This window comes from Brugia malayi (genome assembly GCF_000002995.4).
Source record: "Brugia malayi strain FR3 genome assembly, contig: Bm_v4_ChrX_scaffold_001, whole genome shotgun sequence".
Classification (NCBI taxonomy): Eukaryota; Metazoa; Nematoda; class Chromadorea; order Rhabditida; family Onchocercidae; genus Brugia; species Brugia malayi.
In genome coordinates, this window is record NW_025062479.1 from 2751176 (window position 1) to 2822080 (window position 70905).

At 31.9% G+C, this 70905-nt stretch overlaps 12 protein-coding genes across 19 annotated transcripts in view; 4 read left to right on the forward strand and 8 right to left on the reverse strand.

Moving 5' to 3' along the window:
- Bm4528 (multidrug resistance related protein 1, putative) overlaps positions 1-9341 on the forward strand; it is a gene marked incomplete at both ends in the record, with an annotated part of 15706 nt that extends 6365 nt beyond the window's left edge. The window contains 15 exons of one of the 4 annotated variants that reach the window (XM_043073368.1): positions 102-230; positions 553-719; positions 835-1014; positions 1329-1545; positions 1743-1897; positions 2493-2648; positions 6155-6232; positions 6598-6719; positions 6835-6967; positions 7159-7260; positions 7630-7807; positions 8057-8187; positions 8326-8492; positions 8899-9093; positions 9215-9341. In XM_043073368.1, coding sequence (XP_042929302.1) covers positions 102-230; positions 553-719; positions 835-1014; positions 1329-1545; positions 1743-1897; positions 2493-2648; positions 6155-6232; positions 6598-6719; positions 6835-6967; positions 7159-7260; positions 7630-7807; positions 8057-8187; positions 8326-8492; positions 8899-9093; positions 9215-9341 — 2237 coding nt within the window. Of the gene's footprint in view, positions 1-101; positions 231-552; positions 720-834; positions 1015-1328; positions 1546-1742; positions 1898-2492; positions 2649-3956; positions 4113-4964; positions 5121-6154; positions 6233-6597; positions 6720-6834; positions 6968-7158; positions 7261-7629; positions 7808-8056; positions 8188-8325; positions 8493-8898; positions 9094-9214 lie in introns of those variants that run through there. The other 3 variants (XM_043073367.1, XM_043073369.1, XM_043073370.1) reach the window with 3 other exon arrangements.
- A 3034-nt stretch (positions 9342-12375) lies between these two features.
- Bma-lact-6 lies at positions 12376-14868 on the forward strand (the record flags this gene model as incomplete). Of its 2 annotated transcripts, none has more annotated exons than XM_043073371.1 (7): positions 12376-12519; positions 12894-13031; positions 13223-13335; positions 13515-13624; positions 13716-13915; positions 14152-14394; positions 14704-14868. In XM_043073371.1, 7 exons carry the CDS (start codon positions 12376-12378, stop codon positions 14866-14868), a joined length of 1113 nt encoding a protein of 370 aa, XP_042929305.1. The 2 variants fall into 2 exon arrangements, with proteins under 2 accessions (XP_042929305.1, XP_042929306.1); XM_043073372.1 differs by having other exon boundaries at positions 14152-14356; positions 14704-14762.
- A 500-nt stretch (positions 14869-15368) lies between these two features.
- Positions 15369-17639, reverse strand: Bm7307 (Ras-related protein ypt4, putative; the record flags this gene model as incomplete). The annotated part of the gene is made up of 7 exons (XM_043073373.1): positions 15369-15521; positions 15663-15889; positions 16160-16317; positions 16839-16900; positions 16927-17020; positions 17233-17358; positions 17485-17639. 7 exons carry the CDS (start codon positions 17637-17639, stop codon positions 15369-15371), a joined length of 975 nt encoding a protein of 324 aa, XP_042929307.1.
- An 813-nt stretch (positions 17640-18452) lies between these two features.
- On the reverse strand, positions 18453-20528 carry Bm7306 (SD22372p, putative; the record flags this gene model as incomplete). Its single annotated transcript, XM_001892709.1, has 6 exons — positions 18453-18802; positions 19039-19180; positions 19361-19492; positions 19601-19820; positions 20010-20186; positions 20470-20528. 6 exons carry the CDS (start codon positions 20526-20528, stop codon positions 18453-18455), a joined length of 1080 nt encoding a protein of 359 aa, XP_001892744.1.
- A 978-nt stretch (positions 20529-21506) lies between these two features.
- Positions 21507-26026, forward strand: Bma-hst-1 (Sulfotransferase domain containing protein; the record flags this gene model as incomplete). The annotated part of the gene is made up of 13 exons (XM_043073374.1): positions 21507-21628; positions 21894-22450; positions 22619-22772; positions 22897-23135; positions 23207-23319; positions 23478-23663; positions 23892-24020; positions 24197-24379; positions 24625-24851; positions 24933-25056; positions 25186-25349; positions 25507-25703; positions 25842-26026. 13 exons carry the CDS (start codon positions 21507-21509, stop codon positions 26024-26026), a joined length of 2580 nt encoding a protein of 859 aa, XP_042929308.1.
- Positions 26027-27734: 1708 nt separating this feature from the next.
- On the reverse strand, positions 27735-33215 carry Bma-wapl-1 (uncharacterized protein; the record flags this gene model as incomplete). Its single annotated transcript, XM_001892707.2, has 18 exons — positions 27735-27803; positions 27912-28007; positions 28104-28261; positions 28376-28487; positions 28695-28829; positions 28943-29061; positions 29167-29291; positions 29600-29676; positions 29845-29945; positions 30186-30300; positions 30385-30477; positions 30743-30895; positions 31037-31148; positions 31302-31522; positions 31675-31823; positions 32033-32363; positions 32753-32867; positions 33073-33215. The coding sequence occupies 18 exons, from the start codon at positions 33213-33215 to the stop codon at positions 27735-27737; spliced, it is 2424 nt and encodes an 807-aa protein (XP_001892742.2).
- Positions 33216-33927: 712 nt separating this feature from the next.
- Positions 33928-35310, reverse strand: Bma-ard-1.1 (3-hydroxyacyl-CoA dehydrogenase type II, putative; the record flags this gene model as incomplete). The annotated part of the gene is made up of 6 exons (XM_001892706.1): positions 33928-34077; positions 34160-34300; positions 34424-34561; positions 34694-34858; positions 35035-35199; positions 35284-35310. The coding sequence occupies 6 exons, from the start codon at positions 35308-35310 to the stop codon at positions 33928-33930; spliced, it is 786 nt and encodes a 261-aa protein (XP_001892741.1).
- Positions 35311-36253: 943 nt separating this feature from the next.
- On the reverse strand, positions 36254-38052 carry Bma-ard-1.2 (oxidoreductase, short chain dehydrogenase/reductase family protein; the record flags this gene model as incomplete). Its single annotated transcript, XM_043073375.1, has 6 exons — positions 36254-36403; positions 36479-36622; positions 36790-36927; positions 37054-37230; positions 37403-37567; positions 38014-38052. The coding sequence occupies 6 exons, from the start codon at positions 38050-38052 to the stop codon at positions 36254-36256; spliced, it is 813 nt and encodes a 270-aa protein (XP_042929309.1).
- A 996-nt stretch (positions 38053-39048) lies between these two features.
- Bma-eor-1 (Zinc finger, C2H2 type family protein) lies at positions 39049-45224 on the forward strand (the record flags this gene model as incomplete). 2 transcript variants are annotated; one of them, XM_001892704.2, is made up of 16 exons in its annotated part: positions 39049-39288; positions 39572-39694; positions 39828-40084; positions 40218-40391; positions 40730-40906; positions 41103-41250; positions 41455-41554; positions 41780-41961; positions 42101-42364; positions 42600-42678; positions 42830-43007; positions 43112-43264; positions 43765-43875; positions 43957-44104; positions 44565-44907; positions 45022-45224. In XM_001892704.2, 16 exons carry the CDS (start codon positions 39049-39051, stop codon positions 45222-45224), a joined length of 2880 nt encoding a protein of 959 aa, XP_001892739.1. The 2 variants fall into 2 exon arrangements, with proteins under 2 accessions (XP_001892739.1, XP_042929310.1); XM_043073376.1 differs by lacking the exons at positions 42600-42678; positions 43112-43264; positions 43765-43875; ... (1 more) ...; positions 44565-44907; positions 45022-45224 and having other exon boundaries at positions 42830-42964.
- A 1629-nt stretch (positions 45225-46853) lies between these two features.
- On the reverse strand, positions 46854-51530 carry Bma-hid-1 (the record flags this gene model as incomplete). The annotated part of the gene is made up of 14 exons (XM_001892703.2): positions 46854-46917; positions 47164-47322; positions 47468-47696; positions 47906-48076; positions 48249-48413; positions 48718-48796; positions 49141-49292; positions 49387-49477; positions 49572-49772; positions 49845-50068; positions 50252-50420; positions 50649-50852; positions 51080-51190; positions 51375-51530. 14 exons carry the CDS (start codon positions 51528-51530, stop codon positions 46854-46856), a joined length of 2175 nt encoding a protein of 724 aa, XP_001892738.1.
- A 2020-nt stretch (positions 51531-53550) lies between these two features.
- On the reverse strand, positions 53551-57057 carry Bm10902 (Uncharacterized protein; the record flags this gene model as incomplete). Of its 2 annotated transcripts, XM_043073377.1 has the most annotated exons (8): positions 53551-53597; positions 53974-54154; positions 54471-54605; positions 54844-55116; positions 55452-55700; positions 55858-56042; positions 56235-56312; positions 56991-57057. In XM_043073377.1, the coding sequence occupies 8 exons, from the start codon at positions 57055-57057 to the stop codon at positions 53551-53553; spliced, it is 1215 nt and encodes a 404-aa protein (XP_042929311.1). The 2 variants fall into 2 exon arrangements, with proteins under 2 accessions (XP_042929311.1, XP_042929312.1); XM_043073378.1 differs by lacking the exon at positions 56991-57057 and having other exon boundaries at positions 56235-56271.
- A 1653-nt stretch (positions 57058-58710) lies between these two features.
- Bm4763 lies at positions 58711-60070 on the reverse strand (the record flags this gene model as incomplete). 2 transcript variants are annotated; one of them, XM_043073379.1, is made up of 5 exons in its annotated part: positions 58711-58885; positions 58993-59105; positions 59193-59373; positions 59594-59617; positions 60042-60070. In XM_043073379.1, the coding sequence occupies 5 exons, from the start codon at positions 60068-60070 to the stop codon at positions 58711-58713; spliced, it is 522 nt and encodes a 173-aa protein (XP_042929313.1). The 2 variants fall into 2 exon arrangements, with proteins under 2 accessions (XP_042929313.1, XP_001892736.2); XM_001892701.2 differs by lacking the exons at positions 59594-59617; positions 60042-60070 and having other exon boundaries at positions 59193-59297.
- Between the last annotated feature and the right edge of the window lie 10835 nt (positions 60071-70905).

Below are 70905 nucleotides of genomic sequence, written 5' to 3' on the forward strand. Positions count from 1 at the left end.
CCCAGCCAAAATTTACTGCCTTATTTAGTTGATTAAGTAAGGCATTGAAAAAAAAAAAAAAAATTTTTTTTTCTAAACCTACATGAATCTGGTATTCATAGATGGTAAAATTACCGAAGTGGGCACATTTCAAGAATTAGTTCAAGCACAAAAACATTTCGCAGAATTTCTGGAAGATTTTCTTATGAACAAAGTTAAACAATGCAAGCAGGCACAAGATGAAGGAGACTGTTAGTTTTACTTTAATTTTTACTCTCAGATATAACGTCAGACTTTATCTCAACTTTAATCTCAACCACAGAACTCAATCCATTTGAGCTTTGTTCCAGGTGTATGTGTTATTTCTGTTTGTCTTAAGTAAAAAATGACATTCTGTTAAGTTCGTGATATATTTCCAGTTTTCTTTTAGACACAGATCTTCAGATGAATTTATGCAAAGTGTTAAGTGACTTGTGGTATTTTTTTTTTTCCAGATGGCAGGTGATAAACTATATCTTAGATTCTGTGGACCAGCAATATCCTGGTAATTACAATATCTTGATATAATTTCAGCAGAAGAAATGGAAGAACTACTAAAAGATTTGCAAGTTTTGAATCCGGAACAACGCAAACATTTGGAAAGTTTTAGTGGGACAAGGCAACACACAGATAGTACTTTAACAGTTGCATCATCTATCAAACACATATCTTCGCGAGACAACTTACCAGCCGAACAACAGGTTACTGTTATTTTCTGCAGAATTTTGATTATTACATTATCTGAAACTATTATACTAAATGAACCTACAACAGTATAATATTGATAACAGTTTCTTTGTTAATAAATCATTTTAGGATGGTACCACCGAACAGGATGTTGCAGCGAAAAAGATCGATAGTAATTTAATAAAAATCGAGATTGGTGAAAAGGCAGATGGTATTGCATTGTCTGCACAAACGGCTAATAAACCAGCTATAGCAAGCAATGATGAACGTTCAAAATTAATTGAAAAGGAAGGCGTTGAAGTTGGAAAGGTCTCTATGGAAATCATTAAGAAGGGAAATATTCTTGTTTTGGTTGCAAAGTGGAAATAAGAAATGATCGTTTAGTTGTGCCATATCATGCCTGAAAGTGAAATTGATAATTTGAGCAGCGCATCGTTTTACACCATTTGTGGTGCGATTGATTCATGATTGAAATTTGTTGCTAAAAAGAATATAATTGTCTCAAAAAGTGCATAAATTAAAGTAAGGGTCAAAAATTAGTAAACTGAAAATTACAAATTGAATTTCGAAATTAGATTGGTAAAATTCTCAACAAATTTGCAAAATTTGTATTTTTATTGCAGGTGAAATTTGCAGTGTATCTTTTGTATCTTCACGCTATTGGTTATGGCACAACAGCAGTCTTTGTTTCGATTTATATTTTTTCATCTGTGCTTGGTGTTTCATCCAATTTATGGTTAGCCAATTGGTCTGATCATGCCAACAAAGGAAACATCACGGCAGAAGAAAACGACACAAATTGGCGTTTAGGAATTTACGCAACACTCGGCTTGGGACAAGGTGTGTTATTGTAGGAAGTTAATTACTTAGGCATTTTTAAGTTTAACACATCTTCGAGTGTTTTTCAACGTTTTGCCGTTCCTTTTCTGTCTTTCTCTTTCCCTCACACACAAAAACATTCCAAATATCCAACTGATCTAATCGTGATACCTTTTCAACCTAACAACTTTTTTCCTCCGACTAATCTTTGCTATTAGCCGCAATGGTTTGTACTGGTTCAATTACAATGGCATATGGAATGGTTTTTGCGAGTCGAAAATTGCACGAAGGAATACTGCGAAATATTATGCATTTACCAATGGCATTTTTCGACATAACTCCGCTCGGACGCATTGTGAACCGTTTTGGGAAGGTATTTTTTATAATTACATAATAACTATGATTTTATATGTATGTTATGTTAAGTGCTAAATTCCAGCTTTTACGATTTTTTTCGTTTGTAATGGGATTAGAAATTCAAGTTCAAATTCAGCAATACTCAAAGTAATGACGTTTAAATTCATCCTAACTGACTATAATAATACCTGTGCAGTGAAAGAAAATTAGATGACATGATGCTTTATTTCTTCTTTGAATAGCAAATTCTTTTTTTTGATTATTCTTACAAAATTTTTCTTCCTATACATGGTGAGATGGAGAAATTATGGAATTATTTGCTTTGGGATTTGCTTGTCTGCTGGCTCGAAATCTTTTGATTTTCTATCGTAGATTTATCCTCTTAATAAATGCTGTAGGGGGATACTAGTAATTCTTTCATTTTTCATGTTCATGTCATGTGTATGTATTATTTATTTTTGTTTAGCTCCAAAAGTTTTATTATATAATTCCTTGTTGCAGATTCATAACTTATATTTATTTTTGAATCTATAAAAAAATCACATCCTGCACCCGATAGGCAATGGGAATTTGCTGATTATTTAGAGTTTTTAAAGTAAACATTATTGCAGGATATAGTAACGGTGGATATTGAAATACCAAAATCTATTGATGATCTTCTTGATGATTGTCAAATTCTTGTTGCCATTTTAATTCTTATTGTTTTCATATATCCTCACTCATTTTGGGTTTTTATCACATGCGCTTTCTTCAATTTCTTCATTCTGGTATGAGACACTGTCATTTATGTAGTACCCTTTGTAAGAGGATGGTAACCACTTTGATATACTAGTTGGTGATTATGAATTTCAAATTTTAGATTAATTTCTTGAAATTTTCAAGAGTGGGGAATTTTTGTTTTTTATTAGGAATACTGTTGAACGATTCAGACGGAATTTTACCACTTACTCCCTAACCAATTTCCTTACATATAACTGTGGTAGGTTTGTTGACTTTTTTTTATTCTTATCGAAATAGTAATAACATGAAATAAAATTCCTCCCTTGCAACAATACTTTCCGGTTTCTTCTCATAGATCCTCATAAATCCTTATTAATATCACATGATGGGTTATTTTGTATTTTCTCTTCTGGATGCATTTCACAGTCAAATATTATAAAAAAAAAAAAAAAAAAAAAAAACATCGATTATAAAAATATTTGTTTAACAGACACTAAAATTACAAATAATTATTTGCATGGTCACTTCACTTGTTCTATCTTAAGTCAGAAAAAGTATCCAGACTTTTCCATGCAACTGATATTTTTATGCTAGACATGCAGTGTTTAAATCCCATCGTCAATGCTTTCGAATTTGAATGATTAAGAAAAAAATCCGAAATCCAACGTTTGATTTCTTTTCAACAAATTCATTGTTTTGATAGGGAGGTAAACAAAAAATTTTCATGATAAATTAGTTTAACATGTTGTATGAATCTTCTCATTATGTTGCTCATTTCAGTCGGACGAATTTTGTAACATTTTTTAATTAGATGATACTATCTTTTTTTTTTCTCTTTTGCCATTCATAGATTTCTTCTTTTTTTGTGTCGCAAGAAGTTACGAATCGTCACCAAATACTTGGAAAATTTTGATATATTGAGCATACATTAATTATTTATCTATAACTAGATCTGGCCTAGATTTTAATTCTACATCAGTCTATTTGCTGTAAAATTTAATTTTCTATCTATCTATCTATCTATCTATATATATATATATATATATACAGTTAATACATGTAGATTTCCTTAATTTCTATCATGTATATTTTATATAGAATAAAGAATAAATTATAAGGTTTTGTATGGCTAGCTGAAAATTGTTTACTTTTAGTGTCCAAATTTTACAATACTATTCACAGCAAATGTTATCTACAGTATGTTCAGATTATTATACTTAATTATTATTAATATACTATTGTCTATGAAACAATAAATTTCAAAATTAGGATGATAATCTTCAGTTTAGATAGAAATGTGTATAATTCACTCTCGAGATGGGTAACAATTAATGAGATAACAGGGAAAATTGCAGGATATAGAAATAGTGGATGCATTATTGCCGCATACATCTCATTCATTCATATCAACAGTGCTTGTTGTTTTAATGACAACAGCTGTAATTCTATACGCTACACCGATGTATTCAGTCATCATACCTTTTCTTGCTGCTATTTATTTCCTTGTTCTGGTATGCTTCATCAAAAACGAAAATTCTACTGTCCTTTTTTTCTTTTTTAGAGAGAGAGAGAGATGATAATGATAATGAAATGATCGTTTCTGGAATGAAGAAATAAGAGAATATAAGTTATTACAGTAACTGTTAGCGACAATTATTAAAATATTTAAAAATGTCTTTTCGCAAACTGTGCTCTTTTTTCTTATTTAACTCAGTTGATCACTGTATTGTAATTATATTTAATGGTAGTGAGTGGAAGTTATAATAATTGTTGCATGCATTTTTTTTTTTTGGTAAAAGCATGGTATGAGAAGCATGTCGTTCTTTTATGTACTTTTTTATTTTGCAAAAGAAAAATTTGGTTTTCCGAAATGTATTATTTGAAGAATATGATTTCCATATGAAACATACTTTATTATTAGACGAAATTTATCTTTGCTGATGATATTATGTTAATAGTATGAATTTTATAGCTTTTAGTAATTATCTTTTTGATATCATTATTGCTTGCTGTTTTTCTGTAGATTATCCTGTTCATTATGAGTTAATGGTTTTGATGTTTATTGGTTGTTAATTCTGATCATCATTTTTTCTTCAGATTTTTTTTTTTTTTTAATATTTTCTGCAGTAGGGTATTTTCGTCTGCTCAAATGGTATTACTATAGTCTGCATGTTATCCTGTTGAGCATGCTTTATGTATGATCCGAGAATGAGGATGAAATAAAAGTTTCTTGTACATAATCATTTCAGCCGGAAATTCCATTCAGCAAATCTGGATTATTGTGGTGTTCATTGTCCTGCAAATAGCATGGCTGCTGCATTGTTGAAAGTTTTACAAATTTGCATGTGTTTGCATGTTTGCAGGATTTGCAAGAACTCGACCAACGTCTACCATCATCACTGATCACCCTTACTGGATGTATTATTACCGCTTTCATTATTATGATTGTGCCGGTACTTATGACGCCGCAAATTATCCTCCCTTTTGCTATGATTTTGTTTTCAAATTTTACGTTAATGGTAATTTTTCAATCTATACTGCATGAAACATGGATATAATAGATTCGAGTTCAAAATAGATTGTAAGCATGGTGCTATATGGGATATTGTTATTGTTGCTTATTTTATTGTATAATATTGCTATTTTATGCTAATTTTTTCCGTTTTTTTTTTTTTCTTTTTAAACAAAATTCTTGTTCAGCAAGGAAGTGATTTAGTTTATATAGCAAGTTTCGACGTTAACTTCTTGGCTTTAACTTTTGCTTATGCTTAGGTTTAATAGTTTTTAAGCCTTCGTATGCTATGATGAAACAATGAGCAGTAATGTTTTTTCATCTTACTCATAAGATCATCATTTCTTTGACATTAAAATGCATTTCCAGATCACAGTTTAAATTAACCTGTGGGAAAGTAGGCATATAAAGTTAAAAAGCCTATCTGATGCGTGCATTTATATAGTATGAATATGCATCTCATGTAGAGCATTAAAAAAATCAGACGAAATTTTCATTAAAAAAAGTTTCTCTACTATCAGTTATTTTTTATTTTTTAGTTATGCTTTTGTCTCAGTTTGTTGCACAGCTAGAGTTGTCCATATGTTATCCATGTGCACATATTCTGGAAAAATACTTTGGATTGCCTTATTTCTTTTTTTGCTAACTACCGAAGAAAATGTTGATAATTACTCATAAGTTGATTTATTTCTTGCTTTATCTCACTCTATTGCTTCAAATTTTATTTTGGCATGCAATTTAATAAAAGCTTAATTATAATGTGAGGAAAAAGAGCAACCTCATAAATTTGGTAATACTTTGAAGAACAATAATTATAGAATTTGAGTAAGATTCATACAATATTGCAATGCATTACAAGTTTAAAGTTCTTCTCTTGTTCATGCTTATACGCATTTAATGACAGCTTGTATGCTATATTCACCGCTAGCTCAGGAATTTAGAAACCGGAAAGTATTTTGTAAAGCTGTAATTTTTTATCATTAAAAAAATATGTTTATTTTAACCTATCAGATATTAGCAATGCATATCGTTCATTTCCAGCGTTTCTACATTTCAACATCACGTCAATTAAAACGTCTGGAATCTACCGCTCGATCTCCTATTTACTCGCATTTTCAAGTTAGTTTTTTATTCACTGCTAAGGGAATGAAGATTGTGTGAAAAAAATTTTAAAGGACTTTGCTGTTAAACGTTGCTGGTTGGCAGTAATTTTTCATTTTTTGTGACTACTTGCAAGAAGAACTATTAAAATGATTATTGTGATATTGGATCATTTCTGGATAGAATTCTTTTTTTTTCTGGATTCTAGATAAAGTTGAAAACATAGGCAGAAATAAAGCTGCTATAACATTGAAGCTTGGAAAATTTTGGTATTTCTAAATTCGGTTTTTTTTTTTTTTTTTCAATTTTGGTGAGCAAATTTTCTGTTAGCAAACATCAAATTTTACTTTTCATCACTTGGAATCCATTGTGATAATTTTCAGGAATCGATCCAAGGATCAGCTTCAATTAGAGCATATCGATGTATGAATCGTTTTATCCATGAATCTCAAGATCGTCTTGATAAGAATATTGTTATACAATATCATTCATTGGTTGCTAACAGGTGAATTTTAATCAAATACTAATAAGGGGCAGCTATTCACTTGTACTTCTGTATCTTTGAGGCGGTTATCACAGAAACTAACAATGTATAGATTTAAAATAGTTTTAAATTTCAGATGGTTAGCAGTACGCTTAGAACTTGTCGGTAATCTTATTGTGTTCTGCTCGGCTTTATTTGCTGTATTTTATAGAGAGAGTGGTTCAGTAACAGCTGGTTTAGTTGGATTATCCGTTGCATATGCTCTTAGTGTATTGTTTTGATTTATTTATTTTTATTTTTTTGGAATTTTTAAATTATGAGTCTTCATTTCCGATTTTTCAGTTAACTCTGTAAGAGCGATAATGATACGATAAAATAAAATAAAATGAGAAATAAAATAGTTCATATTTCCATGATTTTTTATGTGGTTTTAACTAGAATTGTATACTTTTCATTTGAGATAACACAAACTCTAAATTGGGCCGTACGTATGGCTAGCGAATTGGAAACCAATGTTGTTGCTGTTGAACGTCTGAGAGAATACACCGATCTACCGACTGAGGTGAGATGTGTATCATGAAATTTTGCAATTAAAATAATCTGATTCAAGCAAAGTTGGTATCTTACTGTATTATATTATTGGAAATAATAGGAAGTAGGCATTAGGATGTATTTGGAAGGTTTTAAGTAAATGAAAAAAATGATGGATAACTTATTAATATGATATCTTGATGTACCATGTTCATTGTCGAATGTTTTACAGTAAAACTTTTGAAGTTATATTAATGAAACTATCATTTTAAAATTATATCACTATTTACGTTATTTAAACTTATATTTAACTTGTATAGAAAGCTCAGATAATATTTGATACATATGAAAAAAATAATTTCTAAAGTATTACCTATTAATACGTGATAAATGTTTGCAGGGTTTAGCGAGTGAAAACTTAGCGCATACGCCACGACGAGATTGGCCAAGTAAAGGAGAAATTATTTTCGAGAAGTTGAAAATACGATATCGCGATAATTTGGAATTTGTTTTGAAAGGAATCAGTGCAACTATTCATCCAGCTGAAAAAATTGGAATTGTTGGCAGAACCGGTGCAGGTCATATATTTTATTTATAATCCACTTTATATTCTGCTTGAAAGGCATTAAGCGTGATACATTGTTGTAACCAAAATCCCTAGATTTTTACAACTACTGCATGATTGTATAGTTGATAATCCCTGATCCAGAATTGAAATCAAATTCTTCTTTTTAAAGAGAATCAAAATGAGAATTAAAGTTGTGTATCAGTATTCATAGAACAGTTAAGGATTGTCACTTTAGTGAGCAATAACATATCTCTTTCAGGTAAAAGTTCTCTCACACTTGCTTTGTTCCGTATTATTGAGGCAGATTCAGGTCGAATATTAATCGATGGTGAAGATATATCGAAAATATCTCTGGATAATCTTCGCTCAAAATTAACAATTGTTCCACAGGTACCATTTTTTCATGATTGATTCAGTTTTTTTACTTGAATTCACTATGATGAAATATTCCCTTCATTTCTATGTTTATGCATACTTCCATTGTATTATGAATGTATTGAAAATTTCCATTAATTGTGTTGATTTAAGGATCCTGTTGTGTTTTCTGGAACGTTACGCATGAATTTGGATCCATTCGGCCATTTTGATGATGCCTTATTATGGAATGCACTTCGAACGGCTCATCTGGATTCGTTGGTGCATTCATTTCCAAACAAACTGGAACATAAATTAAGTGAAGGTGGTGAAAATATTAGGTGAGAAGCTGTTTCAAAGTATCATCCTACAAGCAGATTAAGCTTGTTAAACTGTTATAAATTCTGTGCAACATACGTACATATTATTCAGTTCCAGAGAAAATGAAAGTTCCAGAGAGTTTTTAATTTTCAAGTTCTAAAAAGACTACATTTGTATAACCAGAAAAAAATAATATGCTTAGAGGGTACAGATATGTTTGTGCGAAAATTTCATGCACATCTAAAAAGTTATACTATTCCTGAGCATTTGTTATGACCAAAAAAAAAATGAAATAGAAAGATGCTTTTTGGTGGGGAATCTTTACACTTGTAAATGAATGTAAATGTTGTATTTAAGAATATTTGATATCGTCATGATGCATATAATTAATATATACACCAATGAAAATAATCACTGTCATTTCAGTGTTGGACAAAGGCAACTGCTTTGTTTAGCTCGAGCAGTATTGCGAATGAGTCAGATTTTGATTCTGGATGAAGCAGCAGCGTCTGTTGATATGGAAACGGATGCGCTAATCCAGAAAACAATTCGCGAGCGATTCTCACATTGTACAGTGCTTACAATTGCTCACCGTTTACATACAGTAATGGATAGTGACAGGTTGGCTTTATGTTAATATTTTTTACTCAGAAATGATTTTTTTGGTTTCCAAAATGAAAAAAAAAAAAAAAAAAAAAAAGGAAAATAAGTACTTTTTATCTCTTTGTTTTATTGATTTCAGGATTTTGGTACTTGAAAATGGTTACATTCGTGAATTCGACACACCAAGAAAGTTATTGGATGACCCGGATTCATTATTTCGTGCAATGATGAAAGAATCTGGATTGTTGCCTACCAAAGAACATTGAAATATTCTGATCCACTTTATATTTCAAAATCCTAGATCTCTGGTTAAACTAACTTTGTTAGTCATGCGATAAGCTACTTTATCTGGTTACCACTTATTTACTATGCTGAAATGAATCCAAACAATTCTTAGTGATTAAATTTATTGAAAATTTGTACAATGTTTGAGGAAATTATTTAACGATTAGATTCTTCTGAATATTAAGGTGTTTTTCTAATATAGCCACCTTTTCAATTTCTGTTCAATAAAGTATGTTTGGTGATTCTTTTGGTTTATTCATGAATCAGTTTCTTCCATCGCTGAACACAGTTTCTGTACGATATAACTGGTGATTTGTTTCCTCTTTTACTTGTCAATTATATTTGATGTAATCTTCCATGCAAAAGCAATTTTTTTTTTTTTGAAATGCTTGCCAAAAAAAAAATATTTCTGTCGTTTATGTTGACCTATAACAAGTAGATATGTTCATAGTTGTTTATAGTTATTATGTTATGGAGTTTTGGATTAATTTCTAAAGTATGAGAATTTTGGAGAAGATGGAATTGTCGGAGTAGAGGAAAAGTTGGAAAGAGTTCGACAGATTTTAAACGTATGAAAAGTGAAATTTGCGGAGAGATGTATAGAAAGCGACTTATACGAGAGTTCATCGTTAATTACTTTGGCAATGAGTGCTTTTGCAGAAGTTTGTTATAGTTTCCGGATTGATTTATGAAAATTATCCCTAATGCAAGTTAAGTTCTCGAAATACCTCAATATAGTATCCTTAGATTAGTTTCATACGAGAAATAATCTTTAAGATGGAAATCATTACCGAATTATTGCAATAAATAAACGAATGATTATAAATTAAACGGATGGGTTCGATAATGCTTCTTATATCATAAAGAAGAACAGGTCATCGAGTATAGTACTTACGAGTAAATACGAATTTCCGGATTGCATACGATTGTTCATTATTGTTTGAATATTCTTCCATCTTACAAATTACACTTTATCGTCTTTCCATATATTTGATTTGTTTTCGAGGCTTTCGAGATGTTCGTCAATGCAATCGTAATCATAATCACAGGTATATATGGTTTATCATAAGCACATCTAAAATTTAACGTAATCGTATTATTTGTGATATTCTCATTGTAATAAAGGTATATATTCAAAGTTAGATTGTTCTGTGATATTAAATAATCAAAATTACAATTATTTATTGTGAATGGGCTGAAATATATATATATGTATATATATGACGTTGAAACATTTTCAAAATAATAAATTCAATCTCTGTAGCATACTTCATTAATTTGCAATATAAACTTTTCAACGATTGAGTAATGAGCAGATTCATAATTAAAAATATTGATGTTTTTTGTAAAATTTATTTATAAAACAAAATAAAATAATATTTGATTGTAAGAAATGAAAGAATATACTATGAAGTGTGACAGAAGAATGGAATGGCATAAAGCAAATACTGTGAATCTTATCAATGCGAGAAGACAAATTTTACTGAGCGATAATTTGCTGCTCTAAAAAGATTATTAATATGAAAAAAAAGCGAGCATTTTGCATTGATAACAATCAAAATATGTTGAGGACAATTCGAACACACTGAACTTGATGTACGATTGTTTGTTATTTTTAATGATAAATTATTGTAATGATTTTTGAGCTTCTTGAAAACTTCTGATTTGTGCATTTATAATGCATTTGTCTAAAGATCTTATTTCCTATCTCTATCTCTATATCTCTACTATTACTTATATTTAGTAAAAAAAAAAAAAAAAAAAATGGTTAAATATCATTTTGAAATAGTTTAGTATGTTGAAAATTAAATCCTTAATAAATTATATGATGCTATTATTGATTTGTTTCATTTCATTTGTATATTTATGTCTAATAATTTCATAATTAACTTAATAATGATATTATTATTATTATTATTTTTTAAAAAAAGGAAAAAAAAGGTAACGTTGTTACTTTTAAAAATAAAATAGAAATGACCAAATAAGGAATTGTAACTATCATTTATATATAACAAATTAAGTAGATATTTTCAAAAAAAAAAAATTAAAAAAGAGGAATTAAACAATATGCATTGTGCGCAAAAATATTAACGCCTATTTTCTCCACCTATTTTATCAAATATCAATTAACTTTTTGGGACTTGCTATGTGAAACTTATGAATTTATGTTATTCTATGAAATTTTCAGGTTATAAAAAAAAATTGAAAAACTTCATTAGGAATTTTAAAATTTTTATTTGAGTTATTCAAAAAAAAAAAAAAAAGTAATAAAATTATTCAAGAAAAAAAAGTCTTTCATCGGAAATAAGCATCTTCATAATAAAATAATAATAGCATTTATATTTGAGATGAAATCATTATTACTTGATTTCAATTAATTTTAATTAACTAATTTCGATAATTACAATATTTGATAAAATTTCTGTATTTGTGAAAAATATTTATTCTTGTGCAAACTGAATAATTTAACACTGAAACATTAACTTTTTCAGAATCATTAAATATATTACAACTCCTGAAAAAAACTGGAACCACCGACAATTGATTCGTTTAAAAATTCGAAAAGAGATAAAATTTTAAATTTGCTAATTATGGAGCAAAGTTGCTTTTTAACAGGAAGGTTTAAATTAACATGGATAATGATATTAGCATATTTTACTATTTCCACAATTTTACAATGGTATTTTACCCTACGGTATGAATTATCAACACCTCCAAAAGGTTTTTATCATAGCCAATTTAAGGCTGTTGCTAAAGTTTTCAGGTATATTTTAACTAAAATTTTCTCTTCTTTTCTTTGGTCGAATTTATTTTATATACTTTCATTAATGAATCATATTCACACATTATTCATATTTCCAACTGTTTAATTTCACAAAGAATAAAGAAACAATTGGAATTTGGAAAATAAATGAAGAAAGGAAGAAAATAAAATGATTGAAATTTGAAAGTGAATTTATATAGTTTAAATCAATGGTGGTAACATTTATATTATATTTTAGACAGAATTTTGAAATGGGTTTGGAAAGAGAAGGTGCTCATTTAACAGTTATTCAAAATGGAAAAGTTATCATAAATCTATGGAATGGTTATTCAGATTCTGAATCACTTCGTGAATGGAATCGTAATACGAAAACAGTTTTATTTTCTACCACAAAAGTAAATTTCAGTATTAATTGAAGTGATAGTAAATTTTGGAAAATTCGCTTCTTTTAAATGTAAAATTTCATTTACTTCAGTAATTATCAGTTATGATTTTACTATTTTATAACATTAATGAAGAAATCAATTTAATATATTTCAGTTTGAATTTTTTTTTTTTTTTTATCACTTCAATAACCAAATCTCATTTCTATTTTTATTGTGTTATTGAAATTTTTTGCTGAACTGAAGAAATTTGTTCAAATTCAAACTAATAATTTAATTTAAAATATTATGTAACTCGAAAATATGCTAATTTAAAAGAAAATAGGACTAATTTTACTGATCGTTGATTGAAATATTCTTATACTTAGGAAATTTTTAACTTACAGGCAATTGCAGCACTCTGCCTAGCAATGCAAATTGATAGAGGTCGTCTATCATATGATGATCTAGTAGTGAAATATTGGCCAGAATATGGACAATGCGGGAAGCATATGACTACAGTTGAAGATATTTTAACTCATAAAGTTATCATTTACAATGAAATAGATTTGAAAAAAAAAATAGTAGAATTTTTGATACAAAAAAAAAAGGATCGATTAAATTTTAAAAAAAATTTTAAGTTTAACACTTTTATTTGATTGTTTTTTAAAGTATGATATATTTTTATTTGTATGATATATTTTTAACTTGTCAACTGTATCAAAAATTTGTATAGGCTGGTATTCCATATCTTGATAATATTACAATAGAAGATGTAGCAAATGAAAATAGAATTATGAAAATAATGGAGCAAGCTAAGCCTCTTTGGAAACCTGGAACTGCTACTGGGCGAGTTATCTTTTATATTGTCAAAATACTGTATTAAACATTTCTTTAAACTGTTTTTTTTTTTTTTTTTTTCTTTTTTTTAATGAGTAAGATTTTGTTGCAAAATTATTATGACCTTGTTTTGTGATAATTTTAAAATATTTTTCAAATTAAATAGCAATTTTATCATTTTTTTTAAGATATCATGCTGTGACATTTGGTTGGTTGATTGATGGTATTTTCCGTAAAGTAGATGAAAAAGGACGCAATATTAAAACATTTCTACAAGAAGAAATAGCTGATAAATATGGCAATCTTTTCATTGAAATCAAATTTTGCATTTTAATTTAGTATTATGATTTTTATACATTTAGAATTTAGTAATATGAAAAAATTCTAAGGTATTGATACTACGATTGGTTTGTCAAAGGAGGAATTCAAGAGTTTAGCTCGAGCAACGCAACCTGGATTACTTGAATATGCTCGAGATGTGTTATTTGATCTACGAGTAATTATCATGCTTGCAATGATGTATGCACAACCATCAAATTCTTTAGCAGCAAGAATTCGAATTCATCCATCATGGCTTCCGTTGAATTTTGTAAGATTTTCATGAATATATAACTTTCTCAAGTTCCATAAGTAATTTGACAATATTTTGTGATTTTTAAATTTATTACCAATATATTAATTGCTTATGTTCAATATGACATTACTAAATAACATCTAAAACTATTGTTTTTTTCTTCTTTTTTGAGGATTTTCCATATTTTTTTCAATTCAAAATGTTTTACTCTTTCGTAATTCTTTCAAATCAAAATACTGAAAATTCTCTAGGATACGGTAGCACTGAATGATCCAAATATTGTTGAATTAAATATGGCGGCAATAGGAGGTGTTAGTGATGCTTACAATTTGGCAAAGCTTTTTTCATTGGCAATTGATGGAACACTTTTAAGTAATCAAACACTTGCACAAATAATTCGACCAACTATTACTAACTGGCATTTGGAACAAGTTTTCCTATATCCATTTGTTAAAGGTCGAGGATTCTTTTTTGAAAAACATCCTGTTAATAGGGTAAGTACAGCTATATTTAGGCAAAAAGTACGAACTATTTGCAGTATAACTACGTCATAAGATACATTGAAAATGTATAAATCATTAGTTAGAAAAGAAAATTGTATCGTGACATGGTTATATTTCGCTATGAATTATAAAAATACGACTTCCTAAACTTCAATTTTATTGATAATGACGAATTTTTACAGATCTTAGATTCAGATAACCTTCAATACTCTCCAATTTTCATAATTCATGACAAAGTTCAAATAAGGGCCAGATTTAATACCAAATAAATTGATGTTATGAATCAATGCTAACTTGTAGAACACGTACTTGTTTGGACATCCAGGATACGGTTGCCAAGCACTGAATATCGATTTTGACAATAAACTTGTCATTGCATACGTATCAAATGGTTTAAAAACAGGGAGCGGTAAAATGTGTAGGACATATCAGTCAATACTTCGATCTCTCTATCAATCGTTATGAATAGTAACATTTCTGTATATATTTGTAGCTTTTGAAATTTAATTCAACAATAAACAAATGAATTTTTTGTGACTATCAGTCTTTGATATGAATATTTTCAATCTCTGGTAAGAATCTTCTTTAAATTTGATTTTTATAAAAATGGTTGCTCTTTGCAGTAAAATATTGTTGTGTAGACTTTGCAGCAGTTTGCAAAAGAGTAATATGATAATTAAAAGCGTTACAAAGGAATAGTTTTTTTACGACAAGGTGTTCATTGAAACTACTGCTCGTTTTTAATAAGATGCAATTTTATATGCATCAAACTGTATTAAATTAGCTCAAAACAAAAATCGTACCCTCATCATACTAGTTCAAGCACGTAAGACTTGTCTCAACAACATTATATCACATTTATTTAACACTGCTGAGAAAGTATAAATTCCAATTTACAGAAATTAATATCGGCATAATTGGCCTATAGGCAAATACTTACTTTATTAAAACCTGTACAACATAATCTAAGTGATAATGGTCCTACGCCGCTTATCTCCAGCTCCAGGCACTTTTTTACGCTCAACAACTGAATCAAAAAATTTCGATAAGATAATTCGATTAGTGGAGCCAGGTGAAATTGGACGCTGACAATTTAAAAAGATTCGATCATATGCTGTCTGCAAATAAAAATTGATTAAAACTGGCCAAAATTCCTCGAAAAACTACATCTAGATAATTAAAATACCATAAAAGAAACTATAAAATTCACAATTTAAAAATTTTTGCATTATGACTTGTGAACAATACCAAAGACAAACCTGCTTAGCTCGTTCAGGTGCTAAATCAGATTTACAGCCAACAATCAAAGTCGGCATTGCGATACTTTCAATATCGCTTAACAAAAATCGTGAACTGGATGAAGATGTGAACGATGAGATCACAGAAGGTAACGATGATTCGCCACGAAGTAACGCAACCCACTGCGAAAGATTTGATTCACTTTTCTTATTGCTCAAATCGTGTACTAATATCGCACCTGTAGCTCCTGAAGCAGCAAATAATTTGTTCTTTCCTGTATGCTATTCTTTATTGACATTAGAACTATACCAACAGAAATCCAGCCAATTAATACAGTTCTCAAGCAGGGATTGGAAAGTAGTAAACAGTTTGTAAAATGATTTATTTCATTCACCAGGTTTTTATATCATTTTTATATCAAAAGTAAAAGCAAAAACAAGAAGAAATTAAGAATCTTGCAGACAAAATTTATTAGATAAACACCGACTTCACAAAGAAATATCTTTAAACAATGAACCTTCAAAGAAATTAACAGATGCTTTTTGATGAACTGTGGAACCACCGATATCCCAGAGTTCAATAAGCTCTGTTTGCTCGTCGGTACTTCCAGCACGATATTGGTGAGCGATTACAGAAACAGCACAACCAACCGTACTACTAGGAATTATATCATGCCTGAAAACTAAGTGAATACCGCTGTTTTATTTTATTATTTTGAAATACAAAATAAAAAACATTTTTGTGCTTATGACATTACAGGTTATCAAGTTGTTTCAAAGGAGTCAAAAAGTTTTGTTTACTAAATCTCTTCAGTTCACCTCCTTATTTCTGAAAGTATGCCAATGTAAAAATGATTGTAAAAATAATGAGGGGATGTTTCGCCTGATCTCTGTTTTGAAGAAACAATGCATCACTGATGATTCAATAATACCTGAATGAATCATTCTTCTACAAAGCGAGCGCACGAAACTATACTGTTCTTCGTTTTTTTTTTTTCATAATCTCTATTTTTTGTTCTGGATAAAGACGTGAGTATAAGTGCTACAATTTGAGCTATGTAAAAAAAGTTTCATCCATATTTGTTTTTAATAAATTATTTGATTCGCCGGTAATCAAAAATATAAAAAATAAATATGCACGCCACCTGATCAGCTCATTCTACTTGCAGCAAAAAAAATTGATGAAATGATAATAACCTGTTGCAAACGGCGTTGACAAATGAACTTTTTCCGACACCACTACTTCCAAGGACGACGACCTTATGCGAGCTCATTCCCGACTGACTTCCAGACATAACGAACAATTTGGACATTCAAAATATGCAGAATTAACAATACGATCAATATCTGTCTTTTCAAGAATATATCCACCACCGCAACTAAAATATACCTGTATGAATCATAATATATTTGGCATTGAAACTTATATAATAAAACAGTTCGTAAAAGTGAAATTTCCGAACGTGTCTGAATTCTGTGAGAGGTTCAAGATATAGTTAAGATGTGGGAGAAAACCATTTAATTAAATACTAGATTAGTAAATACTTCCGCTAGTTTCAATCAGGTCAAAAAAAGCATTCAAGATGGTTACCTGCAAAACTCCTCAATCCGTTCAACAGTATTATCGATAACAATCTGTTGCCCAATAATACCTTGATCTTCACGTAGCAACTGTTCTCTCAACCAAATATTGTAATCTCGACGCGTGTTCTCGTTCCTAAGTGTATCAGAACAAATTATTCACAGGCCATAAATATCATTCACGGAATAAGGAAAATTGCGCAAAAAGAATTATTACGCAAACGTTCACACCTAATGAAATTTAATAAATTGTAATACCAACTTTAGGACAGACCACGCCTTCGTCACCAGAAATAACGCCAAGCTGGAACCACCCTTATCCGGATGACTGGTGCGCAGCTTACAAAAATAAGCTTCTTTCAGTTCACTATAAGAAGCTTCTGATGAACAACCTAACACATCGTAGCAATTTCTCATAATGATTCCTGAACATTCCAATTATTCCTCCTGCAAACATCACTTAGTTTATGAAATATTTGTGCCAACTATCGATTAATTGCAGTATGAATTTGTTTGTCGTCTGTCATGAAAACAAGCAAAAGCAACCACACATCGAATACATTCTAATAATTATGCAAATTCAAAGTAGAAAACATAGATGCATGCACCAACAACTTGCAGCTATACAACTTATCGCTCACTACAGAATATTTATTAGCGAAGGAAAAGCGTAACTTAAAGAATAAAGGATTAAAATACAATAAAAGAAATAAAACAGAGAATTTTACGTATAATCTGTACATTAACGAAAACATTTGTAAACGAAGGCACCTTTGACCCCGTTATTCTGGGAACAAATTACTAGACATTTGTACAATGTTCTCAGAGAAATGATGAAAAAGTGTTAATCTCAATATCTAACACACTCTTAAATTTAAAGATAACGGCACTGGATCCTACTTCGCATGAAATGCAGAATCACGAGATCAAATAAAAGATGGTACGGAAAGAAGTATAACATAAATACATATTAAGATGCTACATGATTCAAATATATTACATTGCAAATTCATACTTCGAATTTAAAACGTATATGTTAAAAAATTACAACAATCTTTTCAATCAAAAATCAAAAGTTTAACTGTAATCAAAGAAGAAATGGAAAACACAAAAGAAATCCCTAAAAGGAAAATGACAAATTTTAATCCGTTCTAAGTCTCCAAAGCATATTTCCATTACAAAGGAATTGCTTTAAGAATAAATTCGAGAAACACAAAAGAGAAACTCATACTAATCAGGACTTTCGATTGAACGAAATGGTATAACTGGACGCAATGGAAATTTAATTGAACGATCCGACTGCAAGCTCTGTTTCTCGAAGTCTTCTGTTATATGTTGACGTTCGGATGATGAACGAAACTTGTAGCTGACATTTGCATACTGTTTCAAGCATGGACAAGCTTCAAGCAGAAATGAGCAAAATGGTGCACGCATCGCAAACCACCATGGATTACCCCCACGCGCACCAAATGACATTAAAATCAAACAAAGTAGTGCCAAATCTAATGGAGCACAAACAATGATGAAAGCAATTTGGCTGACTGGTTCATCGTCTGACCATGATATTGCATCCAACTTACCTGAAATTAAAAACAAAGAAAATCTGGTAACATCCAACAGCATATTTCCATGTCAGTTTTTAATTTTGTTCCAGATAAATACACCGAGTGTTTTATTCGTATGCTCTAAATGAAATCAATACTTCAACAAAAGAAGGAAAGCGAAGATTAAAGAAAAAGTCATTCAACTATCCTTCATCATCCCAAGACTTTACTAAAACCCAGTTTACAGAAAAACTTAAATGCGATATACATACCAGTTAGAAGCAAAAGGAATACAAGAATTGGTATCACAAGTAAAGTATGACACAGAGCGGAGTATAGATGCTGTCTTCTCTGGGAAGCTAACATATGAACTGATCGTGCCAACACAACTGCCAGAACAAATGCATAAAGCACCTGTAATATGTTTACTGATCTCATTTGAACTTTTAAATAACTGCAATAATTATCACAAAGAAGAAATAAAGTTAGTGACATTCAAATATGAATAGCATTTTTACAAAATTATGTAAGCAACGATCGATGAACGAATCGGAATTCGCTCAGTGAAAGTATAAGGCAATGAAATAAACTTACTCCGACGACGCTTAAGGATAGGACCACCCACAACGGAATGAAAACGATTGTCCAATGCCAATCCAATATACCATCCAATTTGAAAGCAACAAAAACAAACTGCACAATGTTGATGGAAAAGAAGAGTTCCAACTACAAACACTAATTATGAATTATATCGATTGTAAAAAAACCCACTATATCCATGTAAAAAATCAAAAGCAACCACATAATTTTAAATTCTACAGAGCAAACAACAACCTCAAATGATTTATCGTTTCTGATTGCCCATATAGCAACAACAACAGAGAGTAAGCTTAGAGCGAAAATGGGGACAAAAACGAGCAACCAAGGTAATTCATCCACTGTTGCATTTGCTTGCAATTTATGACAGCATAATACCTCAAACAATATCAGTAATCCATGCTCTCCGGTACATAATATCATTCCGTAAAAATCCGAACGAAGTGAGCTCTCTGTCCTATAACACTTTAGATTTTTTTGGAATTTTAATTTAGAACCATCAAAAACCACTAAATTAACTATAAAAACTGTTTCACGACATGCAGCAGAAAGATAAACCAGTTACGCAAGATAAAATGCTGCATTATCAGTTGATTTTTAATTCAAAAACAAAGAGAATGATGAATATGAAATACGAGCAACTTACAAAGATGGGGGGGATATAACGAAGGATATTGCTGCAACAATAGCTCCAAGAAAAACTATGAATTCGCAAATCCACAACGGTAAAAAGACAAGGGCGTAATTAAGCTCGATAGTACCATCAAAACGTAATGGAAGAAGTATAAAGAAACATAACAAACAACTGTACAGAACGAATTTCCTATAAGACTTAATAGTTTATATTTATAATTGGAATTTAATCAAAACAGCTGTATTTCCCTAAATGCACACCGAAGTGTCTGATGATTGCAAACAGTGTCTGAATAACCGATAATTGAAATAAAAATAAAATCTTTTGGGTGAAAAAAAAAAAAAAAAAAAAAAAAAAACAACTAACATAATTAAGTAAATCAGATAGTGGATATCATGCAAAAAGTGTGGAGAACCAAATAATTATTTTTTAAAAATTAGTTATATAGGTAATTGCTAAAAAGAAAACTTACGGAGCATTAAAGTCCCGAAAAAAACTGCGAAGACTAAGTTCCATCTTTAATTCTTCCATTGAATGTCTTGATGACGCAGGCTGGACAATGGAAACGATATTCCACACATTAAATTGATCATATCTATGTCATCTTTTCTACCAAAATTCGATGCAAAATTGCTGTAGAAAAATAAAAAATAATTTAGCTGAAAACAAGAAAAAAATATGTACCCATATTGCTGAATAACGATGATACTTTCAACAGATCAAATATATGAGACGAAAGTTCTTATCTGATTTAACAATAATACCAAATAGCAGTATTAACAACAACCGCAAATACAGTTGCTGTGACTAAGGTATGTACGTTTTTATCTAGTAAATGACTAATTAAGACAAAACAAATGTTTGTCAGGCGGGTAAAATAAAAAGCAGGAAAATAGGACAAAAAACATTGTAAATATGTAATATCATAGCAGATTGTAGGATTAAATAAAAGAGAATTAAGATTTTGAAAATATGACATATGTAGCATATTATGAAGAACGTATAACTGTCATTCGCATTATTACTCAATAAAACCCCCTAAACCTCGGAATTCTCCTTCATAAGCTCAAAACACTGCATAAATATTGCTAGGAAATATGCTGCATCAATAAAATATATCCAAATTTTCTAAAATCCTAAATAGTGATAAAACCATTATGTCTTCTAAATAAATAACTAGCTAAATATATGAGGATAATACATCACCAACAAATTTAAGAAACAATTAACCCTCACACACTGTGACGTAATTGACGTATAAACAACACGGTAAGAATTCACGGCACGGGCAAATCGTGGAACATAACAGGAAGCACAGTGAGGTTTGGGTTTGTGTGGTATTATTTCAGCAAACTTTCTCCATCGATCTGTTCATAGATGGAACTTCAGATTCCGCCTAAATTTGTGTCATCTTAATCTTTTTCAATTTAGATGACTGTTTCAGATGGTGCAAGTCTTTCCTGCAACATATAACAGTTGACATGGGTTGAAGAAAGGTAAATTTGGGAAATGTTGACATTGCCAACTCGGCGAATTATTTTTTGGTTAAAACTAGCGATCATAATTACTTGCATATCGTTCATCTTTCTTTTCACTCATCTTGCTGAAATCACCGAAAAACCTCATTACAGGTAGTGAATTTTGTTCATATATAAATATCACTGATGAATTCATGATTGTAATTCAACTATTTTTAATATTTTGGAGGGAATTAACTACTTTTAAGTAAATTATTATTCAATTCATCATTTCATTGCATCCTTCTTTTCCGAGATTTAGTGCTTGAATGAATAACTTTTTGTAAATGTACGCAAATGACTGCAACTTTTGTATACGAGTATCCCCCTGTCTGTCTGTACATATATCATATCATCCCATATGGTATTGTTTTTGCAGATATCCTGCGCAACATATACCACCATATCACTGTCCATTGTCAAATAAAACGGGTACAACCTATAAGCATCATGGATTTGTTAGAAATAAGACAAATTTTTTAACGGATGGAAAGGTGCTGGTATTTGTAGAAACGTTGTATTCGAAGCTTGGAAAGCAAATAATTAACATATTAGATGCGCTGAAGATACCTCGTAAAGTTGAAACTCTTACAAAAAATCTTCCGCTTCTAACGACCGCAAAACGTGGACGTTTCTCAATTATTATTGTTGAAAATTATTATAAATATTTAAATTTACTATCATGGAATCGGCAACTTCTTGATAAATACTGTCGTGAATATAACGTTGGTATAATTTCCTTTATTGGTAATCGACCCAACAGCTATATTAATGCAAAAGTCAAAGGTTCACAGTTGACAATTCACACCCAACAACGTGCTGTAAATCTTCGCTTCAATGAACGGTCGCGTGTTAATTTTATTAGTAAACCAGGTGCTGTGTTACAAGCACCAGAACCGGATAAAAATGATTGGATATTATTTGACATCATTAGCGGTAAATAATATATACTTCCAAATTCATTTTTCTGTATGTTTCAAAGGCTAGGGTTTAACTGTAAACTTCCACAGTTTGTGATCAAATATGTAATGAATTGAATTTTAGTAGAAGTGATTAGTATCCATTTGTTTTGTGAGGTGAGAAGAAAACGTACCATTTTTTCAGGCTATGAAGGTATTGTGCTGGCTGACGATATTTTTGGAGAAGAACGCGCTAGTGTGATATTAGACGATGGATCGGAAGATGGTATTGAAAAGATTTTGTTTGGGCATAATTTCACTCATTGGATCAACAAATTAGCTTTTCTTGATTCTTTAAGGTTTAGATTTTTTTTTTTCTAAAGTATTTCGTAATTTAGCTTTCAAATTATTTTGGGACCTTATGTGCATGGAAGAGATAGAATTATACTTGCCGCGCACTTTTTTTCAGCATTTTTTTCGTAGGTATATGCGAGAATCTCTGATGTATGATGACTTGGAGCGATTTGTTCAAATCGACATCGATGACATATTTGTTGGTACAAGTGGAACACGCATGACTAAAGTGGATGCGGATGCTCTGTTGCAATCGCAGTTTCGCTTACGTCGAGATATTACAAATTTTACTTATTCCTTGGGTTTTTCTGGTTATTATTTTCGAAATGGTGACTCCCTTGAGGACAAAGGTGACGAAAGGCTAATTGGTACAATTTTAAGACTTCATCTTTAAAGCATTCAGCTTTAAAATGTTATGCTGAAATGTAATTTTTTCCAGAAATTGGCAAACATTTCCTTTGGTTCCCTCATATGTGGAAACACAATCATGCACACGAACATAATCAAACATATTTGGAAGCTATTATGACTCAAAATAAACTTTTTGCACAGGTTTGGTCTCAATTCAGATCTTCGTTGCTTGAAGTCTCTGAGTTCTTGATAATATGATATTCTTGATAAATTTGTTGGATATCTTGGAAATTTTCAAATATTTCAAAAAGCATTTATGAAATACCAACCTTTGTTAATGTTTGGAATTTAATTTTTAGAGTATGGCCTTGCATGTCAGTTCAGGTTATGCTGTATCGCCACAACATGCTGGTGTTTATCCGGTTCATGAAGCATTGTATAATTCGTGGCAGTTAATCTGGAATATTACAGTAACATCAACAGAGGAATATCCGCATTTTCGACCTGCATCAGCACGCCGCGGCTTTGTACACAGGAACATATCGGTAATTTTTCCACATTAGGAAGATTAATTTTTGTACGTTTTTTTGATCGATCCATAACTCATCTTTTTATTCTTGCATTTGTCATCATTGCATGAATAGGATACAAATGTCTCTACCTTAACCCTTATTTTAATTAATGCTTGATTTTGAAATTCTGAAGCAGATCGTACGTATGATGCTAACTTTTTTGTAGGCTTCTGCAGTTTGGCTTTAAAAAAATACGTTTAGGTGCTTCCGCGACAAACTTGTGGTCTCTACACTCATACACAATTCTTCCACTCATATCCTGATGGATTTACAAAATTACTGAGTAATATTGAAGGTGGTGATCTGTTCTTCACTATAGTGATTAATCCAGTGCGTATTATTATTGGTGTTTTATTGTTATTCCACTCAAAATGTTTTTGACTCTTGCTTAAAATGAAAATTTTTATCTTATAGTTAATAGTTCTTGATGAATAAGAAGTATATTTCTGACCAGTAATTCTAGGAAGACTAGGAAGGAGTCACAAAAATACGACATGAAATTTCAGTTTTCGATCTTTATGACACATCAACAAAACTACGCGAACGATCGCCTCGGTATTTTCTCTTTTGAGCGAGTGATAAATTTTATCAAATGTTGGACAAATTTACGTTTACGGTGGGTAGAACCTGTACGCATGGCTTCTGCTTACTTTGCCCGTTATGCGGCTGAAAAAGTTCCAGTCTGGAGTGTAAGTTTACAAGCTCTGTAATTAATTGACATTTGTGGGATTACTCAATTACCAAAATAAAAAAAGTGATCATTAATGAAAATCAGATGAATTTATGATTTGGATTTCTTATTGTGTTTCATAGCCTGGTGAAGTTTCTCTTTGTATTCTGAACTTGTATGTTATTTAGTCATAACTTTCTCTTCTTGTGACTTTTTTTTTCGTCTATTCTTTTTTACAAACCATGATTCTAGAAATTTTTTTAGAATCCTTGCGATGATCCAAGACATGCAAAAATCCTTCCACAACCTTTCAATTGTTCTGAGATGCCGCTTCCGAACATGCTTGTTGTGGGACCGCAAAAAACTGGTTCAACTGCTCTTGCCACATTTCTTAACTTGCATCCGAATTTCTCTAGTAATGATCCAGTTCCATCATCATTTGAGGAGTTGCAATTTTTTGGAGGGCCGAATTATGCTCGTGGATTGCATTGGTAACATTTTATTGTATACATTTTTCGGTAATTGATTACATTCTTAATTGATTTTCAGTGGTATAAGAGATCCTGTTACAGGTATATGGACCAGTTTCGTTCTAAAATTGATCATCTGATTGTTTTCGAGAAAAGTGCAACTTATTTCGATAATCCGGATGCCCCACGTACATCATTTGCTTTACTACCAAAAGCAAAAATCGTTGTTGGTTACTAATGATTTTGCATTTTTTTTTTTTGCATTTGAATAGTTTGCAACTATTCTTTGATATTCATCTTTTGAAAAAAAACAAATTAATATTATTTAGCGAAGCATTTTCAGTCTTTTTTTCAGATCATTCTTTTGGATCCGGCAGCGCGTGCATATTCCTGGTATCATCACATGCGTGCACATAATGATACAACAGCAATGACGCATGAACTAGATCAAATTCTGGATGCCAACGTTTCGTCGGTTCTTTTGCGGCGCCTTAGAAATCGCTGTATTTCACCTGGAAGGCATTCATTAATATCAGCAGATTTATATCCCGTGCTAAATTACGGGCTGATAAGAATTAAAAATTAGTGGAGTTGTATAAAGGGTTAATTCGCTTCAGTGAAATCTTAATGTTTCAAATGAATGAAAACATCTGATATTTTAACTCGAAAATTTCAGATATACGCATCATTTGGAACACTGGTTGGATTATTATCCATCGACGCAAATTCATTTAGTTGATGGTGAACAGCTTCGTACAGATCCAGTGACTGCTATTACCAATTTAGTTGATACTCTCCATGCACCAAAATTTGCCTTCAGTGATCTCATTAAATTTGACGACAAAAAAGGATTCTTTTGCAGTTATATTAACGGTACAAATTAGTTGTTTCTGTTTGAAGTTTTTCAAAAAAGAAACTTTAAAGTAATGCAGCAAAAAATTGCCATATATGTCAGAAATTGTGAAGTAAAGTGCGTTCTTATTTTTAGTTTTGATTGCATCTTTTTTTCAGGAACAAAAAGATGCTTAGGTACAGGTAAAGGGCGCAAATATGAACCGCTCGATGAGAAACTTCGTGAGAAACTAGATCTAATTTTTAGAGATGACAATATTGCCTTGCATAAGCTGCTGTTGCGTAATGATTTGCCTATTCCGAAGTGGCTACAAAACCAACTTTCCAAAACTAATTTTACTTGAGTACTGAGGGAATGGGAAGGAGATAGGTTGTAATTTATAAGGGATGGATTTTTATTTGATATTTGAATGTTTTAAGAAATTTTCTTGTGTAATGTCAGTCATATAAGCTACTGCCACTCCTTACTTTTTGCTTGACTTGATTTAATTGCAAGGCACCATTCGAAAGCCTTATTTTCCGAAAGGTTTCTTTCAAAGCCTACTTTTTATATGAAATTATCCTCCTTGTTGTCTAGTGACCGCAGCTTTTTCACTATCCTTTTTTTTATTTAAATTTTATTTGACTGTACTTCAACACATCTTTAACTCCAGTATTTCGAGTATTTCTGCATAAATGTATGGGTCTTCCGCAATCACTTACAACTGGTGCATTTAAAAATGTTGTAATGTATTTGAGCAATTATTTTTATCAAGTTGCCTTTCACTTAACGTATTGTATAAAACTCGCTATTGTAAATTTCAGCTGACATATCGAATTTGTATGTACGCTTAATAAGGCCCACTTTAGTTTGGACCACAGAGCAAGCAGAGTTTATCCATGTCGAAGTTTGCGTTTGAAATCCAAACAAGGAATTGTTGTTTTCGTAACAAGTGCAAAATTATCCTAATGCTGTAATTGTTTCTGTCTTATGGTTTTCTTCTCTTTTAACGGAGCAATTTCAAGAATTTTGTATATGATACTGTTCCACGCATATTTAATGAGGTGGAGAAATATTGTAAAGCTCGCAAATAAGCTAAAATATGTGATGACAAATAAAACAGAAGAGTAAACTATGTAGTAACAGGAACAACCCTGTAACAGCACCAGATGTTTCTATATTCAAATGAATGCTCTGCTAATTGGAACCTACATTCTTACTCTCTCCTGTGCGGCTCTAAAATCCAGTTTAGAACATCGTGAATGCATCATGGGAATATTTATTGGTGAATACACCTCTGATATAAAAACATTTACTCCAGTAAAGTAATATAACTATTACAAAGAGATTTCTCTTGTGGATGGTATGAGGCGGTGAGAGATAAAAATGCGAACTAGTTGTATTTGTTCGTAAAACAATTTCAGGATACAGGAAATCAATATCACCGAACAACGATTGAACTCATTATTAGATATTTTGATGAGAAAATTCACGGCACCCTAAGTCGCTAGATAATTCTAACTTCATCTATGAAAAACTGATAATGAAGACACACTGAGATAATTTCGAATAGACAAAGCGAAGAAATCCAAACGCTAACTTTTGTGGCTCATCGTTTCACAGATTACTTCGGCCAAATTACCAACCTGCCGATGTAACAAAAATATTTTGATACTTTAAAACATAAATCATAACTGACTGCATGCAACGTGAAACTTGGATTCTAAAACTGTATCAGGAGGCAGTGGACAAAACTGATCACAGACGATCAATTCTGAGAAAGTGCTGAACGATCAATTATTTTTTTCAAAAACAATTTCAAAATTGGTTTGGTTTTTAAAGCAAAGTTATTATTTTACCAAATATTCTTTACAAAAAAAAAGGAAAAATATTAAGTTTTTAATAAATATCCCGTTCAAAGATATATTTCTATGCTACATCTCTATATTTGAAAATAGAATCAGGGACCGAATCCGGATGGAAATAATCGATACATGTGAAAGACAATTCAAATGGTTATAAACAACAATCCACTTGCAAACCTCTCATTAAATAGGTTAACAAATAATATACTAATTGTCCAATGTATCGAGTAAATCAATGATGCGTTCCATAAAGCGAACGTGTGCTTTCTTCCCATCCTGAAATAAACCGAGAGAAATAATTGTCTAATAAAGAATACTATAAATCTTCCAAAAAAGTTTTAAAAAAAGAAGTCCAGATGAATAAGGAACTAGTTATGAACAGACCGTTAATTTGATAAATTCCAGAAAGCGCTGAAGCTGTTCAATTAGTGCAACCAACTTTCCGTTCTTCATTTCTGCTTTTACTATATGTACTGATTCCTGTAAAATCATAACTAATCTAAGTGTTACTATCATTAACAAAAGAAATTTTGAATTAAAAAAAGGGAAAAACCGATGGACAAGAAAAAGATAAACCTCATTTTGCAATAATAAACACCCAATCAAAAGTGCGAAGTACGATGCCAAAACTGAGTCTTCCATATGCGAGCTAGCCTTATTCATGGCATTTTGTACAGCTTCAACCATTTCATCCTCGGATAATTCCGTTGGCAATCGATGCAACCGACCATCATCTGAAGTATTAAAAACTTGGCTACTAAAATGATCTGCAACAAATTCAACTTATTAAAAAAAATATAATTCTTGGAGATGACAAACAGTGTCTTCATCCAAAAAATAAAAATAACCTTCTATCTCCTCATCATGACTAACACTATCATCTGGAGCATCCTCAATAACAAGATCATTATCGAGTTCCTCATCAATTGAACGAGCCAATGATTCGTGATACACAAATAACTAAATATTGTTTAAAGTGTTGTAAAATAATGAACAAAAATGTCGCTTCATTTTAAAATCAGAACGCGGAACAGCTATAACAACATTCTTTCTTCATCCCTTGGGAAGCTTGATACAAATTTTCATTCTAAAACTGTCTATAAAATCTAGCTGAAACGTGAATCACAACCACAACTTCATCCATAAGCTAAAAGAAACAAAAATAACCTGACTAAGGGCCTTCAGTGTTGGTTCCTGTCTTTCTGTTCTACTTTCGAGATCATAAACTGGAACTGTAAGTCCAATCAACTTACGTCTGTTAAAATTACAGCGTTCAAGCAAATTGACCAAAAGACTACACAGCTGCAAAAAAAAAAAAAAAAAAAGAAAAAAAAAAGAAAAAAGTGAATCGCAGACCCCAAAAGTGAGATTAGAAACAAACAGTAAAATAAAATACGTGAACAAAAAAAGCTTACCAACACGATGAGATCAAATTGCTTCTCCCTGCGAACATACTTTGGCACCAAATAGGTGAAGCAGGATACGCAAAGTGAGAGAAAATCATTCATCTGACCCAATTTCGTGCAGCATAATTCTGCAACATTAATTCAGTGATTTCAAAGAAAAAAAAAGGTACTACAATACACTATAATATGACTATAATATAATCGAACAAAACGCAAAAGAACAATCAACATACCATTTTCATATGATAAACTCATCAATAATCCAACCATTCGATTTAAACATGTAATATTTTGCTCCTTTAATTCATTGATATCGTCACCAAGTCGTCCTACTGTTCGAAACAGCAAAGACATGAGCCTAGAAAATTATATTGTGGTGAATCTTCATAAAAGATACATCCAACTGAATCTTAGAGAGAGTTATGAAAAAGGAATTATATCACAACATCACTGGTTTTTTAGCAATTTTACACTTCAACAATTATTATCAGAGTTCTAATAATTTCGGTTTTTACAAGTTTCTAGGGAGAAGACATCAAAGTTACAGTACACGCATTCAAAATTAAATAGTTCTTCACATAATTTATATAACAATGCATTTCTTTTTATTTCACTTCAAAAAATTTTGAATCCCATCCTTTGAAAACATTTTGATTTCATAAATACCTTCCGCATGATTGGATGAGGGCGCTCCCTCGATGGCTAATCAAATATGCTCCGTTCTTTTCATTGCAGACTGTTGCCTTCAAAACAAATAGTTATTCCAAATTCAGCAAACTATTGAAATGACAAAATTCACTTCAGTTCTCAATACATAAGTGTTATACAGTTTCAAACGCAGAAACCAACAAGACATCTATAATATTAAGGTCCAGCATGCATTTACGTAAGCTCATAAAAAGAAAACGCACTGATTCGAGTACTCTGAAGCATCGTTCAAGGACTTTCAAGCAGAGAAGCATATCCTCATCCGATATCTTCTCATGCAACAAGCGCAATACTGTCTTGTCCACTGCAATAACAGAAAAAAAAAATGAAATTACGATAATTTTGCAGATTAGAGTATTAGAAGCTCCCCAAAAATATTGCCAGAGTAATTACACAAACTAGTAGCATGTATAATTTTCTAAAAGAAAAGCTGAAAATCTAGCATTTTATAAACCACAAGAATCTTAACGATATTTATGTGATGCACTAATTTATTTAACTGCAGTAAGCAGTAAATGTGAAACAAACTGATTAGTATCAATACTTTTAGAAACGATCCACTGAAGTATGCCCACGTTCAACAGTTCACTTTGCAATGACTGCTCACGATGTTTACGCGCACATATGTAAACAAGCGACTCCAAAATCAGAAACGAAGGCTGTAATAATATTACAGTGTGTTACACATTAAAGGTTTTCATAGTTTCGCACATAGCATGGAATGAATAACTAAACAATCGCACCGAAAGAGTTTTTTCCGTAATATCAAATTGAACTTTCTTTGATTCTGTATTTGCAAATGATTTTTCCAACCACTCCTTCAGTACATCCATCACCTGAAACTCTCATTTACGCTTCGAAAAAGGCGTAATGATAGCACTGCAACCAAATAGACAAGAAGGTTTCAAACATTCGGACAAGAGAATTTACATTTACATTTAATTTGACATCTTATCATTTATAAGCGCGATATTTTACAACATCATACAAGGCTAATGAAGCTATTACCGATGTTGTAGAGTTAGGAATATAAATCTTTCCCAACAGGAACTATGTACCTCTCTAATGCAAAAACTAAGTTATATGTAGTCGAGTACCCACCATTTTCGAATATTTCATGCATTCTTCACTCAGATTTGGATTCTCCAATTTTAACAGCTGACTGAACAAACGAAGCGCAGGTGCATCAACAAATACAGAAGTGGTATCGCGAGATAACAAATAAACAACCACTGAGATACAAAGTGCCAAACTCTGAAATGTAATAAGAATTCAGTCGAATAATAATATCTACATGTGGTATCACCATTACATGTTCAATTAAAACAATTTTTCTCCTAAATCATTATGTATAAAATGATAAATTTAAAAAATGAGAATGGATGACTAAATTACAGGTGACTTTGGTGAGTCAGGAATTGCCTTCAGTGTCCGACTGATCAAATTGTTAGATCGGAAAAATCGCCGGAATTCGCTCGAAACACATTTCTTGGCCAGTGATATGATGCTAAATTATTTAAAAAAAGAATAGAAATGACCTAATTGAGTGAACCATTTTAGACTGTTACGACACAAAACATCCACAAACAATAATCAGTGTCGAAGTATGGAGAAGGCATTAATCTTAGAAGATGCAAAGGAATATGCAGAATTCTATTACCTTAAACATTTCAGATTGTTCGATGACGCTGAATCCAGAAGAGTACTCAAAATATATTTCACATCGTCACTGAAATCATCCTGTTCACCCGACTTCAAGCATTCATGTGCCTCCTTTACATCTCGAATCCAAACATGTGCTCGATCGCCTTTCCTACTACGATCTATTATACCTGACGAACCAACGGTACTTACATTTGCTGGAGTAGCCGTACTATTGTCCTGACAATTCATTAATTTAAGCATTAAGCTTAGACAACAAACAACAAGTCAGTCGGTTACAATAAATTGTTCTTATAAATAAGCTTTCAAAAAAAAGAGGCTTAATAACAACAACTTCTCTAGGCATAACAACCAAATTAGGAAAGCAGTACTTTTGCTTTAGTAGTTATTAAACCCGCATTTGAGTGTTTCGAAAGTAACCCAACATCGTCATTATCATCATCGTCATCCAACATCCACCTGTGCTTATACGCAGCTTTAATTCCCAGCGCATATTCTTTTCCAGAAGTTTCCACTTTTTCTGAAATATTTGTAGTATGGTTTGCACATTTAAAAAATTTAATGCATAAAAAATACTACATGTGTAACCGTTAAACATTGTGACTTATCGTGGCTACAAAATAAGCTCGATATAAAATAAGTCACTTTATTCTGAAAAATTCATACACAGGTGTATTACGAACTACTTCAACAATGAAATTTTCAAACATATCCATAACAACGTCGCACCTTGAGAAATAGTACATTTTTCTTCCGGTTTTGCACGTTTCGCTTGAGGAGCTATCTCATTGCTACCTTCATTGTCTTCATCTTCTTCATCTTCTATTTCAAAGCAAAAAACATCACTACGCTGCGGATTAGATTCAGTAAAATGGTGTTTCGGAACCACAGTTTTCTGCTGATCTGCATCTGAGTCAGAAGACTGCTTGGTAGGTGATGAACTGGGGGATTTACCATCAGAAATTCTAGCATGCGTCATAGAGATATTTAGTGCGCATGTGGATGAATAATTATTTCCAAACTTGCTGCCACTGCCCTCTTCTTCGCCACTTTCATCAGACTGCAAAAGTAAGTATATTCAGCCTGCTGTTAAAGTAAGACAATAATGAAGTGATTAGAAAACTGAATTTAAAATTCGAAAAATACATTTCAGCTAAACTCCTTCACAGAATGCACGTGTTTATTCTAAAAGTGAATATCAAGGCATAACTGTTCACTTTATAAGGAACTTGTCCCACAGCATACCTGAATCGGATAATTAATTTTGAACATAGAAAAAAAAAAAAAAAAAACAATCTTTTTCATATGCTCGAGTATATGCTTTTTTACTTAAAAATTCCATTCGCTATTTGGAAGGCTTCTACTCCTGCGAAAAATAAAAGGCAATAACTGTGATGTTATAAATAGGATAATTGGAAACCAAAAACGAATAACATTTCAGAAACAAACCTTCTCAAAGTCTGGAATACTGACCGTCGGAGAAAGAAACGAGCTGCTTGATGGACTTGGTGTACTTATTTCACTATGAGTTTGATCCCTCTTCGGAGATGCAGGTTTCGATGAACTAGATAAAACAGCTTGGAAATTCTATTTTGTTTAAATTAAAGGTACTTTATTTATTGCAACTTATATGACCAGAAACTCCATTGACCAGTCCCACCAAAACTGAGAAGTAGGGAATCGCCAAGTTTCAAACCTAACCTTTACAGGAGCTCATTATTAAATGTAATAAAACAATCAATAAAACCAACGGATATGTAAAAATTTACGGATCTAAATCTAGAGGCCTTCCCAATGAAGTAGATGCTTTGGATTGATTAGCAAATACAGAATCGAAAAGTGCAGCTGCCTTATCTTTTTTTGACGAATCGCCGTAACGACGAGTAGACTTCCAGTTTGAAAAGCTCGACATCCTAAGTTCTGATCAATCTGTAGGAAAAAATATATATATATATATTAGTAAGGTATGTCACATTAAAAAGCGGAAATTGCAAATATCTGCACTGCTTAGGACGACTTCTTGCCGATACTCATATAAAGTTCCTTAACTACTACAACTGCAAGCAATCACCAACGCATTTTGACTAAACCAGTTTTCACCAGTAGCAATCACGTCGCCCATCTTAAAATCCAGTAGATAACACCATGCACATGAAGACCAACAATGAGCTTACCGGGCTAACTACCCTGGGTAACTAATATTAAATGCATTAATAATTAAATATTGAAAGTAAAAGTATTTGTTTGGAGAAAAGCATAACTTTGGTATAACTAAATGGAAATAATGCGAACTTTCGAGCTTTATTCAATGTAACAAATTAACAACATATATATATATATATATATATATATATATATATATATATATATATATATATATATATATATATATATATATATATATATATATAACAACTATTGAGCAAGACATTTACGCGAAACAAAATGATTACGAATTGGTGAAAAAGTAGATGGACATATGAGATACGGACCACTTTGATAAAATTTGCACTTTCAAACATTTCTTAAAGCTCTTGACCTTCCTTTACTATTCCTGATTATTCCAATCATATTTTTCTTTTACAAAAGAATGAGCTTCGCGTCAATCATGTTATATCCACGGCTTAGGGAGGCATCCGCAAACCACCGTCAAGGCGTATTACTTCCCCATTCAAATACCGATTTTCGATAATATGACGCACCAAGGCACCAAATTCTTCTGGACTACCCAATCTATTCGGAAGAGGAATCATGTCGGCTAGAAAAGTTCGTACCTGAAACGTAATAATAATATTTGTAAAACAATACATACGTAAGTTCTATTAATTGTCGCCAGAAAGTAATACTGTTTGTTACCTTTTCGGGAAGTCCACTCATCAACGAAGTATCAAAAAGACCCGGTGCAATTGTCATGAATCGTATTCCATCCTCTGCATAATCACGAGCAAATGCAAGCGTTGCACTTACGATAGCTCCTTTGGAAGCTGCATAAACACTCTGAGAGAAAATAACATCACTTTTGGCATTAAATGTTTCTGAATTATCAAGATTGCTACATATTTCATCACCTATTTCCACAGAATCCCTTGAAAATATAACGAAATTTTAAAAATGATGCACCTGTCCTACTTGTCCATCGTAAGCTGCTATAGATGCCGTATTGATGATGACACCACGAAAACCTAAACTGTCCCTGCTCTTAAGCGCAAATGTTTCAAGAGCCTGCTGTATAACATTGAAAGTACCGAAAACATTAACCTAAAACTAGAATAATGTAGCAAACACCAAACTGCATCCACTACACTTTTATATCCATCACCAGAAAAAGAGACCGAAAACATCATTTGTAATTTGATAAGCGACTAAACATTAAGTAAGGAAAGTTATTACATCAAATGTTTTACGAATGAGTTCTTTGTCACAAGCTTTCTTCTTTTGCAAATTGTACAGCTTGAATGGATATGACACACCAGCACAATTCACAACAGCGTCCAAATGTCCAAATTTATTAATCAGAGTATGAAATGCACTTGACACATCATCTGAAGAGCGCACCTGGAAATCGAACATACAACATAATTCCAAATACCAGGGAGAAGCAAATGTCCCATTCATCTTTACTGTGGTCAAACCCTACACGTTTAATTTTAGCATATATAAACTACCAATATTTCTTTGTTTCAGCAACTTCGCCACGGAATAAATTAAAAATTGAAAGTTAAAATTTTCACATCAGCAGCAGTAAATAAGCAATTCTGTCCCATCTCCTTCGCCATTGTTTCACCCTTCGATTGCGGCAAATCCATAATGACTACTTTGGCTCCGTGTTCGAGAAGATGTCGAGCTGTGCCAGCTCCAAGGCCGGATGCAGCACCGGTAACTAATGCTACAATCCCCTAGAAAGGCAATGAACATTATGTTACCTGGACAAATTGAAGTATTTCAAAAAATAATACATATAAAATTTCTCAGAGCCATACCTTCACAGAAGCCAAGTATGTGGCCATGGTTTATATCACACCTGCAAAAAATTCATGTTTGTAATGAAGAATCTGGTAAGAACTGACAAATTCATGCATTTCTCATAATGTTATCAATTTCGATTATTTTACTTGCAGCTCTGTCCACTGAGGTTAAGCTTATTTCATAACAGCATGAAAAAAATTCTATATATATGAGAAATATGAGATATGAGAAACTAAAAGAAAAAAGCTTTAGACAACATCCGAAAGCTAAGCTTTAAAACGTGAACAAATAATACTCTTCAACTTATGCAAACCAAAGTAAATATTACTGCGGAAAGGAAACCAGGCAGAACCCAAAAAACAAACCCATTAAGTTTTGCTAAATAACCTCCTAGAGTGATTTCTATGCCCTCCTCTGCCAGTAACCAGCATCCAACAAACCGAAATAATGAAAGTGCGTGAAAGTCCAACTGAATGGACCAGGCCTTTCTGATACACAGCCGAACAAAATTTTACGATCAAACACGCGGTCCGTCTATATCCCACTCTCCCTACTGTAATTGCTTGAACATAGAGAGGACGGAACAAGCATTCTCGTCAACCAGATTCCATTATACAAAAATAATATTAATTTTATTGTTTTGTGTTAATTGTTTTATTCTATTACTTTATTGTTTGGCTAATTACTAATCAGTCATGATGTAATCTCCACAAAAAATTTTTTCAGTTTTCAAATTTTGACAAATTTTTAAAGTCACTGTAAATACAGTAAAACGTTGCTCGACAAACAATGATAAGTAAATCAACACTCTGAATCATCGGTTTTATCGATTAATAAAAATTAAATGTAAAAAGAACGGCAGTATTTTGCATTAACAACACACATATAGCAACATTCGCACATATATTAAGGCCTGAGAATGAATAAGGAACTGTTACATTCATTTTGAGATTTATTTGATCAACAAAAAATAGCAACAACAGTTCAAGGCGGCATCCTAAGAGCACCATCTAGACGAATAATCACGCCATTTAAGTAAGTATTATGAATAATGTGCAAGACAAGAGCGGCAAATTCTTCTGGTATGCCTAATCGTGCAGGAAGTTGTACCATTTTTTCATATATTTCTACATTCTGTAAAACTAACGATTGATTTCTTGACATTCTATTTATATTATAACAAAAAATGAATGAAAATCTGTGAATTACCAGTTCATTCATATGGGAGATCACCAAAGGCGTCCGGAAGATGCCTGGGGCAATAGTCACAAATCGAATACCATCGGAAGCATAGTCTTTTGCTAATGATATTGTAGCACTATTTACAGCTCCAGAAGACATCGCATCAAATCCCTGAAATGCTGCTACAATAACATCATTATTTCGGTGACAAGATGATCTGTACATTAACAAATATGTATAATAACAGTAAGCAGAACTTAACTCTATGAAATTAATATTAATCAAAAATGATCCCCAAAATAAAAACTAATCGGCATCTCATAAATTTAAAAACTTGCTTGCCCAAACTGTGGTTCAAACGATGAGAACGATGAAGTATTGATGACAACGCCTCGACATTCTGATTCATCTTTTTCATTTTGTGTCACTAAATCGAGTGCGTGTCGAATAACATTGAGCGTACCGACAACGTTCACCTTAACAGTAAAAGTAGTGAAATATAAACATTAGGAACTAACCGCAGAACTTATGCGGTGCAACATTACAGCAAAAGTTAAATTTCATGACTAGTATTTAAGATTCAATAATCCAGAAAATCTTACGGCTAACACTTTCTTCAAATCCAACTTTACTGATGATTTGTGATTCATATTTTCTTTATTGAAGCTGAACGTTTTACAATTGAAAGAGATCCCAGCACAATTGATCACAGCGTTCAAATGTCCAAATTTATCCTTTATTTTCGATACACCATTTTTTATTTCCTCATCAACCGTTATCTGAAAATTGTGATTACAACTGGAAAATCTGCTGAAGATTGATGCCCATATATATGGAGGAGGGAGAAAGAGTACTTGAATATATGCCGAACAAAAAAATTCATCCATTCAAAAGATGACATTTAAAACTTAAAAACTTAGACTGAGTTTTCCGGTTAAAAATGAATATTACATTGGCTGGTATGTATAAACAATTTCGATTTATCAATTTCGAGAGGAAAGCACCATTTGACGATGGTAGATCCAACATGGCAACTTTGAAACCATGCTTGAGTAAATGCTGGACAGTCGCTTTACCCAAACCTGACGCAGCACCGGTTACCAAAGCTACTGCTTCCTGTGGAAATGAGCTCAAAATTGCTGTAAGGCTTCAAAATCAGATTGAAAAGCTTAGTGAGGATAGTTCAATTATTTAAGTTACACTGTCACAAGATTTTTTATATACCATCCTCAATTCCCTACAATTTAGAAGAAAAAGTGTAGTTTAATAGCATTATGGGAAGTAAAGGAAAATAATAAATATTATTTAGCGAAGAAGTTTTTTTTTTTCTTTTTTTTTACAAGTCCTAACATACCTCGCAATTACTGAAGTTTTAAAGAACTAATTAATCAGATAGCAGTTTGTGGAATGCTCATTCTCCCTGATCAATCCTTATTACATTCATTAACTCGGACCTGATAACTTTAAGATTAATAACCCAAACACCGATATAGTTCAATCATTTGACGATTACTGTCAGATTACTATTACCATCAGAACCACAACGAATGTAAAAGAAATACCTTCATATCGATATCGCTGTTAGAGTCAAGCAGCCTCATGTAATAATGATAACATCAGCAAACCTGGAAGTAATTGTAATCAAATATCTTGCAACAGTTAATGTCATTATTATCGCGATAAACTGTATTCTCAAACTGGCATCACCTTTCACGCAATATTACTTTTTTTTTACGAATCGTGATCTCACGCTCTTTTTTCACAAATAAATTACTAAACCTCAGTTTACCAACGTAATCGCAAATTATTCACCACCGTTTCACAGTTTCGTTGCGCACGCTGGGATGCTACAATGTATTCCTGCAAAGTTGACGTTGAAAAAAGAAATGCTCACGTTAGAGTTAGAGACCTACTTTTAAAGTGCTTGGGTTAGAGGTTGGGGGAAGCAAACTAATGCATTTAATTAAAGGGAAGAGGCCAATAAACGAGTAATATTAAAGGATTAACGAAATAATACATCTTTAGGCATTGGGAAATTTATTGAATGGCCATACTGTACCAGAATTATCGTAGTCGAACAGGAGATGATTAATAAAAAAGATAAGAGATTGAGGAAATGGTTAGATAGACATGATGGGTAGTGGTACGAGTGACTGAGATTTATTCATGGTTAAAGTAACAGGTGAAATAACTCGTTTGCATAACAGATATTGAAACTACATGCAAGGTTTCATCCTAGTTTTTTTTTTTATTTTCTTAAGTGAAGTAATTGAGTTAAATATTATTGAGAGCAGTGGTTAAGTGTTTATCTAGTCGTTTGTGCTATCCCATTTATCTTCATAGTTAAGTGATTCTTGTATTCTGGTGTTGATGAATATATGAGAAGGTCACCTTTGTTTGATTTTATTAATTTATAGTTAAACTGAGAATCTTTTCTGACGACATTAGCATTGCAGGATTAGATATAATTTTATGGGCAGATAGAGTTTCGGTTTTGGGGTCAAAAGAGGTGAATTTGATTTCCTTTGTTGGTGGTGTACAATGTGAGTGTGTATTGCCCATAACGAAACTAATTAAAAAAAGTATGCTTTAGAGCAATGACAACGCTGTCAACTTGTGCACAGGACGGGAATGGAAACTTGAATCCGATGTCATTTACGGATCAGCATGGGAATGTTATATTGGAACGCTTGCGTTATCAACGTGATACGGGACGTTTCTGTGATGTATACATTGTTGTGAAGGATCGTCACTTTTGCGCACATCGAAATATCCTTGCGGCGTGCAGTCCATATTTTGACTCAATTCTGAGGAATTCAAAAGTTGTTAAAGAACAGGTTTGAATCAATTGGAATAGTCATACTTCTCACACCGAACAATATTTTACTATAATTTCTTCATCACTTTACATGTGAAGGAAAATTGGAATTACTGTAACGATCAAGCAACAGATGACTTTATAAAGAAGACTTTTTATTTTTTAATCAATTGATAGTTAATAGAAGTAGAAAATTACCACTTTTTTTAAATGCATTGTTGCTACTATTGAAGCTTTACTTTAACAACTTATTTTTATAATTTTGTGTTCAAATTGTTTATTGTTATATAATTTAATTTCAGGTGATTGTGAATTGTCAAAATCCTGCAGTTTTTGAACTATTGCTCAATTACATGTATAGTGGAAGTGTTGTTATCGATCGTAGCAGTGTAACGGATTTGCTGAAGCTCGCCAATAATTTTCTGGTTTATTTTTGACTTCAGAAGGAAGCACTACATTTGTTATAGTGCTTTACTTTTGCATTTCTGGAATACATTATGCTTCCAGCCAGCGAATTATAAAAAATTTAAAATCCTTCTTATTCTTTTTTGGTTTCAGATAACACGAGTAAAAAATTATTGTGCAGAGTATTTGGATCGTTACATGGATTCAGCCAATTGTTTGTCAGTGAAAGAACTTGCACTGAAATATAATTTACCGGCTCTCCTAAAGAGTGCATGCGATTTCTTCGATGTTAACATCAACAGATGTTTGCTGGAGAGCACAGATATTGTCGAATTCTCATTGGCTCAGTTAAATGCATTGCTTTCTGAGCCAAAATATGCCAGTTCTATCTCCCCGGATGTCCACTTGAAGTAAATTATTTCATTTTCGAGAATCATTAGCAAATGCATGTATTCAAGTCTTTAATGTTAATTCCTGAATCAAGTTTGTCGATTTTGGAAAGAAATTTATTCCTTAATGAGTTTTTATGTACTTTAAATTCAGATTAATAGTTCACTGGATTGGACATAATCCAACACAACGTGATTCTCTCTTCAAGGACATGTTAGCTGCTTGTTCGTTTGCATCAGTACAATCCGCTACTTTGGAATATTTGCTGGACTATTCATCTTTCCTTATCAATTCCCAAGCAGCACGATATACGCTAATGCAAATGATGTATGTTTCTAGTTCTATTATATTTGCACCCTACTCTTCGAATTAAATTTGAATATTTTCAATTAGTTTCTCGCTTCGAATATGGAATATTCCACACAGCATACACTTATAAAAAATTTTCAAGACCATTTTATTTGTTCAGCAAAACTACTTATCACATCCGTAACTTTGTGTTTGCATTGAAATGTTTTATATATATATATATTTGATACATATATTTCCAATTGTATTCTCTATCCTTGCAGTGCAATCGACTCGTTACAATTAGAATCCACGTTACCTTATCCTCGATAGAATGTACCTATTATTTCTCAGATCTTCATTATTTGTTTTCAAAGGTGCGAGCATTCAATGCTAATGGCAAAATACCAAGCACAATATCGAACTCTTACTGCTCAATTTGGCAATGAAAGAACGATTTTTTACAACGATGCACATTTGACATATGGAAGCAGTTCACATTCCCAACCACAATCGCGTAGTATTTCTCAAGGAGAGACTGGCTTCACGATGAAGTTTGATTAAATCTGTTTCATTAAATTTACATTAAGTACGCAAATTTTTCCCGTCGTGTTTTGCAAGACTTTCTGAAAAATGAATCCGGAATTGAGGTAGAAGAAATATAAATTTATTAATGATACATGACAAATTTGTTAATGATACATGACTTTGCTTAACTATTTTTTCAGATTTTTAAAGAGATAATTATAGCATAAAATCGGAGAGTGGGAGTTTGCACAGCGGAAGAATTGGTAACGAAGTTCATGAAACAGACACCGACAAAGTGCATGCACAATCAAATTATAATGAAGAAACTGGGCAACCTCCTGTAATTGGTGCTTCAACAACTGAAGAAGTGGTAATTGCCATTTTATTCACTGATTTTTATTGTGGAACCGTTTTATGCTTCACTTTTGGGAGTTTTGCTTTCACCAAATAATTTATACAATAACTTGTACATACTAATTCTACTTTCATGACAATAACAGAGTTTATGTATGAGTTATCTTTTATTCGATTTGCTAAGTATCTTGTATTTGCCAAGCTATGAGTTTGCTTTCAGCTAAATCCCACAGAAACAAATGATGGTTCTCGTCCGGCTTTGAAGCTGAAAATTCACTTAAACGCGATGAATATTTTAAATCGAAAAAATCGTCTTTTAGGTATGTTTATGTTCAAATACTTTTTTATTAGTCTTTTTTGTTCCGTTTATGTTGTGGCATGATATCATGACAAACCATTTCCATTTTGCAGGGGACTATGACTTCAGGAAAAAATGATTTTTTTTTCTCTCGAAATTAGCTTTTCATTTGCTTTTATCTCTTTTCCTCAGTGGTTGGCATATAAGAATTGGGGTCGGAATAATTAGATTTTCTGGTTTTTTCCAGCTGCTGCCGGTCGCCACAAATTATATCGAAAGTCAATAACTGCAGCAAACCAAGTATTAGCAAAACGACGAGGAAGACCACCAAAAAATAAAACTTTTGTCCGAGCTGAAACTTTGAAAACAGATGAGGCATCAGTAGGTGAAGAATTATATCCAGACTGTGGAATTGATCTTAATGAACAGGTAGATTGCCACCCATTAAACTGAATTTTTTTTTTTTTTTTTGAAGCGTTTCTTTTTCTGTTAATGAAAATAGTTATATTTGTAAAGTTTTTATACGGATTTGTAATAAGTTTTGTTGAACTTAAAAGTGTTTTTGTAGGTTATATTTGATGAAGCAGATGAAGTTGATCCGTGCTCAAAGCAGGATGAATCCGATAATGAAGCGAATGGCGAAACAAATGGTACATCTGTTGAAAAGCTTTTTAAGTGCGACTACTGCATGTACAAAAGTTCAAGTGCGGTTCTCGTCAAACATCATGTTGTACGAGCACATACTCAAAATATTGCCTATGTTTGTTCTCTTTGCGTTTATGAATGCCGTTGGAATCGTGATTACTATGAACATATGAAGACACATTTCCCGGTATGTTCTTCAGTAGTTACTAATTTGACAGTTTTTTCTTTTTTCGGAAAGAAGTTATCGCACTGCTTCCCTATGAAATAATATACTTACATTCAGCGCTTATTTTAAACATAATGTCTCCAGATTTGGTAAGCAGCTTAAGTAGTTAAAAGGAGTTTGGTATAATTTGTTTAATTGTTTGATATAAACTATAAGGAGTTTAAACTATGAGAAAAGAGTTTTGTAATAATTTGAGGGTCCGCCTTTCCAATGCGACATATGTCAGTATGGCATTGATTCCATCCAAAGTTTACTTTCGCATCGCTTAACACATTGTAAGTTCGTGTTATTCACCTGTTGTTTAGGCTGAATAATGAATTAAATACAGTCACCTTTTGATAGGAAAACATTAGCTTTGAAGAGTTTCAATGATTTTTTATATAGAAAAAGTTGTGCGTCGATTTTTACGGAAGAATTTTGCTTCAGCTGATGAACGACCATTCAAATGTACATTATGTGAATACAAAAGTCGCTCAAGAAATCATCTTATTGGTCACATTCGCAATCATACTGTTGATAAGCCTTTTCATTGCTCCGAATGTGGTCGTGCATTTGCAATGAAAAGTACTTTGGATCAACATGTCGCTGCACATTCCGAAAATAGGTGTCGTCTTTAAAGCTCAGTGTGTAAAAATTATCTCTGTATTATAATCTCGATTCGATATTTATATAACGATTTAGAATGAATTTAGTTTCCATTATTTATAGGCCTTATCATTGTCTTCACTGTGATTTTTCGACAAAATATCAAAGCCATTTGATTTCTCATCGGCGTATTCATTCGGGTGATGTTTTTCACTGTCATTATGAAGAGTGCACCTATTCGTCACCCAAGAAAAGTCAGCTTGCTGCACATTTAAGGTAAAGCTTAATAATTTTATAAAGTTGAGACAGAATTCTTATTTCCCAGAATTTTTTTATTGCTTTTATTTATAAGCTTTTTGTTACTTTTTTTGTGTGTGCAAGTCATCAGACACAAAATCCTTATAATGCATTAATAAAGGGGTGCTAGTTTTTCGTCGATAAAACGCAAAAAAGGAAGGAGGATGTACTGAATTACATGGATTGGTGGTTTTTATTTACAGTTAAGCAAACTAGGAACTAAATAAATCACATGAAATACTTACTATATTTCTCATGGGGATACACGGGTGAACATTTGTATGTAGGTTTTTGATCGGTCACATTTCAAAAGCTTGTTAAGATATCTTAAATATGTTATTGAAAGACATTTGGAATAATAAACAGTCTTTTAAAGTCAGTAAATATAGCTTACTGTTAAAAGAATGGTCCATGCAATCTGAAATTTTATTTAATTACTTTTTACTTATAATTTTTGGTTTAGTAAACTTTCTTTCCAGAACACATTTAGCAGTCAGAGCACATCACTGTAAGACGTGTAATCGTTCGTTTATCGAGAAATCACACTTGGTGCGACATGAAAGAATACATTTGGAGGATAAACCTTTTAAGTGAGTTTTAAGGTCTTCAAAATTAAATTAATTTAAAAGTAATAGACCAAATGAACCTGTGTTGCTTTAAACGATATTTAGATGCGACAACTGCGACTATTCATCTTCGAGACGGGATAAGTTAAAAGAGCATATTCAGAAACATCACAGTAATTCAAACAGTGGTAAACAACATAGACGAAGATATCGGCGTGCAAAACAATTGGCACAGCTTGCTGCGCAGGCTAAGGTTTGAATGCTATGTTCATCGTTTTATTTTGCAGCATCAAGTTCTCTAATTTGATATCTTATATTTTGAAAAATCAGGTCTAGGATACAGGAAGATTGCAATCGGTTTTAGACTAGACTTGCTTTCCTTTATTGGATTTTCGAATAAATCTCTTTTGACATTAATACATCTTTTACTCAGCATGATTTTTGATTTTTGTTGGTAGGTAAAGGTAGCCTGCCAGCAAAATTAACTACATTACACTAAAACAAAAATAGGTACACTAAAAAATCATCTGATTGTGGTAAATCTTAAAGGTCGTGTTAAACACTCGTGGCATATAAGCTTTTAAACGTATTTGAATAATATCGAAAATATTGCATTGTAAATCTGTCACTCTCCATCATTATTAAGCTCTACACTCCTTTTTTGTTTTTTATATAAAAGTTATTGAATTTTATAAATTTGTTTGGCTTAACAGACACAACCAAATATGGAGAACATGTTTCGACCAATTCCTTCCTCAGAGTTAGCTGATAATTCGTCGAATAACTTGAGCAGACCTGTCGCCACCAATGCATTATCTCAGCAAAACATCTCCGAATTTGCACTATCTGATATATCTCGACCTCAAAACGAGCATCGTCAATCACAAGCAGCTAGACATATCGAAACAACTCAGCAGACACACCCACATTCATTAATGGACTTTTCGTCCCTTAACACCACAAATCCTCTAAACATTGGACGACCATCTTCAGCATCGGTACCTGCAACCACAGCGATGTCTGTTTCACCAGCAATGAGTCTCAATTTTCATATAGGTAGTTTCAGTTCATCTTGATTTTCATTTAACTCATTTGTTATATTTTTAGTGTGTTTTTCTGCAACAACAGTTGGTGAAAAACTATAAAAATAAATGAGGGAATATATTTCAGGTGTTATAATGGATTCTCCAATTGAATCGTTGCGAACACCCGTGCCACGTAGTCCACATAGTGTTAGCATACATTCGGATTTCTTTGATAGTTCTTCACCTGCTGCTGGCCAAGATGCACAACGTCCTATGAGTTTGCCACCGTACAGTGGTGGGGGAGGTTCAGGAGCTAATAATCAGGTTGGTCCATCCTGGCCGTGGTGATTGATCTTCATTTATTGCAAAGTAAAGTCAGATCAGTCAAATTCACGCACAAATAAGGTCAAGGTGGGACACTTGGGAAGTCAAATGCGTGATTAAATTCAAGAGGTCCTGGCCTAAAGCAAGTGAAGTAGTGCCTTATTTTTTCTAATTAATACATGGAAAAGTGTCGTCCTTATAATGTTAAATATATTACTGCCAATTAAGAGATGCCACAAGTAGATTGGGGCTCGATCTCGTGATGTAAGGCTTGCTTTGTTGTAGTGTAATGTTAATATTATATATTATGAATACATCGCAAACCTTCCTCATTTTGTTGTGCACATACTGAATCATTCAGTAAAGTGAAGTTATTAAAACACTTATATTTTTTTGCTGGGTCCTGAAATTTATTGAGGTTTTGCGAACTTAGCATATTTGTTTGTGATTTGTGAATATTCATACCAATGTTTTTGTACTGACAGCAACATTGCTCATTTTATACCTTTTTGGAGTAAATTTTGTAGGAAAATCGTCAAGTAAAATTTTTAGAGAAATATTGAATACGGGCGTTTGCCTTTGCATCATTCATAATTTATATCAAATATCTTCCTTTGTATTAGATCTCACATTCTTTTTTTATTTGTTTTTCAACATTTTTTATTGCTGCATCTTTGGCTTAATGTGTAATAAAATACTTTAAGCCTCACTTGATCATACAAAGTTACCACTGGAGAAGTGATTCAAGTTTGTTAAATGGGATGTCTTAATCAGATTTACTATTCCAGCAAAAAAAAAGTTCAGAAAAAAAAAACTTTAATCAATAGTTCAAAAACTCGTAACACTAAATGTGTTTTATCTAATCGTATCCCTCAGCTTCAACGAAATAACACCTGGGAATTACAGCAATGTGAGAAACGTTTTTACTTGAAATATAGATATGCAATAAGTCTTAGGTTTCCAGAAGAAAATCAGAAAGTGAAGAAAGACATTTAGTAGACAATAAACCAGCTTCTAGTAGCTTCAAAGACTTTTTGTTGTGTAGAATAGGACCACTTAAATATGATGGTGAAATACAGCCTAATAGGCGATAAAGCATTTATAAAATATTACAGAAACATCGGACTGAGTATTCTAAACAGTTAAGAAAAAAAAAAAAAACGTAATATGCGACTCTGAAAGATCTTAAAGTAAGCAGAGGACTACTGAAATTCACAGGAAAAGGATAAATACGGATTATATTAGGAATATGGAAAATGAACTGTTAGATTAAAAAATTTTTTTTTGAGAAAAAAGTTTTTAAAAAAGAAAGTTCCTGAAATAGAAAGGAAATTACAAGGAATTCGTCTGCATTACAGATAATAAGTATATCGAGGAAGAAAATACAGTATAGCACAACCTCAAAGAACACCGCATTCTTACATCACCAGGAAGGGCTCGTGGATATAACTTAACTGAACGTACACAATTAAGGAATAACTGTAAAGTTAGATAACTCAACAGATGTAAAAATGGTATCAGTTAATCAACTCTTTTTTTATGTGAAAAAGCTTTTCTCAGACAATTTCCTCTCATACATCGACGAACATAATGACGGAAAGTTTTTCAGCAGAACCATTTCTAACAAATAATTTAAAAGAATGGATGAGAAATCTAGGTTTTCTGGATTTCGAACAATTTAACATTGGTATCATACCAAATTGGTGGGTCGATATTTCTAAAAAATAAAGAAAATAATTTAAATGATAGAACATTATATTTATGCATGAAGTTTGTGTTTCAGTAAAAAAATGAACTCTTTGTACATAAAATCAACATTCTTTTGAATCTACACAAAACTTATAAAGAAAAAAAAAAAAAAAAAAAGCTAGAAGTTTAAATCAGCAGTTTATAAAATTTAACAATGGGTAACAAAATAGGCAAAACAGTGGCTGATCATTATTACATTAACTTAACAAGATACCTTAAATAAATGACTCCCCATAGATACGTTCGAAACCAGTGATTAGTACCAGCGTTAGCCTGATATTTTCTAATAAGTATAGGATGAGGAACTGGCAACAATCCTACCAAAGTACCATGCTGAAGGAACTTCAGGATTTCGCTTTCGTCTGTTAAACCCCTGCAAACTTTGCATCTCAAGAGGACACATCAAATACTTCAAAAAAACTTCATTTCTAAAGCTATTTTGTGCAATACAAAATGGTGCCTTAACGGAAATGGTGAAGTCGAAAGTTTAAGTATTCAATTTTTATATGAAAACTTACTTATCGATGCAAATCTTCTCAACCTGTGGCACAAGAACTTGCAGAAGCCTCATCACCGTTTGAAGAGGAAGTTTACTTTTCCAGGATTCAACCCAGTCTGTACTTGCCATCCAACCTTCTTGTACATCATCGCTTGCTTGTGCCAAATCGTTCACTCCTTTTTCTGTCATTGCTGATACCAATGGCGTTTCAGCCAGGGTAGCCTTTATATTCGCTTTGTTTTCCACATCTATAACATTTGATTCAGTATTCACAGTTCATAGCGATAATTACCATGTGGAAATCGATATCAGTCGTTTGATAATTTATTTTGCCTACTTGTTAAATTGCTGACGGATATGAAACATTGTTAACAAAAAAAGTCTTAGTTGTCGAAATTTATATCAAACTACGTAAAAAAGTGGGGAATAAATGTAAACTTGATGTACCAAACCTTACCATCAACAGATTTTGCTACAGCTATTGACTTTGATTCAGCAACCGCACCGCTTTTACGACCTTTGCGCCCCTGTAGCATTTTCATGATATATGCTGAATCAGATGAAAGATTTGCCAGCTGATAAAATACTTGGCGTTTTCGAATGATAGTATACACCAAATTTGAATTTCCTGAATATATAGTAGTTAAAAAGGATTGATGAAGTATATACTACTAACAGGTAGTTGATGAACATTCTTATCTATTTAATCAAAATGCTTTCTGAGACTGACATAGCAGAACTTTTGCAGTATTTGCAAATAAAATCTTCCAGAATAAAGAAAAGCTTTATTTAAACAATACCATCGAACTGATATTGAATAATATTATTGAGAACTTCAAGAAGGAAGAAAATAAGAAGATGATTCGTCGGCGATGAAAACAAAAACCAGGGAGTTGAAAAAGCTTCAATGAGATGAATAAGCTTATTAGCGGCGATCATCGAAATGGACTTCAGGTATGGTGACACTGCAAAAAAAGAAAAAAATAAATAAAAAATAAAGCTATTAAGATTTTGTAGAAAGTTACAGCGTACAAAAACTCAAGGAAAGCAAACAGTCACGAGATAAAACTTAAGTTGGACTTTAGATTGTAAAACCTCTACAATTAAAAAAATAGTAAATGAAGCTAATTTATACTATCCATAATTGACGCAATCTGCAACAGACTAGTCATTTCTCGCATTACTTCATTCATTGCTTCATTATCCCGACCTTTATCTCATCCCACTACTAATTTTAATACTCATATGACAATAAAAAAGCAAACAAACCGTTCACAATAATTGTTAAAAGACAGTCGAAAAGTGATTGCAATCGGTGATTGCCAGTGGTTATCAGCTTGTGAAACACCTGCAATAGTCCACTCTTCATACAAATATACTGGATATATCGCACAGTTTGCAATCTGTCTGCATGCATCTTTCATATATACATATACAGCAACACTTTGATAATATTGAAAGCGATATACTGAAGAACAGAAGACCTCTGTATTAATACGACTCATAAGAAAAAAAAAAACCGTAGTCCAAGTTACAGCCGCTGAAGGTGGAATTGATTCATAAACTATAAAATCCATAAGAAAAAAGTACTGTAAGAGATAAAATATGAACAATGAAAGAATAGTACACAACAAAATTATTTTAAACCCACTTTTCAAATCAATACTTGAAAAATCAACCCTAATAACATACAAGGATAAGCAAATCTGCATGTGTTCCAGTGAATGACTGAACATCGATAGCTGCTCGTGGAGTGTAGGGTTTATTTAAACGTACACCAAAGTTTCGTTCACCACTTAACAACAGAATAATAAAAACACCCATGTGTATCAAACCAACACGAGCTGCAAATTTTGTTCAGTAAAATACAATAACTTTATCTAGCTATTTTTCAAAAAACTTTAACATAATAGTTCGAAAATATTTTGTTTCCCATACCTGGATCATTGCGAGAAGCACTAATGTGAAATAATATCGGGACAAGTACCTCCAGAACATCACTTGTTTTCAATAAATAAAACATGAATTTCTGAAATACTACGTTTTCAAAGTAATGTAAGGAATTTTAAACGCGTGCATAAAATTAGAATGTCCTGTTTGTTGAAGAGACAATGAACCATTACCTGATTGTATTCACAGCATTTCCAGAGTAAAACGAGGAGTTCTTGATGGCATGTTATTTTTTTGGTAGAACTCGGAAGATACGTTGCAACCAATGGATTTGTTAATAAACGAGTCATGCCTTTTAACATGAATTCAAAGTCCTCCTCGCGATGAATCCTTGATAGATAATTAATGAAAAAATTGTCAGCATATTCGTTTTTCTGAAATTGGTTCCAACATATATAAGTTATAGGTAACCGCTAAGCTTCAAATTTTTTCAGAGAGACGATTACCTTGTCAGACGATTGTGTTTCATTATCCAAGCACACGATAAGCACTTGCAATGCAGTCTGCACAAGTGGTTCTCTGGTGTCCGTAAAAAGTAAATAATTATAAGGTACACCGAAACCAACTGGATCATATGCGCAAACTATATTAAGGAGGGAAGTAAAAAGCGGAAGAACGTGACGATTTTCCGCAGATGTAAATCTTGCTATCCATCTCATTCTATTTTCATCTGAAATTAAGGAAACATTCTGCCACCGTAATTCGAGTTTGACTTCAGAAATCCTAGATATGTTATTATTGTAACTGCCTCAAACTTAATAATCCAACGAAGTTGGATGCTAATAATAAATAATAAAGATGACCCAAACTTCCTACAAATAGTGGAGCAAAACATTTTTGACTCAAATCACACCTGAAATTGAGACATAAATAACTTCTGAAAAGCATGTCAACAAAAGTTTGAGAATTTCAGTCCGTCGCTGATCATGCTCTGCTACTTGCGGTGGTTTTGTCGCAAAACCAACTCCAGCTTCCCATATATATTCGCAGCTGTCAATCGTACTTAGGTCATCCGATCCTCCCTAAAAAATTAAAGCGATGACATAATTTCGCGATTCATGTTTGCTAATTTTGCCGTCAGAGAGTACAGATAAATGGATAAGTTTGCAAAAAAAGATTTACCAAAAAATTGTGTCTGGCTTAAATATTAATCTTATATGAAGTGAAGGATAAACAGAATGAAAAAATTCCCCATCGATAATATATATGTTCCCTTTCATTAAACATAATTTTTATGTACAGAAAAGTACCGGATGGTTTCTAAGAGATGAAACGGTGAATTCAGGACAAAAGAGTAGATCGGTAAGAGCGGATATCAATGTATATGCTAATGGTTGATGGGGAAACTGTTCATTTTCTTCTGCTGATGGTAACGACCAAAAGAAACATTTCCAATCCGAATCTTCGAATAAATATGGACAAACCCTTGTTAGAAGTCGTATACAATTCAGTACCTAAAAACAGCGTTTAACCCCGTTTAACCAAAGAATGTGTATTTGAAAGTTTTTCATATTTAGTAACACAAACTTGGCTTGGCCGAAATCTCCATTGAGTTCATAAAGCCAGGAAGTGAATTAGAATATTTAAACGTGAATTAGAATATTTAAACGATTCGAAGTTTTTGCATAATAAACCATGGCTTTTTTGGTCGAATTAAACAAACAAAAGTAATCCAACACACCTTTGTCGACGATATGGCTGATGGAGAGTTACATGCTGTTGTTATTTGATCTACAGTTTTATAACATAAAGCTGCCAGATTGCTCGGAGAATTATCACGCAATGAACGAACCTGCAAAATATCTTAAAAATGGAGATAATTAAATATTTACTTGGAAAAAATGATGTCCAATAATAAATTAATCTAATTTCTCACACATCAATAGCAGTTGCCATATATTTACTATAAATTACTATAAAACTATCGCCGATCTTTACTGGTCATATCAAATAGCTTCCGAAAGTATTAAACTAACATCGTCCGCTGTGATCAGTGAAAAAATATCCGCAGCACTGTTTATATTAGAAGCACATAACTCTTCCCAAAATGCATCTTCTTCCACTTTTGATTTTTTCGTTGTAAGTTCAACCACTGCTTTGCGAAAATTAATTTTACTCCCAGAATTACCCATTATTCGACTAGAAGTTCTTTTGCTCAGTTTTAGAGAATTAGCAAATTAGTAAAAATTTCTGACAATATTATGAAGCAAACATTTGATGCGCCTTGAAGCAAATATAGTCGATTGAAGTATAGTTGAGCATACAAATAGCCTATCCACACATGAAATCAAAAATGAATGAAAATAGTACCCCAAACAATATTCTAGTTAGATATGCTAATTCGTAACAACAAAATATAACAAAATATGCTACAGGAAGAAAATGAACAAAACATTACAAATAATTCTTGCAAATGTGTCATCATCCAATTCATAGACTTATCCTTACCAAACAGTTCCTGCATATTTCATTTCAGTATGCTTTCAAAGAAAATTTCCACAAAAAAATCCATTAATGACACCTATAGCGTGCGTAATCGTGCAGTATAACTCTACGAGAAAGTTATCACCACGCTTATAACGCTCAGAAGTTGAATAAAGCCTACAAGTTAAAAAAAACTCAGCGAATGGATGAAAATCGTTTGTGATTCGTTGTTGCATTATGACTGCTGATTCTGTTGCATGGCAAACAGTGACGGACGTGGCTTGCATGAGGGCTTCTTCTCTTCTGTGGTAAAACGGAAGAGCGACATCTTCATCCGGTTGTACATGTCCAGAATGATGTCGTTGAAAGCAGTTACAAACTGATAGGAAGAAAAAGTGAAAAGAACTCTAACTTGTGGTATTTTTGCAATAGTATTATTCACCATCCTATGATATCGATTGAAGATAGGATTTCTGAGTGATTAATGTTATTGATTAAGTGATAATTGAGATATTTGTCAAAATAAAGTACTGATAATTTGTTTGTATTGAGTGAGATGGAAATAGTATGATAGATTTAAGACTTGATCATTCATACATATCCATAATCCTATTACAATTTTTTTGTCGTGCTTGAAGTCAGGTTGAATCATTCAATTATATGAGCAGTGAGTTTAAGCGTGAAACATTTTATTACAAATTTTCGTCTAATTATTTAGTGGAAGAGAACAGTGATATTCAGATAAATAAATTCTATTCATCTCGTAACGTTGGAAAAAATTCTACTAATCTCGTAAAACATTTGGCTTGGCGCTGAGCTTTGCTGATTGATTTCTTACATTGTTTTGCTTAGATATCATACATATTTGTGGTGTTTCAGCATTCTTTGAATCTCAAATCGGATCGATCAGTGCGAGAAATTAAGCATATATTGGATAAATAAAAAAAATTTACATGAAGTATAGTAGCTTGCTGTTTATCATAATTTAACGGCCACAACAATCTCATCATCTAATAAAGACAGCAATTCTGAAACATGCAGCAAACAAATGACTGGATAAGTGATTTTCCTTCCCATCATTTTCGTTAATTATCGATTCAGATTTTAAGTATTAAATTCATATCAGTTTCATGTGCCACTTTATTGCGACTTCAAAATTACTTTTCTTTCCAATATCTAATGTTTCAACATCCATCAATTCATCGAAACATTTCAAACACTAAGTTCATCTATCTTTTTTCTTCTCAGCTTTAAGTGCCACTTACTGTCAAATTTCAGATTAAATGCATAAACTTTGGTGAGCTGTTCGTCATGTTAATGTGATGACGAATAATTCTATAACTAAGTATCCGAATACTTAATGAGCTGATAAAATTCAATGAATTGGAAAACCAATTTTGTGAGTTTCGAACTTAGTTCTTTGAAGAGTCTTGAAGAATAACGAACTTCTGTGAACAAAAAAGATTTAAAAGATGTGAGGAAGAGGTGAGATCGGGACGGCAGCGATCTGTTAGACTGAATTTTAGTGTTTAACAATAACGTTGACATACGTCTTTTTTTTCTAGACAATTGCTATTGCTTAAAAATTTCCGATTTTGCTTCCATAGGTATTTACTTTTTTTGCTACAGTTTCTTAATTACTGAGAGAATTGAAAGAAGTAAAATTTATTACAAGATGTAAACAACTATGACAAAGCAGTAATAAGCGCGATCCACTTTTTAAGTTTATCAATGGGAAATAATTTCGTCTTGATCAGATTGAGATTCAGTTGGTGCTGCAAATATACATTTTGATTTATGAGGTCGTTTGATTAATTATATGCTTAGCGTAAGATAGTTACACTGCAGTTTTCCTACGTTCATGATTCATTTAAAACTACTGCAGGCGAAACAAATGAGCTTTCAACCCTGAGTCTGATAATCTGCATATTTTATTTTCCATATAAGAGTTATTCCCTCGACATTAGCAATGTTTGGCTTGATAATCTAGATATACTTTTTTTTTAAGAAAGATTTTATTTTAGTACAAATGATTTCGTTGAAAAAAATGTTGAAGCAAAGAAAAACGAGCAAAATAGAGCAAAACGAGTCTGTCCTAAATTTTCTTTTTCTATAAGAAATTCTTTCAAATTTAAATAGTGTAAAACTCACTGTAACTTCTGTAGAATTCATCACTATAAGGCCATCCACGTCTAATATGTTCGAGAAGATATTCTCGTGCCAAAGCTCGTAGATCATTTGGTGCACGACGGATTTTTGATGAAAATGCTTGTGAAACAGCATATCCTCCAGCATTATGTGGTTTGTATCGGATTGTTTCAGTTTCATTTTCCTGAGGTTTTTCGGATAATAGTGACAAACTCTGATGCTAAATTTTCTTTTCTACGAAAATATCGAAGTTTTTATTTATTTATATGAGATGGAATTTGTTGTTAATTTTGAAGACAATAATATTGGTCCTTTTAAATGATATCTTCACCTCATTTGTCGATGATTTCTGCGATATTTAACAGTATTGTATTATCCATCCTTACGGCATTCTTTTTCACAAAGTAACTTCTAACGTCGCCATTTCACTAATTAAGATTAATTAGAATTGTTATGTAGAGAGAAAAAAAATCCACTGATTCACTTTAAATATAACTCACATTTGGTTTTTCGAACAACTGAGGTTCTGATGTTTTCGAAGTAATTAGTGCTGGGGTTATTGCAGTCGTTATGATTGTACTTGAGGCAGTGGTAAACGTTTGCAATGTTTTCGCCTGATTCGATGAGACTGATTGCTAAAAATTCTTATACTTGTTATCAATTTGCCTTTCTCCTGAATGACTAATTCGAAGTGCCAAAGTGAGAAATCAGGCTTGCGTAATGAATTCCATGATGTCTGAATTGGTATCATTTATGACTGTTAATGTATTAATGAAAAAATTTTTAGATGAAAAAACAAAAAGATGTATCCTTGAATTCCATTTGTCTCAAATTCAAGGATATATTTGTGGATAATCTGAATAAAATAACCACCTCAGAAGTGGTTCTGTCAAGGACTGGTTGTCTAGAAACATTTGATACATCAGATTCTAACTGATTATCATACTGTAATAATTCATTTTCATGCTGTTGGCGTTGAGCGGTCGTCAACGGTGTATATTTCAGGACACTCCATCCAATACTTCCTTCTTTCTCAGGCTTATTTCTTTGTAAAATTTTCTTAATCAATACATCCTCATCAATATTTCTCTCTCCACTTTCACAGCAGATCGGTGTATTCAGCGATTTGTAGCAAAAACGTCCTGACTGAAGCAAAGTTATGAAAATTGAAAACAGAATAAAAAATATGTTTCCGCGTAAGTTATTCCAAGTTTTTGTACACTATAAGTAAAGGATACAATATTATTACATTTTGTTAATAGTTTTTAATGTAAATGAGAGGCTAACTTTGAACATATTAATGGATTTCTTTTTATACATTAGACCAACTGTTTTGGTTTGTGCTATAGTGCTTTGCATGTTACAGATGTACTTATTGTCGAATTGTATTGAATGTGAGGAAAATTATATATAGTTGCATCAGATACTCATTAATTCTTATCAGTTTTTTAAAATCTTCCCAAATATCACGAAGGCATTACTTGATGAGCGCAGTCTTCTTCAGTACATGGTACAGGATCTCCGTTGCCATCAAGTATAGTAAAAGCAGGTTCTGGACATTCTAAATTTGGTGCATTGAAAAGTTCATTATTCAATGCAATTGGCTGAATTGTTTCATCTGGGGAATTTATTTCTTTCGGTGAAATAGCGCCATGAGATGTATCAATGATGGATGATAATTCCTCACAACATATCGAATGTTTCCCGACGTTAAGACATTGCATGGAACTCTGGAAAATATTTTTCATTTTACTAGTACTGAAATTGCATCTGAAAACAAATTTGAAAAAGGAATTGGAAAATTTAGGAAATGAAGAATCCCTGCGGAGAATTAAAAATAATCTGTGCTTAACTCAATCTCTCATGCTATTTGTTACTGTGAATCACCTGTGGGCAGGCATGAAGACCGGGAGTGCAAATGAGAGGTAAGCCAGCATCTGTGAGTATTGTAACACTAGGTGAGGGGCATTCAAGAGTGGAATCCAAATTAATTCCTTCCTCTGTTGGACAACATTGATAATTTGTTCCGGAAAAATAACAGGAATATCCAGGTCCACATAATTCTTCGTGCCCTGAAATATTGCATCACTTTTCAAATAGAAAAACTAGAAATATAGGAATTTTGAGTAATTCAGTCAAAAAGTTTCAAATGGATTAAGCACATGGAAAAAAAAAAGCATTTGAATTTGAAAAGTGGCTAAAATAATTAAGTCTCGATAGATATAGACGAAATTAATTTAAATGAAAACATAATAAAATTGAACCTGGTAGGCATTGTTTTACGGTATCATTATCGTCCATTTCAGGCAGTTGGGAATTCGGACAGTACAATTTGGCATATTCTGCAGTAGTTCTTTTTTCAATGTCACTGTTATGCATTGAAATGAGTATCGGCATTGAAATGTAAGCTTCCGTTGTATTACTTTTTTTTTAATTCAAAAAAGATTAAAATAACACAGAAGTTTACTTTATATAGCTAAAGCTTTATAAGAATCTTACTTGAAGTTTTGGATTTCGTTGATAAATATATCAAATTTAGTAATGAAATTCAATTCTATAGCTCATAGTTCCAAATTTATGAGCCATTTTATTATAATTTCCTTTTTTTTTTTTTTTTTTTTGACACAATTTTGAATGCTCCGAAATTGGATGCATCACGAATATCCATTACGGTTATTTTCTTTTCTGTGGTGAAGAAATCAAAAGGATCATTGAAAGATAATGCTATGAACTAAAAAGTTTATTCTCTTTATTTGGGAAGAAATAATGGTGTGTCACAAAACAGAAATTGTGACAATACTAAGAAGCATCTTAGCAAAAAAAGGAAAAAGAAAGAAAGGAAAGGAGAGCAATTAATAGCTTCAAAACGTTGTAGCTCCTTATCTCAAAACTGGCAAAATTGGCAATCAGGTGTAAAATTTGACATGCCAAAATTGATAACAATGGAATTATTGTACTGAATAATCTCAGTTAATTTGAATATTATGTTTAAAAAATGACAAAAACGAAAAAAGAAATACCTTTGGAGTATGTCAAGCATACAGTAATGCTGAGTAAAGTAAGTCTACTGATTAGCTGCCGGTGCATAACCGACGAGGCAAGACAAAACAGACATTAATCAACTACAGTTTTCGATCAACCTAAAATCATTTAGGTCACAAACAATGGCCCACTTTTTCAAAACCACCCATGAACAAAGATGGATTATATCAGATATATTCCTTCTTTTGTTCTTCTCCGCCATCCCTTTGATTTCTATGTCGTAATCCCTTCAGTCATAACATCTCCCTCATCACGCAAGAAAATAATCAGCACTGGAACTTAATTCATTTTGCATTCCATGAATTTTAAGGTTTTAAATTCATTCATCCACATTGCGGTTTCTTTTTTGCGAATTGAATACTTTTGTTATCGTGATACTTTTCTAGAAACAGATACAAAAATCCTCAGACGACTCCCAAAATGGATGGGATAATATTACCACCCAAATAACATCTCAGATCTCTGTGATCATCCAAAATGTGTCAGTACTACCCAAACTAATAATGCATCAATGAAAACTTCTGCACACATGGATTTATTGAAGTATTATATCATAAGTAGAATAGATAAACACACCACTTCAATGAGAAAAATTAGATATTTGTAACAGTCGTAAATTTTCATACCTTCTATATATAGATCAGTTATTTTGAATTTAATCACGCATCTTCAAATATAAGTTTTTTCTGTTAATCTGACTAAAAATTCAAATTACATACCTAAATATTGAGTTTAATAATTTACTATCTTAAACCATTTCTAACTAAATAAGATTTCTAAATTTCAAGTATGCCTATTACTATTTATAACTGCCGTTCTAATCATAGCTTCTTTCAGTTATTTCATTTTGAAATTTATAGAATAAAATTCTCTAATATTAGCAATTAATATGCGAACAAATAATTAGTAAATATAAATTAAGAACAGTTTTTATAAATTTTTGCAAAATCAAAACTTTTCTTTTTACGTACAAAAATGATGGTGTAATGCAAAACATATAGAAATCAATTCGCTGATAGAAATTACTGATATATGGTTGAATCCATTTGAACTGTCAAGGAAATAATAAATTGCACAAACCCAAAAATTGTTTGTTGTTAGTAAATTTTCAATATGTAGTACTATACGCAAACATGTACAAATTCAGGTCTCTTAATATTTGAAAAAAAATTAAAGTAGTTACTTAAATCAATCCATGAAAATAGCTAAACATTAATTTATTATGAAATTAGTTATGCATTAATTTATTAAACTATAATGTAATCACATAATACAAATGTCAAAAATGAGGAGTTATCTAAATCAAAATTAAATGCAGTTATTATGGAAATGAAATTATATTTCACGCAATGCAGAATGAAGCAATTCATGCAAAAGTAATATATTTATAAGAATATAAACAAAATAAACAAGAAGTCATTAAAAGTTAAAATCCGTAAACATGCCATTATCTAAAACTTGTCTTCTGATCATTAAATCGTTTTGAGAATTTTATTTAGTATAGCAATTTATCGTCATATTTTAATGAAGAATAATGAAACAAAAATCTGGAATATTGTAAATCTGATGCTATTTTTTTAGGCTCTTATATATCAATAAAGTGACTTTTTCCGAACTAAATTCAAGTTTCTAAAAAAATTGTTATCAAGAACTGGGGGAGTTCTTGAACTGTCGTACCGAACCATTTCATTCACTATTTTAAACGTGCAAATAAAGAAGAGCAAAAATCAAAAAGCATACCCGAGACTGAAAAGTTGGCGATGTATTCCACGGATTAAGTATTTTACCATAATGAGATGATGCACGCAAATCTTCACTGAATTCATTCAAACAGCAGGTTAACCCGCAGCAATACTGAACATATCGTTGACATCTAAATAAATTCAAATTTTGCTTTTAAGATTTTCGAAAAAGAATGGACCAAAATCTTGTGTAGTGAATTAATAACTTGTTGTACATAAATTACATATAAATTCTTACTGATAAACAATATCATATATGGGAGAACCATCTGCGTATTCCAAATTTTTTCGTTCATTTGAATCCATGCGATATAAACAAGTGTCTCGTGTTGTTAAATAGTTGAAGTTATCCTAAATCAAAGTGTTGTAAAATGAATAATTATTCATACATATAAAAGAAATTTTGAAAATACGAAAAAATTTCCTTTATTAAAGTACCATATAGTAATATCTTGTTCCCAACCAATAATTGCGTCGATATCGAGAAAGATAGATTCGATCATTGAATGCTTCCACTTTACGTATTGCATATCCATTAAGCATGTAAGTAGTGATTAACTGCAATACGTCCTGAGTTGTTTCATTATTACCGCTACTCACTTTACCACCGGAATGACTTCTAAACATAAAAAGTTTTTTAAATAATTTCAAATTTTGTTTAAATTGATGTTTTTTAGACTAAATGTGAAATAAAAAAGTGCCGTAATAGCGCATGAAATATGTGTTAATTGCATAAAGCATTCCATGAGCTGATAAATAGTAGGTTGACGAGTTATTCGTCAACATATGAGAAGCATATATCCGAAATTTCCGAATCATCGAATACAATAAGCATTAACCTGACTGCTGGTAATACAGGATGCCTGAAAAAGAATAAATTTCATTTTTATGTATATTAGTAAATCCCAAGATTTTAAACTGTAAAACTGAATTATTACAAGCGATTAAACGTAGCTTATTTGAGAGAACAAAACTGAAAAATTAATATTCTAAGAAAAAAATTTTTGGATGCAACAAAAGTTTTTGTTAAAATTTTCACAAAATTATATGAAGATTCCAGTCAAAACCATTCATATAATTTACAATAGTAAATTTATATAAATTGGAATTTATTAAATTTTTTAATTATTGCAGTTTTTTTTGTGATTTTTTTCGTCAACATGATTTTAAATTTATACAACCATCTCCTTAATTAATTATGTCTTGCTCGTTTCTCGGTTTGCACAAGAAGGTTGCAATTTAAATAGAACAATGCAAATTATGTTCAGTTTAAGTGATAAAATATACCTGATATCGATGGTTAAACTGCATGCCATCAGTAAAAAAAGGAAGTAACAATAAGCAGTATGCATTGCTGATCGACAACTGTTTATATATATTTGTATGTTCGAAACTATTTTTCACATATCATTATTTGTTTAATCGATTTATTCACGTTGTACACCACAGCATTACTAAAGCTATTATAATCTATCAAGACATGCAACTGCTTTCTGACCAACCTTACTAGACTGTTAATAATGGCTCAATTAATGTGATTAAAGTGAACGAAACAAATAATATATAGAGTAAAAATCAAATGATGACTTAAACAATAAGTTATCATTATTCGAATTTAAATTGAAGCATTCTTAGTGTAATTTATGTATACGAATTAAAAATTACAGTTCATTAAATTAATTAGTAAAAGCATCTAATTTAATAAAAAACATATAGATGCGTATTTCCACAAAAACAAAACTACTTTAAATTATCATCTAAAGTTTTATATGAATTAGAATCGAAGTGCCACTGAAACTAAGCACTTCATTAATGTAAAAGAATGATCAAAGAGCATAAGTACTATTTGATTCATTATGATGCATTGCCTATATGTGTAAATCATCGAAAGTTGGAATTTTCCTTTAAAAAAAAAAAAAAAAAAACACTTTTTCAGCAAGATAATTGCTAATGTTTAAAATGAATTATCTCAAAAAAAATGAAATTTCAACCTCACATCAATAACATTGAAAACTTTGTTCTTTCTTGATACTTTATTGTTCATTTCCACAAAAGGGTATTTTACTTAAATGCACAATGGAAAACTCGTTTGTCGAATACTTAGATGAATTCAATTTACCTGCCGTAATTTTTACATTCATGGTATTAGGAAATTAACCACAACATCTTTCTTTCTTGTTGTCAATGATGAACATAAAAACGAGATAAATAAAAATATCACTGGACCATGTACAATTTTATTCGTTCATTTTTTAGAAAAAATGCTGTTATTAATGCAAAGCTGGAAGGTAAATAATAATTACCAGTGCATATGACATCAACTGAGCAAAAACAGTGTTGAATCTTCCAACAATTGAATAGGTTCGGCTGTCAAAGAGAAAAATGGCGGCAATAAAATTGATGTTAATTTATAGCACATTAAGTAATGAACACATTCATTGTTAACAGATTGTAACATTATGGACAATGCATATAAGCCTAGAACAATTGGAAGATGAGTATTGAATAAGTAATTCTTCATTTGAGATATAATATTGAAAGTTTTACATTTATCTAAGGAAATAGTAAACAAGATAATCTTTAGTTTATAAATTGCTATCATATAATACAAAATTATTTCCATATTTTATAAATTTATTTCGATTACGACATCATAAAAGCAATCATAAATGCAACCTTGCTATAATTACCTGTGCAAAATGATTATAACAATAATTACCTGTGCAAAATGAGAGTTTGATGGGATATAAAATCCTTGCAGTATATATAATATGCATTTCATAAATTCTTACAACATTCCAATGATTTTACAGTCAGTGTAAAGAACAGAATATTCTAGTACATATCACTGTTCAAATTTCAATTCCCTTCAGTATTTTTTTTTTAGCAATTATTGTTAGGCGTAATACATAGCATCCTCATGCTGAATCTGTTTGAGCTATTGATCATTGATTTGATCTCAAAAGATATCCATTAATTTGTTTTAATCGGTTTGTATTTTAAGGATTTTTGTCATGAAAAGCATATTATGGAGTATATTTTACTACTGTCACCACATTTGCAAAACATTTCTTGAAGTAGAAGAAGGCAGATGTTGTGGTAGTATGATATGGATCAATCGTACAGAATCAAACATGAAAGAGGTTTATGGATGAAGAATGCTTAAAAATTCATTCAATGCGCAAAAATCTAATACGCTTTTTTCTCTTAGAATGCATTACATTAATCGATTTATCTTACATAATGATATAGATCAGATATTCATTCAAAACTTCACAGACCATAAGATTATGCAGAGAAGCTGTTCAAATTTTACATTCTTAATCTATAAAATGCATACGTCCGAGCAATGCAATTCGATTATCAACAAATATTCAGTTTTCATTTGGAATTGAAGCTAATCGATCTTCAAACGTTTTGCAGTTCTAATTTGGAAAATGTAAGCATTCTGGTAGGAAGAATGATTGTGAGAAATAATTTAGAAGTGGAGACTTGATTAAACAAGAAAATGTTGGTCTTAAATTACAGTTGCGGACTTTCTTAGCAAATCTTTCTCATTATATTTTTATAACAGGATTCAAATTTTGGTTTGCTGTTTGTGATTATTGTCAGCACATTTTCAAATTTTCACTGACTTATACAACAAAATAGACAGAAGATAATAAACAATATATTTGCTTTCACTCAATAAATTTATGTTATATGTCATGAAAAAATTTGAAGATTTAAAAATATTATTTTTTGGGAGACGTTTTTGATTTCGGGGAGATTTGCTGAATGAGGTGTGGAATAACGGAGGAATATAATAATTCCTTTATTAGCAGGAATAATTATACAATAATTTGACAGAGACGAATCGTAGTTGTATCACAAACTTGTGAGAGGCGAATACGTAATCGTAGTCCCAGAACTTGTCGAGAGGCGAACACTCGTTGACCTATCTTTATTCCTTTTTGCTGCCTTTTTTGGCGTTTATTAGTGATTTAAAATAATGGCGTCTTATTAGTGATCTCCTTATAGCAAGCAATATGAATAAACAATATGAAAAAATATGTAGTGGGTAAAAAATATTATATGATAGCCCTGCTAACGAGTAATCGGTCTTAAAACAAAAGGTTCAAGGTATAAACATTACTTGTAAAACTTCATATAACGTATTTCTTACTCTGATATAGTAGTTTAGTATTTCGCGACACTATATAGTACGATAATGGAATTGGTCATGTGAAATTTCATGACTGGGACCGATCTGTGTGTGTTCATTCAGACCAATGCCACCTCTGTCACTGCTTTCATTTCTCGGTCCTTTCTTGCATCCTGCTTAAAGGTAACATTAACGTTGTTACAGACCTATGAACTACTAAAATGCGCACGCCTTAGGATTTATCATGTATTTATGTGGTGTCTTATCCAATACTTTTACAGTAATGCTGTTTCAGAAGCAATGTTTCAAAGTATCTTTTAGGTTTGTATTAACCGCGAAAAACATTTTACACCTTAATGTAAGGTCATAACTGAATATTTATGAAGGAATTTTTCAATCTTTTATTACTATTGTTCTCAGTCTTTTCAGAGAATTTCTCAGGGGATTCGCGGTACAGAATTCCTACCGTAAGAAAACAAAAAGACCTGGTCAAAAATTGCAAAGTGATGAGCACACTATGTATCTTGAAATAATTCAGATTTTTCTAAAGTAAAGCGCTTTGCCATGATCTCCGTTACTTTTGCTTCAGGCTTCAGATCACAATTCTCTTCGTAAAGTTTCCACTAAAACTGTAGAAATAAATTTTGAAATCAAATTTTTTAAGAAAATCCTTGATGACTGCGCCTTGCGTCATAAAGGATTTTTGACTCAATCTGATCTCTTGTAAAAAATGCGCTTCCATAAATTCCGAAATCCAAAGTTATTGAATTTTTACATCACAGATTACCATTTCAATGTTAAGAAGTATTTTGTGACCTATGACGTTTTCCTGACCGTCAAAATATTTCTACGAATGCTAATAAAAATTCTAAATAAATTTTATACTTCATACTCAACAAATAACATTAACTATTACAGTTTAAAATAAGCAAAACAACAAAGGGAAAAAATCATACGAACAGCAATTCCGGTTCACATTTTCGGCAATATTTCAAACGATGTAGTGTTGACCGATGACACTACTGAAAATGCAGTTGCAGTTTTGATCATGCAGGAGTGGATTAATCGAAGACCAAATGTGCAAAAAAATGAATTTAAATTAAATGTGCAAAAAAATGAAACTTCCAGTCATTTAAAATGAAACTTAACATCAAATGTAAAGCCTTACCGCCTTTGCCAGTCTTTTCTCGCTGACCGTCAGCCCTTCCTCATCTAACCACCCAACCTTTCTTTTCGCTTCTTTTTTCAGCTCTTTCTATACCTTTTCTAAAAATTTTCTTGAAACTCTCCTTCCCAAACCTTCCTTTGAACTCTTTTAACGACTAACCAATTTCTTCTTTCTATAATGTTTTCTGCTTTTTAACTTCTCTTTAACTTTTTCTTTTTTTTTTTTTGACTTCTTTCAAACTTTCTTTTTTGAACTTTTCTTTTAGCTTCGTTTATGATTTATTTCTTCGTCTAATTTTTTTCTTTCTCTAACCCTTTCCTTTTTTAAAATTTTTTCCTTCCTCCATTTCTTTTATTTCTTTCCTTTCCCAATTTTTTCTTCTCTTAATTTTTTTTTAAGACCCCTCTGAAATTTTATTTTTTCCAACTTTCCTTTTAACTTTTTTAATGATTCGTTTCGCCCTTTAACTTTTTCATCTCATAATTTTTTCTAAATCTTTTCTCCTTATTTTTTTTCAACTTTCTCTTTAAATTTTTCCTTTCCTCAATTTCTTTTATTTCTTCCTTTTTTTAATTTTTTCTTTTTATTTTCTTTTTTATTATCCTATCCTGTGGCTTAGTTCAAGAAGCTTATTCAACTGCATACGATCCTATCATCAGCTGGAGTATTTGCTCCTTGTACGCAATCTCCGCATAACCAAGAAACTGCTTCATTCTTAACAGAAGAATAAAATGTGGTACTGATTATATTTTGACCCAAATGGTTCAACATCTTCAGCAACAATGTAACAAGAAGAAATAGTATTTACATTCACCAACTGTGGTTCACTTATAGAATCCATCGACTCTCATTATTCAACTCTTCCTTATGCACATTGATACAGGAAAAATATCCGGTAGTTTAGACAGCATATTAGTAAAATGCAGTCCAACATTTGAACTTACTGTTACACACTGTCGTGAAAGACGAAATATTTAAATTATTATATCCAAAACTAACAAATTCCTCTTATCTGATTCCTTTTCCTCACACAACAAAAACCCTTTGTTAGCAAACCCTTTGTTAGCAAAACCCTTTATTAGCAGTCTTTGTTTCACATCAGTTAAATATCCTCTGCCGGATATCTGGTCAGCTCGGTTCTGCATATAAACCATCGTCCTCCATACGGTGGTTCATTCTGCATTTTGGGGTGGTTTTGATATCATTTTAATGTTTTATAATTACATCTTTCGTTACGCGTTTGTTAATCGGTGCAGCATCCGTACGATATGTATAAAGCGCTATTATTTGCTTCATGTTAAATAAAGGTTTAATTACCCAAGTTTGAGGTTTCACGACACACACTAAATTAAACAAACTTATAAAAAACACACAAGGTATTTTTGGCACGTAGATCCATTCACTTTCATGTCTAATACCATCGACCCTGTGCCAATTCCACCCACCATCCCGCCATAACCGCGCTTCTTTGCAGCAAGTCAACCTCCAACAAACATGGAACCTTTCGACTCTGTGAACGCTTGCCCACCTACCAACTTCGCGAACAGTTACGGAGCCAACCTACCCTACAGTGGGCACAGCGCCCATACACAGAATGCAATTGATTCTATTAAATGGAAGCTGCAGCGTCGATATACACGCCCCCACGAGCAGTGACGAAATCAGCTGATCCAGAATCAATTGTGGATCCATCTGTCTCTTCTTCCCGCCCACTCTACGATAAAACAATGCCAAAGAACAAGAAAGAAAAGCAAAGACATAAAACACTTTCCCCTTAAAAAACTGTACGGACAGAAACTAGCAATATCTATCCACAGTCAGCACCTTCGTTCCCTGAGCCTAAGTCATCCTCTGATCCTTGACTAGTGAGCAGGGGACAATACTACATTTGTATAAAACTACCCAATAAGAATCAAAAGCTGACATGCTAGGAAGCTATGCAGCAAGCACAACCAGTTTCGAACAACGACATCTCTCATTCCGTTTCAATACTGCACTTCAAAAACTGGAAAAAGTTGCCGATGATAAATAATGCAAAACTCAAAAAAGCTTGGGAAATACATCAGCATATTAAAAAAAGAATGGCTTGTAATGAATTAAAATAAAATTTCCTGTTAATATTATCAAAAAAGTCATATGATGAATGCAGAGTGAGCCGCAAAAAAAAAATTAATGCAAAGCAGTTACTTTTGTGTAAACCAATCATTTCTAATGCTAATCTTTTGTTTGATCTTCATGACCAATAATGTTACCTTAGAAATGGAACCACACAAAAGCCATAATATAAGGAAAACTAATTTCGATTTTGCATAATTCAACTGTACAAACCATCTGATCGAAGAAACATTCCATAATCACATAACTCTCATAACTAAAAACAACAGCACAATACAGAAAAAAGATGTTCCAGAAAAAAGTGACAAGAAAATGTGGAGTGACGAAAAAGAATGACCCAAATAACAAAAGATGGAAACCACCGGATTTAACAACAACTCGTCGTCTTGCTGACTAATCATGACAGCATTACACTTACAAGGAGGACGCCAAGACCCTCTGCAGAAATAACAGCACTATAGCGGATTTACAGCAACTAAGTAGAACCACCGTAATTCCAGAAGAAATTGATGAAAACAATACCGGCTAACAACGGCAGGAACTCTGTCGGATAATCAATCACTTACTTTTTATCGGAGTAATAACAATAACTTCCTTTAACGAGTAAACGAAATTTTCCATTCCTGCTTCGCACTAAGGATTTTTAAACTCGCAGCATACTTTTCATACGTGGGACTATAGTCATACCAAACAAATAAATTGGAAGATTTCTCAGGCTGACAAAAGTCTTTACCGGTTAAGCAGTACACATCCTAGTGGGGAAATGACAAAATACCGAAGTATTACCGAGATAAAAAGTTAGTCATAAAAGTGGAAATTAGGAGCGTGAATAGATTGATCGAAGAATTTTAGAAAAATTATTTCAACTTTTACATTCAATCTTAGGAATAATATAGTTTTCCGTACTTTTTCAGATTCACATTAATTAAAATTTAAACAAGTAACGTGAAATTCCGGATTGTATAATGCAAATTATTTGTTTGTCCTAATTACACATTAAATATTGACTTGCCTGTTAGTTTCACTTAATATTAAATATCGACAGCAGAAATTTGAAACAAGCATCGATTTTCGTATTTTTGTTGATATAATGATATATATCATTATATCAAGATTAAGGAAGCAATTAGACAAGCCTGCATTTGTTCATCTTATATATATATATATATATATAAATGAATTGAGATCAAATATATTAATGGTTTTTATTAATGAAGTGAATTTTGTCAATTGAGATACCTAAGAAGTTCAGGTTTGCATTCGTAATATGTTGCCATTCGATACAAACTGTAATTGATGTAATCCGAATAAAATAAGTAGTGATTCATCAGCCAAATAAAATTATCAAATAGATGAGATATGATAGGAAAACGACATGCTTCAATGAACATCTTTTGAATTTCCATTTCATGATTTAAAAATAATTTTTTAAATGTATTGAAACAATCATCATTTGCATTTGACCTAACAAATAATTTGATATTAATGTAACAATCAGTAACTGCATATTTTTTTTTAAAAAAAAGGATGGAAAAAAGTGAATGTTTCCTACCTCAAATTTTTGACGCTATTTGTTTAGAAACAAACGATTCGGCCTCGTAAATAGGAATGGATTATCAATGTTTTAATAAAAATTCCAGAATAGTTCTTAATATTTTTAAGATTTAGTTGGAAAAAAGCTGTATCTGATGTATATTCTATTATGAATTCTCACGTATTTTGGAACGTATAAGTAATAAATTTTAATAATTGCGAGAAAGTGGTGAAAATTCTATTGAAGCATATATAATTCCACTTGTCACACTTTCATCCCTTTCAAGGTATTTTGGATCATCGAAAATTCAAAGCTTGTGTTTCAAACATTTATGAATTGACTAGAATAAGTCATTGTTATAATTTCGAATAAATAAACATCAAATTACTTGCTATTTATTTTAATTCGTAAAGCCTTCCCGACTGCACATGAATATAATTGCTGATGGTTACCATTTTTTTGTGATTAAATCATTGTAACTATGAAATAAAGTGAGATTGAAATTTTGGATGGTAGCGATGTCATATAAAGTATGGTAGTCAGTTGATTGCATTAAGATATGAAAGGAAGAAAAAATGTTTTGCGGATTTCTTGAAAACTCAAGGATTGAAATATCATTCAAACATCACTGCATTATTCTCAACAATAATTTAGTGCTTTTTTGTCAATTAAAATTATTTTTTTCGGAAATATTTTATGTTAATAAAAGTTTTGAGTCTTTTTTCTTTTTTCATGCATATCTACCTCCTCCTGCTACTTATTGTCGGCGATATGTTTTTATTGCTGTCGTAAGTCTGTAACGTCCGCAATAGCCTTATTATTCTTTTACGGTATCATGCAATATCGCGCTTATACAACAACAGGAAAAGAATTGATAAAGTGAATATCAAATTATAGCAAAAGTCCACCAAATATTTTCAAAGCTGTCATACTTTCTCTTTACAACTGCGGTTCTTCTTTTTCCATTCCTGTTATTGTTCATGCTATGTTGCCGTTTGTTGAAAGTGAAATGAGTGAATGAGTACAAAGTGAGTGAGTAAGATGAACCGAAGCTTGCAAAAATTGAGCCAAGACAAAGGTTTTAACTTCTCATATAGTTGGCATTGGCTTATAATAAGACGTATAATTACAGTGAGTAAAGAATCATCATTATGGTTTCTATTATCTTTACTTGAATTATCTTTACTTTTTATATACTAGAAGTTGGTTTGTAACAGTGAGTCAATGAGTTATGAGTGACTCATTGACTCACTGTCTGATTAGAAGACCTCTACAATATTTCGACATTGTCAGTAGATTTGACTTATAATAAGGAAAATTAACTGAGCAAAAACAGTGTTGAATCTTCCAACAATTGAATAGGTTCGGCTGTCAAAGAGAAAAATGGCGGCAATAAAATTGATGTTAATTTATAGCACATTAAGTAATGAACACATTCATTGTTAACAGATTGTAACATTATGGACAATGCATATAAGCCTAGAACAATTGGAAGATGAGTATTGAATAAGTAATTCTTCATTTGAGATATAATATTGAAAGTTTTACATTTATCTAAGGAAATAGTAAACAAGATAATCTTTAGTTTATAAATTGCTATCATATAATACAAAATTATTTCCATATTTTATAAATTTATTTCGATTACGACATCATGAAAGCAATCATAAAGTCAAGCTTGCTGTGACTTGGTTTACTACTTCGGTTTACAATGAAAAAAATGTTGTAGTTACGGGAACTTTCATAAATTTACGGAAATGAATTATTTAATTTTTTAGATATAACTGGAAGGTTATAATTGTTTATTGCATTTACAGATCTTCAAGCTTCCAGTAGTTGTGAAAACCTACTGGTAACTAGACAATATCGTCTTCAAGTACGAAAAGTGATAGTTATTAATTCTTTTGAAAACGTTCTCATTAGAAAAAGCATTTTCAAGAACATTGGAGAAGTAAAATTGTTAAATAATCAGCTTTTTGACAGTTCCGTTTCAAAAAATTAACAATAGAAAAGTCCAAAATAAAAAAATAGTATGCCCTGCCTTAGCATTAATATATAATATTGTAAAACTTCATAGTGATGTAGATCTTAAATATAAAGATTGAAAATATTAAAAAACATTAAACCTGAAGGATTAATTTAGTCACATGTAATTTGATTTGGAGATAATCATACTACCAAAGCACTTTCGCTATTGTTTGATCATCTTGTTCTGGACCAAAATATATTCAGCAAATTCGTATATCTAGATGAGTGCTCCATGCTGTTAAGTTTTCCCATTTTTCAGCTACCAAAAACAACTAGCAATAATGTATAGGATGCTAACAGTAAAAATTAAAATGATTGAAAGAGCATAAGAATATTATTAAATACCAGATATAAGAAAGGAGTTAGTCTTCCTGTTCACAGTCCGAATGATTCTGGCAACCATGAAACAAGTGAATATTACCAGTGCAGCTCATCAGGGCTTCAACTAACAAGGAATGATGAGAATCACTTGGTAGTTCAAAACCCTGTATCGTTTCATGTTCTACATCATTTTATTTGAGCGTTTGGAAATGTTGCCGCAGAAGACCACCCACGAAGCTCGAAGGTCTAAAGAGTATCTACTGATCACTAAGCGAGTATTGCTATTTTCGAGACCTCCCGCAATGTTTTGTTTGGTGATATTAGTGTGACGCATGCTTCTCCGTAACATAGATTGACGTTTAAATAGTCATTTTTGCATTCTTAGAAAGAATTCTTCGAAAAAGAATAGATATACCCATTTGCTTTATCAAATCCTCTAAAACGCCTGAACGATTGAACGATTCACTTCTTTTTGAATGTATTTGATATTCGTTGTGAGCAAATGTCGCCGTACGCATATGGCAACGTTGATTACCACTAAGGATATCAAATGGAGTATAGGTCATTTAACGACTAAAATCTCAGAAGTCTGCACACTGATCATGTTGAATTACACCTGTGGGTTAATTCATTCCTGCTTTACGTTCATATTTTGCTTTAATTACATAAAAACGTGAAGTGCACATCATTATATTCCGTTGCAGCTGTAGAGCTGACGGGAATAAAAACATGTCGATTTTAAAGATTCAAACAGTCTGAAATAGCCAGATCTCTCTAGTTCTATCGATCTGACTTTGAACATTTAGACGCCCTTTTTAAGACTAACGATACTGCACTGCTA